This window comes from Triticum dicoccoides, chromosome 5B, assembly GCF_002162155.2.
Source record: "Triticum dicoccoides isolate Atlit2015 ecotype Zavitan chromosome 5B, WEW_v2.0, whole genome shotgun sequence".
NCBI classification, from domain to species: Eukaryota; Viridiplantae; Streptophyta; class Magnoliopsida; order Poales; family Poaceae; genus Triticum; species Triticum dicoccoides.
In genome coordinates, this window is record NC_041389.1 from 404,894,381 (window position 1) to 404,966,469 (window position 72,089).

Genomic DNA, 72,089 nt, shown 5'->3' on the forward strand with positions numbered 1-72,089 from the left:
ACTAGTTTCAAGAAAAAGGGAAAGAGGAAAGAAATGGAACTTCAAGAAGAATGGCAAGCAAGTTGCCACTCCCATGAAGAAGCCCAAAGTTGGACCCAAGCCTGAAACTGAGTGCTTCTACTGCAAAGTGAATGGTCACTAGAAGCGGAACTGCCCCCAAATACTTGGCGGATAAGAAGGATGACAAAGTGAACAAAGGTATATTTGATATACATGTTATTGATGTGTACCTTACTAATGCTCGTAGTAGCACCTGGGTATTTGATACCGGTTCGGTTGCTCATATTTGCAACTTGAGACAGGAGCTACGGAACAAACAAAGTTTGGCTAAGGACGAGGTGATGATGCGCGTCGGGAATGGTTCCAAGGTCGATGTGATCGCTGTCGGCAAGTTACCTCTACATCTACCTTCGGGATTAGTTTTAGACCTCAATAATTGTTATTTGGTACCAGTGTTGAGCAGGAACATTATATCTAGATCTTGTTTATTGCTATATGGTTATTCATTTAAATTAGAGAATAATGGTTGTTCTATTTATATGAGTAATATCTTTCATGGTCACGCACCCTTGATGAATGGTCTTCTTGTTGAATCTCAATCGTAGTGATACATATATTCATAATATTGATGCCAAAAGAAGCAAAGTTGATAATGATAGTGCAACATACTTGTGGCACTACCGTTTAGGTCATATTGGTGCAAAGCGCATGAAGAAACTCCATGCGGATGGACTTTTGGAATCGCTTGATATGAACCATTTGATACTTGCGAACCATGCCTCATGTGCAAGATGACTAAAACTCCATTCTCCGGAACAATGGAGCAAGCTAATGACTTATTGGAAATAATACATACCGATGTATGTGGTTGCTACCTCTTGAGTACTGCATTGGTTTTCCCTTGAAGAGGAAAGGGTGATGCAGCAAAGTAGCGTAAGTATTTCCCTCAGTTTTTGAGAACCAAGGTATCAATCCAGTAGGAGGCTCCACGCAAGTGCCTCGTACCTACACAAACAAACAAGAACCTCACAACCAACGCGATAAAGGGGTTGTCAATCGCTTCACGGCCACTTGCGAAAGTGAGATCTGATAGAGATAATAAGATAAGATAAATATTTTTGGTATTTTTCTGATATAGATTGGAAAGTAAAGATTGCGAAATAAAGTAGATTGGAAACTTATATGATGGAAGATAGACCCGGGGGCCATAGGTTTCATTGGTTGCTTCTCTCAAGATAGCATAAGTATTACGGTGGGTGAACAAATTAGTGTCGAGCAATTGATAGAAAAGTGCATAATTATGAGAATATCTAGGCATGATCATGTATATAGGCATCACGTCCGCGACAAGTAGACCGAAACGATTCTGCATCTACTACTATTACTCCCCACATCGACTGCTATCCAGCATGCATCTAGAGTATTAAGTTCATAAGAACAGAGTAACGCATTAGGCAAGATGACATGATGTAGAGGGATAAACTCAAGCAATATGATATAAACCCCATCTTTTTATCCTCGATGGCAACAATACAATACGTGCCTTGTTGCCCCTGCTATCACTGGGAACGGACACTGCAAGATTGAACCCAAAGCTAAGCACTTCTCCCATTGCAAGAAAGATCAATCTAGTAGGCCAAACCAAACTTATAATTCGAAGAGACTTGCAAAGATAACCAATCATGCATAAAAGAATTCAGAGGAGATTCAAATATTTCTCATAGATAAACTTGATCATAAACCCACAATTCATCGGATCTCGACCAACACACCGCAAAAAGAGTTACATCGAATAGATCTCTAAGAAGATCGAGAAATTTGTAGTGAGATTCAAAGAGAGAGAGAATAAGCCATCTAGCTAATAACTATGGACCCGAAGGTCCACGGTAAACTAATCACAACTCATAGGAGAGGCCTTGGCGATGATGTAGAAGCCCTCCGTGATTGATTCCCCCTCCGGCGAAGCGCCAAAAAAGGCCCCAAGATGGGATCTCGTGGATACAGAAGGTTGCAGTGGTGGAAATAGGGTTTCGTGGTACTCCTGGATGTTTCCAGGGTATGCAAATATATATAGGCGAAGGAGGTCGGTCAGGGGAGCCATGAGGGGCCCATGAGGGTGGGGGGCGCGCCCACCCCCCTAGGGTGCGCCTTGCACCCTCGTGGCCGCCTCGGCTGCTTCTTGACGTCCACTCCAAGTCTCCTGGATTGCGTTTCTTCCAAAAAGATTGCTAACGAAGGTTTCATTCCGTTTGGACTCCGTTTGATATTCCTTTTCTTCGAAACACTGAAATAGGCAAAAAAACAGCAATTTGGGCTTTTCTTGTTAGTAGGTTAGTCCCGAAAATGATATAAAAGTGTAAAGTAATGCCCATAAACATCCAATACGGGTAATATAATAGCATGGAACAATCAAAAATTATAGATACATTGGAGACGTATCAGTGGTCCAATGAGTGTTGAGGGACGTGGTGGGTATCATTATTTTCTAACCTTCACAGATGATTTGAGTAGATATGGATATATCTACTTGATGAAACACAAGTCTGAAACATTTGAAAAGTTCAAGGAATTTCAGAGTGAAGTGGAGAATCATCATAACAAGAAAATAAAGTTTCTATGATCTGATCGCGGAGGTGAATATTTCAGTTACGAGTTTGGCCTTCATTTAAAACAATGTGGAATTGTTTCACAACTCATGCCACCTGGAACACCACAGTGTAATGGTGTGTCCAAACGTTGTAACCTACTTTATTAGATATGGTGCATTCTATGATGTCTCTTACTGACTTACCACTATCGTTTTGGGGTTATGCATTAGAGACAGCCGCATTCACGTTAAATAGGGCACAAGGTAAATCCGTCAAGACTACACGTATGAACTATGGTTTGGCAAGAAACATAAGCTATCGTTTATGAAAGTTTGGGGATGCGACACTTATGTCAAATGGCTTCAACCGGATAAGCTCGAATCCAAATCGGAGAAGTGCGTCTTCATAGGATACCCTAAGGAAACTATTGGGTACACCTTCTACCACAGATCCGAAGCCAAGATCTTTATTGCCAAGAATGGGTCCTTTCTAGAGAAGGAGTTTCTCTCGAAAGAAGTGAGTGGGAGGAAAGTAGAACTTGATGAGGTAATTGTACCTTCTCTCTAATTGGAAAGTAGCACGTCAGAGAAACCGTTCCCATGACGTCTACACCAACTGGAGAGGAAGTTAATGATGATGATCATGAAACTTTAGATCAAGTTACTACCGGACCTCATAGGTCGAACAGAGCACGTTTCCCACCAAAGTGGTACGGTAATCCTGTCCTGGAAGTCATGTTATTAGACCATGGCGAACCTACGAACTACGAAGAAGATATGATGAGCCCAGATTCCGATAAATGGCTTGAGGCCATGAAATCTAAGATAGGATCCATGTATGAGAACAAAGTATGGACTTTGGTGGACTTGCCTGATGATTGGCAAGCCATTGAGAATAAATGGATCTTCAAGAAGACGACCACTGATGGTAATGTCACTATCTACAAAGCTCGCCTTGTTGCAAAAGGTATTTGACAAGTTCAAGGGGTTGACTATGATGAGACTTTCTCACCCATAGTGATGCTTAAGTCTGTCTGAATCATGCTAGCAATTGCCGCATTTTATAATTATGAAATCTGGCAAATGGACGTCAAAATTACATTCCTTAATGGATTTCTTAAAGAAGAGTTGTATATGATGCAACCAGAAGGTTTTTTCGATCCTAAAGGTCCTAACAAAGTGTGCAAGCTCCAGCAATCCATCTATTGACTGCTGCAAGCATCTCGGAGTTGGAATATATGCTTTGATGATGTGATCAGAGCATATGGTATTATACAGACTTATGGTGAAGCATGTTTTTACAAGAAAGTGAGTGGGAGCTCTGTAACATTTATGTTATTATATGTGGATGACATGTTGCTGATTGGAAATGATATAGAATTTTTGGATAGCATAAAAGGATACTTGGATAAGAGTTTTTCAATGAAAGACCTCGGTGAAGCTTCTTATATATTGGGCATCAAGATCTATAGGGATAGATCATGACGCTTAATAGGACTTTCACAAAGCACATACCTTGAAAACATTTTGAAGAACTTTAAAATGGACCAGTCAAAGAAAGGTTTCTTGCATGTGTTACAAGGTGTGAAACTGAGTCAGACTCAAAGCCCGACCATGACAGAAGGTAGAGAGAAAATGAAAGTCATTCCCTATGTCTCAGCCATAGGTTCTATCATGTTAGGTCTTATGAAAAGGCACACATTAGGTCTGGTACATAGCATGGCATACACAATAGAACCTATGGCTGAGGCATAGGGAATGACTTTCATTTTCTCTCTATATTCTGCCATGGTCGGACTTTGAGTCTATAGACTCAATTTCACACCTTGCAATACAGACAAGAACCATTTCTTTGACTGGTCCATTTTGAACTTCTTCAGAACTTTGTCAAAGTATGTGATTTGTGAAAGTCCTATTAAGTGTCTCGATCTATCCCTATAGATCTTGATGCCCAATATATAAGCAGCTTCACCGAGGTCTTTCATTGAAAAATTCTTATTCAGTATCCTTTTATGCTATCCAGAAATTCTATATCATTTCAATCAATAATATTTCATCCACATATAATATTAGAAATGCTACAGAGCTCCCACTCACCTTCTTGTAAATACAGGCTTCTCCATAGTCTGTATAAAACCATATGCTTTGATCACATCATCAAAGCGTATATTCCAACTCTGTGATGCTTGCACCAGTCCATAAATGGATCGTTGGAGCTTGCACACTTTGTTAGCACCTTTAGGATCGACAAAACCTTCTGGTTGCATCATATACAACTCTTCTTTAAGAAACCCGTTAAGGAATGCAGTTTTGACATCCATTTGCCAAATTTCATAATCGTAAATTGCGGAAATTACTAACATGATTTGGACGGACTTAAGCATCGCTATGGGTGAGGAAGTCTCATCATAGTCAACCCTCGAACTTGTCGAAAACCTTTTGTGACAAGTAGAGCTTTATAGACAGTGATATATGGCTTGCCGATCATCGGGCAAGTCCAGCAAAGTCCATACTTTGTTCTCATACATGGATCGTATCTTAGATTTCATGGCCTCAAGCCATTTGTTGGAATCTGGGCTCATCATAGCTTCTTCATAGTTCATAGGTTCGTCGTTTTCTAACAACATGACTTCCAGGATAGGATTACAGTACCACTCTGGCGCGGTACGTGTTCTAGTGGACCTACGAAGTTCGGTAGTAACTTTATCTGAAGTTTCATGATCATCATCATTAGCTTCCTCTCTAGTTGGTGTAGGCATCATAGAAACGGTTGTCTCTGATGTGCTACTTTCCAATTCGAGAGAAGGTACAACTACCTCTTTAAGTTCTACTTTCCTACCACTCACTTCTTTCGAGAGAAACTCCTTCTCTGACCCATTCTTAGCAACAAAAATCTTACTTTTGGATTTGTGGTAGAAGGTATACCCAATAGTTTCTTTAGGGTATCCTATGAAGACGCACTTCTCTGATTTGGGTTCGAGCTTATCAGGCTAAAATCTTTTGACATAAGTGTCGTAACCCCAAACTTTACGAAACGACAGCTTAGGTTTCTTTCCAAACCATAGTTCATACGGTGTCATCTCAACGGATTAAGACGGTGCCCTATTTAACATGAATGTGTCTGTCTCTAATGAATAACCCCAAAATGATAAAGGCAAATTAGTAAGAGACATCATAGAATGCAGAATATTTAATGAAGTATTGTTATGACATTCAGACACACCATTACGCTGTGGTGTTCCAAGTGGCGTGAGTTGTGAAACAATTCCACATTGTCTTAAATGAAGGCCAAAGTCGTAACTCAAATATTCGCCTCCGCGATCAGATCGTAGAAACTTTATTTTCTTGTTGCGATGATTCTCCACTTCACTCTAAAATTCTTTGAACTTTTCAAATGTTTTAGACTTGTGTTTCATCAAGTAGGTATACCCATACCTACTTACATCATCTGTGAAGGTTAGAAAAATAACGATACCCGCAGTGTGCCTCAACACTCATTGGACCGCATACATCGGGATGTATTATTTCCAGTAAGTCATTAGCTCACTCCATTGTTCAAGAGAACAGAGTTTTAGTCATTTTACCCATGAGGCATGGTTCACAAGTATCAAATGATTCATAATCAAGTGATTCGAAAAGTCCATCCGCATGGAGTTTCTTCATGCGCTTTACACCAATATGACCTAAATGGTAGTGTCACAAGTATGTTGCACTATCATTATCAACTTTGCATCTTTTGGCATAAATATTATGAATATGTGTATCACTCCGACTTAAATGAATAACCGTCTCACATTAAACAAGATCAAGATATAATGTTCATGCTCAACGTTGGCACAAAATAACAATTATTGAGGTCTAAAACTCACCCCGAAGGTAGATGTAGAGGTAGCATGCCGACGGCGATCACATTGACGTTGGAACCATTCCCGATGCACATCGTCACCTCGTCCTTAGCCAATCTTTGTTTGTTCCGTAGCTCCTGTTTCGAGTTATCAATATGAGCAACCGAACTACTATCAAATACCCAGGCGCTACTACGAGCATTAGTAAGGTTCACATCAATAACTTTTATACCAAATAGATCTTTGTTCACTTTGACATCCTTCTTATCCACCAAGTATTTGGGGCAGTTCCGCTTCTAGTGACCATTTCCTTTGCAGTAGAAGCACTCAGTCTCAGGCTTGGGTCCAGATTTGGGCTTATTCAGGGGAGCGGCAACTTTCTTGCCGTTCTTCTTGAAGTTCCCTTTCTTTCCCTTGCCCTTTTTCTTGAAACTAGTGGTCTTGTTAACCATCAACACTTGATGCTCCTTCTTGATTTCTACCTCCGTCGATTTCAGCATCGCAAATAGCTCAGGAATCGTTTTCGTCATCCCTTGCATATTATAGTTCATCGCGAAGCCTTTGTAGCTTGGTGTCAATGACTGAAGAACTCTGTCAATAACACTCTCAACTAGAAGATCAATTCCCAGCTAAGTCAAGTGGCTATGATACCCAGACATTTTGAGTATGTGTTCACTGACAGAAATGTTCTCCTCCATTTTACAGCTGTAGAACTTGTTGGAGACTTCATATCTCTCAACCCAGACATTAGCTTGAAATATCAACTTCAGCTCTTGGAACATCTCATATGCTCTGTGGCGTTCAAAACGTCTTTGAAGTCCCTGTTCTAAGTCGTAAAGCATGGCACACTGAACTATTTAGTAGTCATCAGATCGAGCCTTCTAGACGTTCATAACATTTGCAGTAGCTCCTGTAGTAGGTCTGTCACCTAGTGGTCCATTAAGGACATAATTCTTCTATGCAGCAATGAGGATAATCCTCAAGTTACGAACCCAGTGCCTGTAGTTGCTACCATCATCTTTCAACTTAATTTGCTTTCTCTAGGAACACATTAAAATTCGAGTGAACGGTAGCACGGGCCATTGATCTACAACATAGATAAGCAAAAACTATTAAGACTAAGTTCATGATAAATTTTAGTTCAAATAATCAAATTACTAATGAAATCCCACTTAAATCAAAATCCCTCAAGTTGTCTAAGTGATACATAATACAAATCAACTAATCCATGTCCGATCATCGTGTGAGATGGGGTAGTCTTCAATGGTGAACATCTCTATGTTAATCATATATACTATATGAATCACGTTCGACCTTTCAGTCTCCAGTGTTCCGAGACCTTGTCTGTACATGCTAGGCTCATCAAGTTTAACCCTAGTATTATGCATGTGTAAATCTTTCTTACACCCATTGTATGTGAACATAGAGTCTATCACACTCAACATCACGAGGTGCTTCGAAACGACCAACTTTGGCAACGGTGCATACTCAGGGATTAATACTTTTATCTTGAAACTAAGTGAAGGGATCATCTTATAATGCTACCGTCGTTCTAAGCAAAATAAGATGTATAAAGGATAAACATCACACACAATCAAAAAATATGTGACATGATATGGCCATCATCATTTTGTTCTTTTGATGTCCATCTTCAAAGCATCGGCATGATCTCCATCGTCACTGGCATGACACCTTGATTTCCATCGTAGCATTGGGGTCGTCTTGCCAACTATTGCTTCTACAACTATTGCTAATGCATAGAAATAAAGTAAAGCAATTACATGGCGCTTAGTGCTTGACACGCAAGTACAATAATTAAAGACAACCCTAAGGATCCTATTGGTTGAATACTCATCGACATGCACGTCCTGGACTTATTACAAAACATGATCATCTCATACATCAACATATATCACATCACATCTTGACCATATCACATCAAGACATGCCCTGCAAAAACAAGTTAGATGTCCTCTACTTTGTTGTTGCAAGTTTTACGTGGCTGCTACGGGCTACTAACAAGAAGCTTTCTTACCTACACAAAACCACAAAGGTGATTATCAAGTTTGTTGTGTTAACCTTCTTCAATGAACGGCCATAGTCAAAATCGATTCAACTAAAGTAGGAGAAACAGACACCGCCAGCCACCTTTATGCAAAATAAGTTGCATGTCAGTCGGTGGAGCCGGTCTCATGTACGTGGACATGTAAGGTTGGTCTGAGCCGCTTCATCCCACAATACCGCCGAATCAAAATAAGACATTGGTGGTAAGCAGTATGAACATCACCGCCCACAACTCTTTTGTGTTCTACTCATGCATATCATCTACGCATAGACCAATCTCATGATGCCACTGTTGGGGAATGTTGCATGGAAAAAAAATCTACGCACATGCAAGATCTATCCATGCAGATGCAAAGCTACGAGAGGGGGAGAGCAACTACATACCCTTGTAGATTGCTACGCGGTAGCGTTTATCAACGTGGTTGATGTAGTTGTACACCTTCACGATCCATCCTGATCAAGTACCGAATGTACGGCACATCCGCGTTCAACACACATTCAGCTCGATGACGTCCTCGCCTTCTCTATCCAGCAAGAGAGGCGAAGTAGTAGATGAGTTCTGGCAGCATGACGGCATGGTGACGGAGGTGGTGAAACTATCTGCAGGGCTTCACCAAGCACAACGGACGTGGACGGAGGAGGAACTCGAACTACAGGGAGACGGGGCACCGCACACATCATGGGGATCATGGTGTGTGTTGCCCTCTCCCTCCTCTCATATATATAGGCGGCGGAGGAGGGGAGGCAGCACTAGGGCCTGCCCTGGCCACGCCCCTCCCCCCTTCCTTCTTTGGAGCCTTGGGAGAAGACAGGAGGGGAGGCCCCCCTTTCCTTTCTCTCATATGGAGGGGAAGGCAGGAGGGACTAGACCTCCTCCCTTTCCTTCCCTAGGGCTGGCAGCCTAGAGGTGGGGCGCACCAGCCCCTTGTGGGCTGGTGTGTTTTCCTCGTTGACCCAATAAGCCCAACAACTCCCCGTGGCCTTCGCAGAACCCCTTCCGTTGATCCGATAAATACCCGGTGTATTCTGAAACCTTTCCGGGGACCAAATAGTATCGTCGCTTCTCGTCATGTCTGTGATCTCATCCGGGACTTCGAACAACATTCGATCACTATTTCGCATAACTCATATAATACTATATCATCAATGAATGCTAAGCGTGCGGACCCTACGGGTTCAAGAATGATGTAGACATGACCAAGAAGCTTCTCCGGTCAATAACAAATAGCGGGACCTGGATGCCCATATTGGTTCCTACATATTCTACGAAGATCTTTATCGGTCGAGTCTTTATGACAACATACATAATTCCCTTTTCTGTCGGTATGTTACTTGCCCGAGATTCGATCGTCGGCATCTCCATACCTAGGTTAATCTCGTTACTGGCAAGTCTCTTTATTCGTTCCATAATACATCATCTCGTAACTAACTCCTTACTCATTTTGCTTGCAAGCTTGTTGTGATGCTGTATTACCGAGAGGGCCCAGAGATACCTCTCTGATACATGGAGTGACAAATCGTAATCTTGATCCATGCTAACTCAATAGACACCTTCGAAGATACCTGTCGAGCATCTTTATGATCACCCAGTTACGTTGTGATGTTTGATAGCACACAAGGTATTCCTCCGGTATCCGGGAGTTGCATGATCTCATGGTCGAAGGAATATATATTTGATATTAATAAAGCGGTAGCAATAAATTGAATGATCATATGCTAAGCTAACGGATGGGTCTTGTCCATCATATAATGCTCCTAATGATGTGATCCCATTATCAAGTGACAGCACATGTCTGTGGTTAGGAAACCTTAACCATCTGTGGATCAACGAGCTAGTCTAGTAGAGGCTTACTAGGGACACAGTATTTGTTTATGTATCCATACATGTATTTAAGTTTCAGGTCAATACAACTCTAGCATGAATAATAAACCTTTATCATGATTAAGGAAATATAATAACAATCACTTTATTGTTGCCTCTAGGGCATATTTCCAACAACCATTAAGGATAAAAAGATGTGGTTTATTTCATATTGATTGGATCTATCCCTATAGATCATGTCATCTTGCTTAAGGTGTTACTCCATTCTTGTTAACTTGATACACTAGATGCATGCTGGATAGCGGTCAATGTGTGGAGTAATAGTAGTATATGCAGGCAGGAGCCGGTCTACTATTCATAGATGTGATGCCTATATTCATGATCATTGTCTTGGATATCATCATAACTTTGCACTTTTTATCAATTGCTCAACAGTAATTTGTTTACCCGCCATATGCTTTCTTTCAAGAGAGAAGCCTCTAGTGAAGACTATGGCCCCCGGGTCTATTTTATCATATTATTTTCAGATCTATAAAACCAAAAACCCAAAAATACCTTACTGCAATTTATTTAGCTTTATTTTAATTTGCACTTTTATTTATCTTTTATACCTATCTCTACCAGATCTCATCCTTGCAGATGACCATGAAGTGATTGACAACCCCTTTATCGCGTTGGGTGCAAGTATTTGTTTGTTTGTGTAGGTGCTATCATTGCAGACTTGTGTGTTCCTCCTACTGGATTGATACATTGGTTCTTAACTGTGGGAAATACTTATCTCTACTTTGCTGCATCACCCTTTCCTCTTCAAGGGAAAAACCAACGCAAGCTCAAGAAGTAGCAGGGGGTTTGAATAGGTGACTAACATTTTTTCATATGTTCTTCAATTTTAAAGGACACAACAAGAATATAACTTATATAGATATGCAACTAGATTGACAACCCATATGGCAAGCTAAAAAAGAACAACAATGTAGAAAATATACACAATGAAGCTAGCTTGGAACAAATAAGTGAAGGAAAGAAGTAACCACAATTGGATACAATGATGTAGTTCCCGGAGTTCCCTCCTTTGGGGGAGGTACTTCTTTGTTCAAGAAGTGTGATTACTTCCTTTGGTAATCCGGAAATGAGGTGGAAATGATTCTCTCCTTTTTCCCGAGAGGTGACTCTGAGTTATCGAACCCATGGGAGAATGGTGCCCTCTAAGCTAGGGTCTCAAACAAGCTTTTGCTAAAGAATTAATTCCATCTGTTGATTGGATCGTAAATCAAACTCAGACATGAAAACACTTATAATAAAAATAGGCATGGGTATGAGTTCTTATGCTTACAACCATATATTTATGATGGGGCCAAATATGATCTTATTTTATGCTCTGGAAGTCACCCATCAATATGTGATAGCTACGTATTGAAGTGGGGGATGTGTCCAAATTACGTCATGACCGGCGCATGTCCTGCATCTCTGACCGAAGGCCCTATCCATCATGTGGGGTTGCCTCGACAATTAAGATTGCAATAATGAGACAAAAGCATTGGGCATTTAACGACTACACCTCTTGAATCCCCAGGGGTAGGATCTGTGTTATCGTGTTAAAACTTTCTGTCACAGGTGTTCAGAATAACACTTCACGGTCTCCTTGCCCTTAGCCTCTCTGTGGCTCGTTCTCCATGATCCTAGGTACCTGCAGGAATGAAGAACGCGAACGAGACAAGAGAATATAGAACAAGTTTATGTACACATACAAGTTCAAAGCTCTTCTGTTGATCCCTCTAACAAATACATCAGGTTGCAAGGCTCTTGCCTCAACCCATACCTTACTGAACTACTCACAAGTGGAGATCAGATCACACAAAGAACACATCAAGAAGGTAGATCGATTGATAATATGTTTGACAATGGATGTCGTGTGTGATACATGATTACAATTATGACTAGATCATGGAGAACTTTGGTGGAAATGAAGGTGGTGAATATTTAGATGGAAATGACGGTGGCTAGGGTTGATGGACATGAGGATGATGATGACTAGTTGTTTTGTGCTTCCCACACTCGTTATGCTACCCATTCGACCTGGATGCCTTTATAAAGTTTGTTCATGTGGACAAGGAGCCTCGGTTTCCATGCCATATGACCGCTCATACGAGCGGGCATAGTCCCATCAAATGTTATCTTTTGCTATGTTTCTTCTCGTGCACCTCCCACTTGATGCACTCTATCTCCACTTTACTCCTTTCCAAGTATTGGCTTGATTTCATCCATAAATAGCCCATTTCCCGTGGAAACAAAATAAAGAATGATTTATTGGAATCTGGTATGTCTTCATCGTATCTACTTTTCCAAACACTTTTGCTCTTGTTTTGGACTCTAATTTGCATGATTTGAATGAAACTAACCCGAACTGACGTTGTTTCAGCAGAACTACCATGGTGTAGTTTTTATGCAATAAAAGTTCTCGGAGTCGGAGAATTATTTTGGAATAAAAGAAAAATACTGGAGCAAATACCCACTGGAGGGGGGCTGTTGTCCACTAGGCACCGGGGTGCGCCACCCCCTCTAGCACGCCCTGTGTTGGAAATATGCCCTAGAGGCAATAGTAAATTAGTTATTATTATTATATTTCCTTGTTCATGATAATCGTTTATTATCCATGCTAATTGTATTGATAGGAAACTCAGATACATGTGTGGGCACATAGACAACACCATGTCCCTAGTAAGCCTCTATTTGACTAGCTCGTTGATCAATAGATGGTTACGGTTTCCTGACCATGGACATTGGATGTCGTTGATAACAGGATCACATCATTAGGAGAATGATGTGATGGACAAGACCCAATCCTAAGCCTAGCACAAAGATCGTGTAGTTCGTATGCTAAAGCTTTTCTAATGTCAAGTATCGTTTCCTTAGACCATGAGATTGTGCAACTCCCGGATACCGTAGGAATGCTTTGGATGTACCAAACATCACAACGTAACTGGGTGGCTATAAAGGTGCACTATGGGCATCTCCAAAAGTGTCTGTTGGGTTGGCACAAATCGAGACTGGGATTTGTCACTCCGTGTGACGGAAAGGTATCTCTAGGCCCACTCGGTAGGACATCATCATAATGTGCACAATGTGACCAAGGGGTTGATCATGGGATGATGTGTTACAGAATGAGTAAAGAGACTTGCCGGTAATGAGATTGAACAAGGTATCGGGATACCGATGATCGAATCTTGGGCAAGTACAATACCGCTGGACAAAGGGAATTGTATACGGGATTGATTAAATCCTCGACATCGTGGTTCATCTGATGAGATCATCGTGGAACATGTGGGAGCCAACATGGGTATCCAGATCCCTCTGTTGGTTATTGACCGGAGAACGTCTCGGTCATGTCTGCATGGTTCCCGAACCCGTAGGGTCTACACACTTAAGGTTCGATGACGCTAGGTGAGGGAGTCCTGGAATAGGGGGTGTCCGGATAGCCGAACTATCATCATCGGCCGGACTCCAAGACTATAAAGATACAAGATTGAAGACTTCGTCCCGTGTCCGGATGGGACTTTCCTTGGCGTGGAAGGCAAGCTTGGCGATACGGATATGTAGATCTCCTACCATTGTAACTGACTCTGTGTAACCCTAGCCCTCTCCGGTGTCTATATAAACTGGATGGCTTTAGTCCGTAGGACGAACAACAATCATACCATAGGCTAGCTTCTAGGGTTTTAGCCTCCTTGATCTCGTGGTAGATCTACTCTTGTAACACACATCATCAATATTAATCAAGCAGGACGTAGGGTTTTACCTCCATCAAGAGGGCCCGAACCTGGGTAAAACATCGTGCCCCTTGTCTCCTGTTACCATCCGCCTAGACGCACAGTTCGGGACCCCCTACCCGAGATCCGCCGGTTTTGACACCGACATTGGTGCTTTCATTGAGAGTTCCTCTATGTCGTCGCTGATAGGCTCGATGGCTTCTTCGATCATCAACAACGACACAGTCCAGGGTGAGACCTTCCTCCCCGGACAGATCTTCGTATTCGGCGGCTTTGCACTGCGGGCCAATTCACTTGGCCATCTGGAGCAGATCGAAAGCTACGCCCCTGGCCGTCAGGTCAGATTTGGAAGTTTGAACTTCACGGCTTACATCCGCGGGGACTTGATCTTTGATGGGTTCGGGCCACAGCCAAGCGCGCCGCACTGTCACGATGGGCATGATTTAGCTCTGCAGCCGGACAGTACCCTGGAGGCCGCACTCAAGTCCGCTCCGATCTTCAATTCGGAGCCAGCTGCGTAGATCGAGGACGAATGGTTAGACACCACCTCAGGAGCTGCAACCTCTACGGCTATAGAGCCGAACACTGACCTTGTCCCTCATGAAGCTTGTGACTCCGAGGTGCCGGACTCCTTGCCGGTCTCCGAACCTCCCGCGGCCCCTCCGATCGAATCCGATTGGGCGCCGGTCATGGAGTTCACCGCAGCGGACATCTTTCAACACTCACCTTTCGGTGACATCTTGAGTTCGCTAAAGTATCTCTCGTTATCAGGAGAGCCCTGGCCGGACTGCGGTCAGGACGGTTGGGATGCGGACGACGAAGAAATTCAAAGCCCACCCACCACCCACTTAGTAGCCACTGTCGACGATCTAACCGACATGCTAGACTACGACTCCGAAGACATCGACGGTATGAACGACGATGCCGGAGACGACCAAGAACCAGCACCTACCGGGCACTGGAAAGCCACCTCATCATATGACATATACATGGTGGATATCCCAAAGGATGGGAATGGCAAAGCAACAGCGGAGGATGACCCCTCCAAGAAACAACCCAAGCGCCGGCGTCAGCGGCGCCGCTCTAAATCCCGCCACAGCAAGAATGAAGATTCCGGCACCAGAGATAATAACACACCGGACAGCTGAAGACAACCCACTCCAACAAGATTCAGCACAGGAGGACGGAGACGCCAGCCCTCATGAGAGAGCAGCAGAAGAAGAGGTAGAGGACTATATGCCTCCCTCCGGAGACGAGGCAAGCCTCGACGATGACGAATTCGTCGTGCCTGAGGATCCCGTCGAACAAGAGCGTTTTAAACGCAGGCTTATGGCCACGACAAACAGCCTCAAGAAAAAGCAGCAACAGCTTAGAGCTGATCAAGATCTGCTAGCCGACAGATGGACTGAAGTCCTCGCGACCGAAGAGCATGAGCTCGAACGCCCCTCCAAAAGTTACCCTAAACGCAAGCTGCTCCCCCATTAGAGGAGGAGCCGTATGAACCTGCATCACCAGCAGACAATACGGCTGACCGACCACCCCGTGGTCGCGACAGAGAGGCCCCTAGGCCCTTCACTAGAACCGTACCCCGGCATCGCTCGAAAAGCACAAAGCCACAGGGGAACGCTCCGGACTTGCGAGATATATTGGAGGATAAGGCAAGACAATCAAGATCTATTTATGGATCGCGTGGGCGCCCTATGATACGTGACGACAACCGTCGCGCCGGACACAGTAAGTCCGGCCGGGACGAACAAAATAGACAAAGCTCTTTTGAGCTCCGTCGTGATATCGCCCAGTACAGAGGCACCGCACACCCACTATGCTTCACAGACGAAGTAACAGATCATCAAATCCCCGAAGGGTTTAAACCCGTGAACATTGAATCCTACGATGGCACAACAGACCCCGCGGTTTGGATCAAAGACTATCTCCTTCACATCCACATGGCCCGCGGTGATGATCTTCACGCCATCAAATATCTCCCACTCAAGCTTAAAGGACCAGCCCGGCATTGGCTTAACAGCTTGCCAGCAGAGTCAATCAGGAGTTGGGAAGACCTGGAAGCCGCATTCCTCGACAACTTCCAAGGCACGTATGTGCGACCACCAGACGCTGATGACCTAAGCCACATAATTCAGCAGCCAGACGAATCAGCCAGACAATTCTAGACACGGTTCTTAACCAAGAAAAACCAAATCGTCGACTGTCCGGATGCGGAAGCCCTCGCAGCCTTCAAACATAACATCCGCGACGAGTGGCTTGCCCGGCACCTGGGACAAGAAAAGCCAAAATCCATGGCAGCCCTCACATCACTCATGACCCACTTCTGCGCGGGTGAGGACAGCTGGCTAGCACGCAGCAATAACCTCAGCAAAAACTCTGGCAGTCCGGATTTCAAGGACCGTAATGGCAGGTCACGTCGCAACAAAAACAAATGCTGCATTAACGGCGATAACAGTGAAGATACGGCAGTCAATGCCGGATTCAGAGGCTCTAAACCCGGTCAGCGGAAAAAGCCATTCAAAAGAACTACTCCGGGTCCGTCCAATTTGGACCGAATACTCGACCGCTCGTGCCAGATACACGGCACCCCCGAAAAGCCAGCCAACCATAGCAACAGGGACTGTTGGGTATTCAAGCAGGTAGGCAAGTTAATTGCCAAAAACAATGACAAGGGGCTGCATAGCGATGACGAGGAAGAGACCCGGCTGCCGAACAATAGAGGACAGAAGGGTTTCCCCCCACAGGTGCGAACGGTGAACATGATATACGCAACGCACATACCCAAAAGGGAGCGGAAGCGTGCACTCAGGGATGCATACGCGATGGAGCCAGTTGCCCCGAAGTTCAATCCATGGTCCTCCTGCCCGATCACTTTTGACCGAAGGGACCACCCCACTAGCATCCGCCATGGCGGATTTGCCGCATTGGTTCTAGACCCAATCATCGATGGATTTCACCTCACCAGAGTCCTGATGGACGGCGGCAGCAGCCTGAACCTGCTTTATCAGGACACAGTGCGCAAAATGGGCATAGACCCCTCAAGGATTAAACCTACCAAGACGACCTTTAAAGGCGTCATACCAGGTGTAGAAGCCAATTGTACAGGCTCAGTTACACTGGAAGTGGTCTTCGGATCCCCGGATAACTTCCGAAGCAAGGAGTTAATCTTCGACATAGTTCTGTTCCGCAGCGGCTATCATGCTCTGCTCGGACGTACCGCGTTCGCAAAGTTCAACATGGTGCCGCACTACGCATACCTCAAGCTCAAGATGCCAGGCCCTCGAGGAGTCATCATGGTCAACGGAAACACCGAACGCTCTCTCCGAAAGGAGGAACATACAGCGGCTCTCGCGGCAGAAGTACAGTGCAGCCTCTTAAGGCAATTCTCGAGTCTGGCCGTTAAGCGACCGGACACGGCTAAACGCGCCCGGAGCAACATACAACAAGACCACCTGGCACGTTCCGAGCACGCGTAGCAATGCGGCCCCAACCCCAGCCCCTGCAAAACGTCAAGACAGGTCCTTCGCGTACACCATTACGCTCTGAAGATACCATGGGCATGGGGAGAGGGGCACGACCACGATAGGCCCAGAATACGGCTTAACCACACCAGGGGCTCTCAAGTGTGTCATTCTTTTTTTTCTTTTCTTTTTATTTTTACCCACGGGACTACGTTCGTCAGAGGCCCTGTCCAGCAGCAGACCTGCCGAACTCACGATGCAACAGCCAGGGAAGGAGAAAGGCTACAACGAATATCCAGGTGGTCTCCATTACGAGCATTAAATCTGTTTTATGCACCATTCCGCAGCCTACCCCTGGAGGGGGACATGTTTAATAGTCCCATCCCTTGCTTATCGCATCATTTGTATCGTTCTGCACTTACAGCAGTTTTTCTTGAATAAGTAATGCAGCACCTTTTTGCTTCCAATTGCATTTCTCTCTTATACATATGTTCATTTGTGACATGTCGCATCCGTACGTTTTGGTACGGCTAAATACACCAGGGGCTTATGTTTCCCGCATCATGGTGTGATAAGTCCGAACACTTTCACAAGTGCGGCACCCCGAACTTATAGCATTATATGCATCGGCTCCGAATCATGTCTTGGGTTAATAGTTGGGTTTGCCCGGCTCCCATGTTTTGGTACCTTACGTTCCGTTGTATCGGCTAAGGTAGAACTGGGAGAACCACTGCGATTGCGCCCCGGTTGAGCTGGGTGAGCGCCTTAGTGGAGAAAGCTAAAACTGACCGTCATGATGAGGCGAGAGCTGGTTGTTGTTCGAGAGGTTTTTTGCGAGTCCTTAAAGACTTATGCTGCTTAGAGCAAGAAGCCGACTTTGTCCGGCCCAGGCGTGGATAGCGCCCCAAATTCGGCCTTCCAAAGACTAGGGGCTTCGCCGAAATTTAAAATTATAGAATTCTATGGCTAAGTGAGACTGTTCAAGCATTATAAGTCCCATTGCCTTGTTCGTCGTGTTGAGCGCCTCCCTAGATGGACCCAAATATGGGAACAAGAGTGCTCAAATTTATCCCGAACACCCCAGCACTCGTGGCATGGGGGCTGAAGCCGACGACTTGCCATCTCTCAGATTTGTTAAACAGCCGCACAGAAGGTAATATTTTAAATTAAAATGCGTTGCTTAGCGCAAATGAACTAAGTTTTCAGCGCACAGGATAACAAAATGCGAGTCTACTCAAATATTAGATCTTTGGAGCACTCACCCGCAATAGTGCGGGCGCCCTTCAGCACACTCTTATAATACATCTCGGGCATGCGATGCTCCTTGCCCTGCGGTGGCGGGTCCGTCACGAGCTTCTGGGCATCCATCTTGCCCCAGTGCACCTTTGCGTGGGCAAGGGCCCGACGGGCACCTTCAATACAGGCGGAGTGCTTGATGACTTCAACCCACGGGCACGCATCCACCAGCCGCCGCACCAGGCCGAAGTAGCTCCCAGGCATGGCCTCTTTAGGCCACAGCCGAACTATGAGGCCCTTCATGGCCTGTTCGGCCGCCTTGTGGAGCTCGACCAGCTGCTTCAGCTGGTCGCTAAGGGGCATCAGATGTCCGGCCTCAGCATACTGAGACCAGAAGACCTTCTCCGTCGAGCTCCCCTTCTCGGCCCAGTAGAACGCGGCAGCATCGGACACGCTGCGAGGAAGATCTGCGAACGCTCCTGGAGAGCTCCGAATTCGGGTAAGCAACAGGTAATTAACACTCACATGCTTACTTTGCATGAAAAATGCCTTACCCGCTGCTATTTTCTTCAACGCCTCGATTTCTTGGAGGGCCTTGTAGGCTTCGGCCTTAGCGGCTTTGGCACTCTCAAGAGCCGTTGCAAGCTCAGACTCTCGAGTCTTCGGGTCACGCTCCAGGCTCTCATGTTTTTTCACGAGATCCTGGAGCTCTTGCTGGACCTCCGCCACCCGCGCCTCCTGCTTCTCTTGCTCGGTGCGCTCAGCAGCCGCATTACATTCGGCCGCGGCCACCGCCTCTTTCAGGGTCGCCACCTCGTTAGTGGCCCCTGCAATACCCACGTTATCCTTATCGTTCTTTTTTCAACCAAAATCCTTTTCTATAAGGTACAATTTTAATAAGGTGTTACTCACCTTCCTTGTCCTCGAGCTGCTTCTTGGCACGGCCGAGCTTGTTCTCGGACCGCTTGAGGCTTTCCTTCAAAGTATTGACCTCCGCAGTCAGTGCGGCAGAGGTCAGCAGCGCAGCCTGCAATCCCATATTGACATATTTTTTATGACTCCTGCGTATATCTTTTTAGATCCTCAGTCCGGATTTTCTTTCCGAACACCGAACCGAGCATCAGGGGCTACTTTCTATGCGGTACTATTTTACATATATCAAAATTCTTACCTCAAAGCCTGTTAGAAGGCTGCTGCAGGCTTCGGTCAGCCCGCTCTTGGTGAGCTGCACCTTCTGAATAACCGCACTCATAACAGTATGGTGTTCCTCCTCGATGGAGGCGCCATTGAGCGCCTCCAGCAAGCTATCCAGCGCCTCCGGTTGGACGGAGGCTGCCGGCGTCACGGTCTTTCCCTTCTTACGAAGCGGCCGCCCACCGCACTCCGGAGCCACTATGGGATCCGGAGCCGAGTCCGGTGCAAAGTCCGGGAGGTTGTCCTGCGACACCTCCGGAGCCTCCTCCTCCTGGCGGGTCCCTTCCCGGGATCCCACCTCGGCATCGTCCGTGTCACGGGGGGTGGAGGCGATCGGAAGTCAATCCATATCCGACGCACCTAAGGACCCGCTCGACGAAGCGGGAAGATCGTCCTTGGGCGGACTGCAGGGTTGTATGCGGCATTAGAAAGACATTGTGTGGCAAAAAAGGAAAAACCATGAAGTTATTCGGAAGTCCGGATACTCACGATCTCGCCAGGGGCTTGGCCCTTGGAGGCCAGTCCTCGTCGTCGTCACTGGCATTGGCAGAGCAGTCCGGGGGAAGAGTTTTTCCCTTCTTGGACCCTTCGGCCTCCCTCGTTGGGGAGGCCTTCCTTTTCTTCCCTCCCCCCACTAGGGGAGAGGCTTTCTTCTTCTCCTCCTCACCTTGGTGAGAGGAGTCGACCTCGGAGTCGTCATCCGATAGCACCTGAAAACGGGAACTCTTCTGAGTCCCCGTGGCCTTCTTCTTGGCCTTCTTCTCCGGCACCACGTGGGGTGCCGGAGCCAGCAGCCCCGTTAGGCGGGCGTCCGCTGGGTCGTCTGGCAATGGGGCCGGACAGATAGTCTGCTCGGCCTTCGCCAGCCAGCCCTGTAAAAGGAAACGGAGTTTAGATCCTGCATAGAGTCAAACTATGGAAAACAAGCATCCCGTAAAGGACAAAATCGCTTACCTCGTCAGCCGGACGCTGCGAGCTGAATCCGCGATCTTCGGTAGCGGATGCGGGAGCCTCGGCGCCCTTGAACAGCACCTTCCAGACATCTTCGTACATAGTGTCGAAGAGCCCACTCAAAGTCTGGTGCTCCGCCGGATCGAACTCCCACATGTTGAAGCCCCGTCGTTGGCACGGGAGGATCCGGCGGATGAGCATGACCTGGACCACGTTGACAAGCTTGAGCTTCTTGTCCACCAGCTTTTGGACGCAGACTTGGAGTCCGGTCAGCTCCTCCGAATCACCCCAAGTCCGGCCGCTCTCTTTCCAGGAGGTGAGCCATGTGGGGATGCCAGATCTAAATTCGGGGGCCGCTGCCCATTCACGGTCACGCGGCTCGGTGATGTAGAACCACCCCGATTGCCACCCCTTGATGGTTTCCACGAAAGTGCCCTCAAGCCAAGTAACATTGGACGTCTTGCCCACCATGGCGCCTCCGCACTCCGCTTGGCTGACCTTCACAACCTTCGGCTTGACATTGAAGGTCTTGAGCCACAAGCCGAAGTGGGGCTGGATGCAGAGGAAGGCCTCACACATGACGATAAACGCCGAGATGTTGAGGATGAAATTCGGGGCCAGATCATGGAAATCCAGGCCGTAGTAGAACATGAGCCCCCGGACAAAGGGATGGAGTGGGAAGCCCAGTCCACGGAGGAAATGGGTAAGAAATACTACCCTCTCATGGGGCCTGGGGGTGGGGATGAGCTCTCCCTCGTCGGGGAGCCGATGCGCGATGTTGCTGGACAAATATCCGGCGCTGCGCAGCTTCTGGATGTGCCCCTCCGTAACGGAGGAGGCCATCCACTTGCCTCCCGCTCCGAACATAGTTGGAGAAGGTTGAGGTGAGACGTGCGGACATGGGCACTAGAGCTCGAGTTCGCAGAGATGGATAAGCCAAGGAGGAAGAAGGCGCAGGTAAAAGGGTTGGGTCTTTATCCCCTTATATGGGAGGACAAAAACATGTGTCCCCACCGGCCTGATAAAACTCGCTTATCTCCCAAGCACCGCAATCAATGGCGCGGTTGAGTTACCCACGTCCGTATTGATGGGAATCCCGGATAAGGGGAACACGATCTGCTTCGACAAGACGTGCCAAGGAAACTGCTTCGCTAAACGCGCGAAGGTGGTACAATAAAAACAATTCGAGTAAAGGCTTGGTAGTGGTGTGACGTCATGCCACGAAATACGTCAGCAGATTGAACTTGTGTAAATATTATTCTCTCTACGGTGGTATGTGGAAATTATTTTGCACAGCAGTACACTATCCTAGTGTTCACAATCTTCTATAAATTATTCGGAGGAGGAACCCGCCTTGCAATGCCGAAGACAATATGCGCGTTGGACTCGTCGTCATTAAAGCCTGGTTCAGGGGCTACTGAGGGAGTCCTGGAATAGGGGGTGTCCGGATAACCAAACTATCATCATCGGCCGGACTCCAAGACTATGAAGATACAAGATTGAAGACTTCGTCCCGTGTCCGGATGGGACTTTCCTTGGCGTGGAAGGCAAGCTTGGCGATACGGATATGTAGATCTCCTACCATTGTAACCAACTCTGTGTAACCCTAGCCCTCTCCGGTGTCTATATAAACCGGATGGCTTTAGTCCGTAGGACGAACAACAATCATACCATAGGCTAGCTTCTAGGGTTTTAGCCTCCTTGATCTCTTGTAACACACATCATCAACATTAATCAAGCAGGACGTAGGGTTTTACCTCCATCAAGAGGGCTCGAACCTGGGTAAAACATTGTGCCCCTTGTCTCCTGTTACCATCCGCCTAGACGCACAGTTCGGGACCCCCTACCCAAGATCCGCCGGTTTTGACACCGACACTAGGGTTATAGGGAATAGATATATGTGGTTACCAAATGTTGTTCGGAGTCCCGGATGAGATCCCGGATGTCACGAGGAGTTCCAGAATGGTCTGGAGGTAAAGATTTATATATGGGAAGTCCTGTTTTGGTCACCGGAAAAGTTTCAGGTGCTATCGGTAATGTACCAGGGCCGCCGGGAGGGTCCCGGGGGTCCACCAAGTGGGGCCACCGGCCCCAGAGGGCTGCATGGGCCAAGTGTGGGAAGGAGGCGCCTAGGGTTTGGGGAGGGGGCGCCTCCACCTTACTTGGGGGGCAAGTTTCCCCCTCTCCCCCCCTTGGCCGCCACCCTAGATGGGTTTTGGGGCTGCCGCACCCCTTGGGGTGGGAACCCTAGAGGGAGCGCAGCCCCCTCCCTCTCCCCTATATATAGTTGAGGTCTTTGGAGCTGCAAACATAAGAGTTTCCACCTCTCCCTAGTGCAGCCCTACCTCTCTTTCTCGTCATCTCTCGCGGTGCTCGGCGAAGCCCTGCTGGAATACCACGCTCCTCCATCACCACCACGCTGTTGTGCTGTTGCTAGACGGAGTCTACTCAACCTCTCCCTCTCTCCTTGCTGGATCAAGGCATGGGAGATGTCACCGGGCTGCACGTGTGTTGAACGCGGAGGTGTCGTCCGTTCGGCACTAGGATCTCCGTTGATTTGGATCACGACGAGTACGACTCCCTCAACCCCGTTCTCTTGAACGCTTCCGCTTAGCGATCTACAAGGGTATGTAGATGCACTCTCCTCTCTCTCGTTGCTAGTCTCTCCATAGATAGATCTTGGTGACTCATAGGAAAAATTTGAATTTCTGCTACGTTCCCCAACAGTGGCATCATGAGCTAGGTCTATTGCATAGATTCTTTGCACGAGTAGAACACAAAATAGTTGTGGGCGTTGATTTTGTTCAATATGCTTACCGTTACTAGTCCGATCTTGTTTCGACAGTATTGTGGGATGAAGCGGCCAGGACCAACCTTACACGTACACTTACGTGAGACAGCTTCCACCAATTGACATGCACTTGTTGCATAAGGTGGCTAGTGGGTGCCAGTCTCTCCCACTTTAGTCGGATCGGATTCGATGAAAAGGGTCCTTATGAAGGGTAAATAGAAATTGGCATATCACGTTGTGGCTTTTGCATAGGTAAGAAACGTTCTTGCTAGAAACCCATAGCAGCCACGTAAAACATGCAAACAACAATTAGAGGACGTCTAACTTGTTTTTGCAGGGTATGCTATGTGATGTGATATGGCCAAAAAGAATGTGAGGAATGATATGTGATGTATGAGATTGATCATGTTCTTATAATAGGAATCACGACTTGCATGTTGATGAGTATGACAACCGGCAGGAGCCATAGGAGTTGTCTTAATTTTTTGTATGACCTGCGTGTCATTGAACAAACGCCATGTAATTACTTTAGTTTATTGCTAACTGTTAGCCATAGTAGTAGAAGTAATAGTTGGCGAGACAACTTCATGGAGACATGATGATGGAGATCATGATGATGGAGATCATGGTGTCATGCCGCTGACGGTGATGATCATGGAGCCCCGAAGATGGAGATCAAAAGGAACAAAATGATATTGGCCATATCATGTCATTATTTGATTGCATGTGATGTTTATCGTGTTTATGCATCTTATTTTCTTAGAACGACGGTAGTAAATAAGATGATCCCTCATTAAAATTTCAAAAACTGTCCCCCCTAACTGTGCACCATTGCGAAAGTTCGTTGTTTCGAAGCACCACGTGATGATCGGGTGTGATAGATTCTAACGTTCACATACAACGGGTGTAAGCCAGATTTACACACGTGAAACACTTAGGTTGACTTGACGAGCCTAGCATGTACAGACATGGCCTCGGAACACAAGAGACCGAAAGGTCGAGCATGAGTCGTATGGTAGATATGATCAACATGAAGATGTTCACCAATGATGACTAGTCCGTATCACGTGATGATCGGACATGGCTTAGTTGACTCAGATCATGTAATCACTTAGATGACTAGAGGGATGTCTATCTGAGTGGGAGTTCATAAGATGAACTTAATTATCCTGAACATAGTCAAAAGGTCTTTGCAAATTATGTCGTAGCTCGCGTTTTAGTTCCACTATTTTAGATATGTTTCTAGAGAAAATTTAGTTGAAAGTTGATAGTAGCAATTATGCGGACTGGGTCCGTGAACTGAGGATTGTCCTCATTGTTGCGTAGAAAGATTATGTCCTTAATGCACCGCTCAGTGTGCTGAAACCCGAACGTCGTCTATGGATGTTGCGAACATCTGACATACACGTTTTGATAACTACGTGATAGTTCAGTTAAATGGTTTAGAGTTGAGGCACCAAAGACGATTTCGAAACATCGCGGAACATATGAGATGTTTCGAGGGCTGAAATTGGGATTTCAGGCTCGTGCCCACGTCAAGAGGTATAAGACCTCCAACGATTTTCTTAGGCTGCAAACTAAGGGAGAAAAGCTCAATCGTTGAGCTTGTGCTCAGATTGTCTGAGTAAAAAAATCACTTGAATTGAGTGGGAGTTGATCTTCCAGATGAGATAGTGATGTTTCTCCAAAGTCATTGCCACCAAGCTGCTAGAGATTTGTGATGAACTATAACATATCAGGGATAGATGATCCTTGAGATATTCGCAATGTTTGACACCACGAAAGTAGAAATCAAGAAGGAGCATCAATTGTTGATGGTTAGTGAAACCACTAGTTTCAAGAAGGGCAAGGGCAAGAAGGGATACTTCATGAAACGGCAAATCAGCTGCTGCTCTAGTGAAGAAACCCAAGGTTGAACCCAAACCCGAGACTCAGTGCTTCTGTAATAAAGGGAACAGCCACTGGAGCAGAATTACCCTAGATACTTGGTAGATGAGAAGGCTGGCAAGGTCGATAGAAGTATATTGGATATACATTATGTTAATGTGTACTTTACTAGTACTCCTGGTAGCACCAGGGTATTAGATACCGGTTCGGTTGCTAAGTGTTAGTAACTCGAAATAAAAGCTACAGAATAAACGGAGACTAGCTAAAGGTGAGCTGACGATATGTGTTAGAAGTGTTTCCAAGGTTGATGTGATCAAGCATCGCATGCTCCCTCTACCATCGAGATTGGTGTTAAATCTAAATAATTGTTATTTGGTGTTTGCGTTGAGCATAGACATGATTGGATTATGTTTATCGCAATATGGTTATTCATTTAAGGATAATAATGGTTACACTATTTATTTGAATAATACCTTCAATGGTCTTGCACCTAAAATGAGTTTATTGAATCTCGATCGTGGTGATACACATGTTCGTGCCAAAAGATATAAGATAGTAATTATAGTACCACATACTTGTGGCACTGAGTCATATTGGTATAAAACGCATGAAGAAGCTCCATGTTAATGGATCTTTGGACTCACTCGTTTTTGAAAAGTTTGAGACATGTGAACCATGTCTATTGGTGTATATGCATGAAGAAACTCCATGCAAATGGACCGTTTGGACTCACTTGATTTTGAATCACTTGAGACATGCAAATCATACCACATGGGCAAGATGACTGAAAGCCTCGTTTTCAGTAAAATGGAACAAGAAAGCAACTTGTAGGAAGTAATACATTTTGATGTGTGCAGTCCAATGAGTGCTGAGGCATGCAGTGGATATCGTTATGTTCTTACTTCACGGTTGATTTGAGTAGATACTGAGTATATTTACTTGAAGAAACACAAGTCTGAATTATTGAATGGTTCAAGTAATTTCAGAGTGAAGTTGAAGATCATCATGAGAAGAGGATAAAATGTCCATGATATGATCATAGAGATGAGTATCTGAGTTACGAGCTTTGGCACGCAATTAAGACATTGTGGAAATTGCTTCACAATTAATACTGCCTAGAACACAATAGTGTGATGGTGTGTCCGAACATCATAGTTGCACCCTATTGGATATGGTGCATACCATGATGTCTCTTATCAAATTACCACTATCGTTCATGGGTTAGGCATTAGAGACAACCGCACTCACTTTAATAGGGTACCACGTAATTCAGTTGAGACGACACCGTTTGAACTATGGTTTGGAGAAACCTAAGTTGTCGTTTCTTAAAAGTTTGGGGCTGCGACGCTTATGTGAAAAAGTTTCAGGTTGATAAGCTCGAACCCAAAGCGGATAAAATGCATCTTCATAGGACACCAAAAACAGTTGGGTATACCTCCTAATTCAGATCCGAAAGCAATAGGGATTGTTTCTTGAATCGGGTCCTTTCTCGAGGAAAAGTTTGTCTCGAGAAATTGAATGGGAGGATGGTGGAGACTTGATATGGTTATTGAACCGTCACTGCAACTAGTGTGTAGAAGGGCACGGGAAGTTGTTCCTGTGGCACCTACACCAATTGAAGTGGAAGCTGATGATAGTGATCATGAAGCCTCAGATCAAGTCACTGCCGAACCTCGTAGGATGACAAGGACGCGTACTGCTTCAGAGTGGTAAGGTAATCCTGTTTTGGAGGTCATGTTGCAATACAACAATGAACCTACGAGCTATGGAGAAGCGATGGTGGGCCCGGATTCCGACAAATGGCTCGAGGCCATAAAATCTGAGAGAGGATCCATGTATGAAAACAAAGTGTAGACTTTGGCAGAACTACTTGATGGTCGTAAGGCTATTGGGTACAAATGGATTTTAAAAGAAAGATGGACAATGATGGTAAGTATCACCATTAAGAAAGCTCGACTTGTCGTTAAGATGTTTTCCGACAAGTTCAAGGAGTTGATCGCGATGAGACTTTCTCATTCATAGTGATGCTAAGGGTCTGTTGGAATTGGATTAGCAGTTACTGCATTATTTATGAAACCTTGCAGATAGGATGTCAAAACATTGTTTCGTCGACAATTTTCTTGAGGAAAGGTTGTATGTGATACAACCAGAAGGTTTTGACAATCCTGAAAGACGCTAACAAGTATGCAAAGCTCCAACAATCCTTCTAAGGACTGGAGTAAGCATCTCGGAGTTGGAATATACGCTTTGATGAGATGATCAAAGATTTTGGGTTTACACAAAGTTTATGAGAAACTTGTATTTCCAAAGAAGTGAGTGGGAGCACTATAGCATTTCTGATGAGTATATGTTGTTGACATGTTGTTGATCAGAAATGATGTAGAATTTCTGGAAAGCATATAGGGTTGTTTGAAAGGTGTTTTTCAATAGAAAACCTGGATTAACCTGCTTGAACATTGAGCATCAAGATCTATGAGGATAGATTAAAAACCCGCTAAATGGTACTTTCAAATGAGCACGTACCTTGACATGATCTTGAAGGTGTTCAAGATGGATCGGTCAAAGAAGGAGTTCTTGCCTGAGTTTTAAGGTATGAAGTTAAGACTTAAAGCACGACCACGGCAGAAGAGAGAGAAAGGACGAAGGTCGTCCCCTATGCTTCATACGCAGGCTCTATAGTATGATATGTTGTGTACCCACCGGAAGTGTGCCTTGCCATGAGTCAGTCTAGGGGTACAAGAATGATCCAGGAATGGATCATTGGACAGCGGTCAAAATTGTCCGTGGAGTAAATGAGGACATGTTTCTCGATTATGGAGGTGATAAAGAGTTCGGCGTAAAGGGTTACGTCGATGGAAGCTTTAACACCTATCCAAATGACTCTGAGTAGCAAACTGGATATGTATAGTGGAGCAACCATTTGGAATAGCTCCAAGTGGAGCGTGGAAGCAGCATTTACAATATGACCTAGAGATTTGCGAAGTACATACGGATCTGAATGTTACAGACCCGTTGACTAAAACCTCTCTCACAAGCAAAACATGATCAAACCCCAGAACTCATTGAGTCTTAATCACATGATGATGTGAACTAGTTTAGTGACACTAGTAAACTCTTTGGATGTTGGTCACATGGAGATGTGACATGTGAGTGTTAATCACATGGCGATGTGAACTAGATTATTGACACTAGTGCAAGTGGGAGACTGTTGGAAATATGCCCTAGAGGCAATAATAAATTAGTTATTATTATTATATTTCCTTGTTCATGATAATCGTTTATTATCCATGCTATAATTGTATTGATAGGAAACTCAGATACATGTGTGGGTACATAGACAACACCATGTCCCTAGTAAGCCTCTAGTTGACTAGCTCGTTGATCAATAGATGGTTACGGTTTCCTGACCATGGACATTGGATGTCGTTGATAATAGGATCACATCATTAGGAGAATGATGTGATGGAAAAGACCCAATCCTAAGCCTAGCACAAAGATCGTGTAGTTCGTATGCTAAAGCTTTTCTAATGTCAAGTATCGTTTCCTTAGACCATGAGATTGTGCAACTCCTGGATACCATAGGAATGCTTTGGGTGTACCAAACGTCACAACGTAACTGGGTGGCTATAAAGGTGCACTACGGGCATCTCCGAAAGTGTCTGTTGGGTTGGCACGAATCGAGACTGGGATTTGTCACTCCGTGTGACGGAGAGGTATCTCTGGGCCCACTCGGTAGGACATCATCATAATGTGCACAATGTGACCAAGGGGTTGATCACGAGATGATGTGTTACAGAACGAGTAAAGAGACTTGCTGGTAACGAGATTGAACAAGGTATCGGGATACCGATGATCGAATCTCGGGCAAGTACAATACCGCTAGACAAAGGGAATTGTATACATGATTGATTGAATCCTCGACATCGTGGTTCATCTGATGAGATCATCGTGGAACATGTGGGAGCCAACATGGGTATCCAGATCCCGCTGTTGGTTATTGACCGGAGAACGTCTCGGTCATGTCTGCATGGTTCCCGAACCCGTAGGGTCTACACACTTAAGGTTCGATGACGCTAGGGTTATAGGGAATAGATATACGTGGTTACCAAATGTTGTTCGGAGTCCCGGATGAGATCCCAGACGTCATGATGAGTTCCAGAATGGTCCAGAGGTAAATATTTATATATGGGAAGTCCTATTTTGGTCACGGGAAAAGTTTCGGGTGCTATCGGTAATGTACCGGGACCACCGGGAGGGTCCCGGGGGTCCACCAAGTGGGGCCACCGGCCCCAGAGGGCTGCATGGGCCAAGTGTGGGAAGGGACTAGCCCCAGGTGGGCTGGTGCGCCCCCCACCAGGGCCCAAGGCGCCTAGGGTTTGGGAGGGGGCGCCTCCACCTTACTTTGGGGGCAAGTTTCCCCCTCTCCCCCCCTTGGCCGCCACCCTAGATGGGTTTTGGGGCTGCCGCACCCCTTGGGGTGGGAACCCTAGAGGGGGCGCAGCCCCCTCCCTCTCCCCTATATATAGTTGAGGTCTTTGGGGCTGCAAACACAAGAGTTTCCACCTCTCTCTGGCGCAGCCCTACCTCTCTTTCTCCTCATCTCTCGCGGTGCTTGGCGAAGCCCTGCTGGAATACCACACTCCTCCATCACCACCACGCCGTTGTGCTACTGCTGGACGGAGTCTTCCCAACATCTCCCTCTCTCCTTGCTGGATCAAGGCATGGGAGACGTCACTGGGCTGCACGTGTGTTGAACGCGGAGGTGCCGCCCGTTCGGCACTAGGATCTCCGGTGATTTGGATCACGACGAGTACGACTCCCTCAACCCCGTTCTCTTGAACGCTTCCGCTTAGCGATCTACAAGGGTATGTAGATGCACTCTCCTCTCTCTCATTGCTAGTCTCTCCATAGATAGATCTTGGTGACTCATAGGAAAATTTTGAATTTCTGCTACGTTCCCCAACACCCTTGTGGGTAGTGGGCCCCTCGAGGCTCCGCCGACCCTAGCTCCAACACTATAAATCCCTATTTTTGAGAAAAAAACAGGAGAGGAAGTTTCATCATGTTTTACAATACGGAGCCGCCGCCACCTCCCGTTCTTCATCAGGAGGCCAAATCTTGAGTCCATTCGGGGCTTCGGAGAGGGGGATATTCCGTATTCATCATCATCAACCATCCTCCGTCACCAACTTCATGATGCTCACCGCCGGGAGTGAGTAATCCCTTCGTAGGCTTGGTGGACGGTGATGGGTTGAGATTCATCTTGTAATTGAGTTAGTTTGGTTAGGGCTTGATCCCTAGTATCCACTATGTTCTGAGATTGATGTTGCTATGACTTTGCTATGCTTAATGCTTGTCACTAGTGCCCGAGTGCCACGATTTCAGATCTGGACCGTTTATGTTTTCACCAATATATTTGTGTTCTTGATTCGATCTTGCAAGTTATATGCACCTGCTATGTGTTATGATCTGCATCCCCCAAGGTGACAATAATTGGGATTCTTTCCGGTGATTACCGCAGTTTGAGGAGTTCATGTATTCACTATGTGTTAATGCTTTGTTCCGGTTATCTATTAAAAGGAGGCCTTAATATCCCTTAGTTTCCTTATGGACCCCACTACCACGGGAGGGTAGGCAAAAAGATGGCATGCAAGTTCTTTTCCATAAGCATGTATGACTATTTATGGAATACATGCCTACATTACATTGATGAATTGGAGCTAGTTCTGTGTCCCCGTAGGTTATGACTGATATATCATGAATATTATCCAATGTTGTCATCGATCTAATGCCTATGAGTTTTTCCTGTATTGTTTGACATGTCTCCGTCATATCTACTTTTCCTAATGCTTTTGCTCTTGTTTTGGACTCTAATTTGCATCATTTGAATGATACAAACCCGGACTAACGTTGTTATCGGCAGAACTGCAATGGTGTTGTTTTTCTGTGGAAATAAAAGTTCTAGAATTTAAATGAAACTTCTTGGAGAATTATTTCAGAATAAATAAGAAATACTGGAATCAAGAACCATCGGAGGGGCCCCTTGGCTGACCACAAGACACCAGGGCGCGCCACCCCCTCCAGGTGTGCGCCCTGGTGGGTTGTGGGGCTCTCAGGGCTCCGCAGACCCTAATTCCAGCACTATAAATACCTATTTTCGGAGAAAAAATAGAAGAGGAAGTTTCATCGCATTTCACAATATGGAGCCGCCGCCACCTCCGGTTCTTAATCGGGAGGCCAGATCTGGAACCCGTTCGGGGCTCCGGAGAGGGGAATCTTTGGTCTTTGTCATCACTAACCCTCCTTCATCACCAATTCCATGATGCTCCCCACGGGAGTGAGTAATTCCTTCGTAGGCTTGCTGGTTGATGAGGAGTTGGATGATATTCATCATGTAGTCGAGTTATTGTTAGGGCTTAATCCCTGGTATCCACTATGTTCTGAGATTGACTTTGCTATGCTTAATGCTTGTCACTAGGGCCCGAGTACCATGATTTCAGATTGGAAATGTTTATGTTTTCACCATTATATCTATGTTCTAGATATGATCTTGCAAGCCATATGCACCTTCTACGTGTTATGATTCATAAACCCCAGGGTGACAGTAATTGGGATACTTTCTAGTGAGGACCGTAGTTTGAGGAGTCCATGTATTCACTATATGTTAATGCTTTATTTCGATTCTATATTAAAAGGAGGCCTTAATATCCCTTAGTTTTCTTATGGACCCCGCTGCCATGGGAGGGTAGGACAAAATATGCCATGCAAGTTCTTTTCCATAAGCACGTATGACTATTTACGGAATACATGCCTACATTATATTTATAAATGGGAGCTAGTTCTATGTCGCCCTAGGTTATGACTGTTATATGATGAATATCATCCAATGAGTGCACATATCCAATGCCTACGTGTTTTCCACATGTTGTTCTTGCTAAGTTACTATCGCTATTGCTACCGTTACCACTGCTATTGTTACCACTACTATCAAACTATCATACTATTGTGCTACTGATCACTTTGCCGCGGATATTTAATCTCTAGGTGTGGTTGAATTGACAACTCAACTGCTAATGCTTACAAATATTCTTTAGGTCCCCTCATGTATAATCTATAAATTTGGGTTGAATACTCTACCCCCAAAAATTGTTGTGATCCCCTATACTTGTGGGTTATCATTGTTTTTGCTGCATTACTATTACTACTGCTACAGTCACAACTGCTACAAAATTATTGTTACCACTGTTACCATTAATATTGCTACTACTATCAAATTACCATACTACTTTGCTACCGGTTACCTTGCTACTGATATTTAGTCTCCAGGTGTGGTTGAATTGACAACTCAACTGCTAATACTTACAAATATTCTTTGGCTCCCCTTGTGTCGAGTCAATAAATTTGGGTTGAATACTCTACCCTCGAAATTTGTTGCGTTCCCCTATACTTGTGGGTTATTAAGACCTTTTTCTAGCGTCGTTGTCGGGGAGCATAGCTATAATTGCTGAGTCACTTGGGATTTATATCTGTTGATCACTATGAAGAATCTTAAGGATGATAGAACCAAGATCGTTCCCTCTACGATGAGGGAAGGTAAGAAACTGTTATCTAGCTCTGCACTTGATTTGCCTTCTATTTTGAGTAGGCTTGCAACACCACCACATGCTATTAATCATGATATGTCGCAAGTAACTGATGATTCTACATCTGCTATGAATGATGCTATTGATGATGCTAGTACTCCGCTTGATAAGACTATGCCACTAGGTGAATTTCTTGATGAACAGCTTGCTAGAGCTAAAGATATTGAGAATGTTTAAACTGATGAAATTTTATTGAAACTGAAAATTATGAAACACCTATTAGACCTAGCTCTCCTAGATATGAATTGCCTGAGATACCTGAGGGTTATATTACGGGTGGAGAGGTAGCTAGGGACTTTCTTGCTTGTAAGGATAGAGATGATCTTAAGAAATTACTATGCAAGTTGAAAGAAAAATCTTTGAATGCTAGAATGAAATATGATCCTAAGTTTTCTACTTCACCTATTTTTATTACTGATAAGGATTATAAATTCTTTGTCGACCCAGAGTTAATTAGTTTGGTTGAATCTGATCACTTCCAAGGCTATGAAATTGAAACTGTCATGGCACATCTTACTACATTAAATGATATAGCCACCCTATTTTCTCATGATGAAAAAATTGCTATTACTATATTCTCAAGTTATTTCCTTTCTCGTTAAAGGGTGATGCTAAGATATGGTATAATACTCTTGCTCCTGGTTGTGTGCGCAGTCCTCGGGATATGATTTATTTCTTTTCTAAAAAATATTTTCCTGCTCATAAGAAACAAACTGCCTTACAAGAAATATTTAACTTTGTGCAAATTGAAGAAGAGAGTATCCCACAAGCTTGGGAGAGGCTTCTTGATGTCTACTACACAACTTGTTCTTGTAGACTCGTGTGGGGCATCCAAGCGCAGAGTTTTGTAGGACATTAGCAAATGTCCCTCAAGTGGATGACCTAAGGTTTATCAATATGTGGGAGGCGTAGGATGAAGATGGCATCTCTCAAACAACCCTGCAACCAAATAACAAAGATTCTCTTGTGTCCCCAACACACCCAATACAATGGCAAATTGTATAGGTGCACTAGTTCGGTGAAGAGATGGTGACAAAAGTGTAATATGGATAGTAGAAATATATTTTTATAATCTAAATAAATAAAAACAACAAGGTAGCAAACGATAAAAGTGAGCACAAACCGTGTTGCAATGCTTGACAATGAGGCCTAGGGTCCATACTTTCACTAGTGCAATCTCTCAACAATGCTAATATAATTGGATCATATAACCATCCCTCAATGTGCGATGAAGAATCACTCCAAAGTTACTATCTAGCAGAGAACATAAGAAGAAATTGTTTGTAACTATTCTTTCTGATCGATCTATCCAAGAGTTCATACTAAAATAACACCAAGTTATTCTTTCCGATCGATATATCAGGAGTTCATACTAAAATAACGCCAAGTTATTCTTTCTTATCGATCTATCAAGAGTTCATACTAAAATAACACCAAAACAAATTCAGATTCACAATACTCAATCCAACGAAAAGAACCTCAAAGGGTGCCCCAAGATTTCTATCGGAGAAACAAAGACAAGAACATGCATCAACCCCTATGCATAGATTACCCCAGTGTCACTTCGGGAACCCGCGAGTTGAGTGGAAAAACACATATCAAGTGAATCAATATGATACCCAAGGTTTTAAATAGCGGATAGCGGGATGGTAGTGTATTGGGGTCGGCATAGCGGATTGCGGATTGCGGGTGATATTGCGGACGCTATGTGCGCATAGCGGATTTGTAAAAGTACTCGTAAATTTCAGATTGTTGTACATATTTCGACATCATTGACAACAAATTTGACCTTTAAATTTAATATTCATCATTTATATATAAGAAGTAAATTGAATTTAAGAAGGCAGTACAAAAAAATTAAAAATAAGCTGAATTTAACACTGCATGTGCAAAAGAAATCAGCAACAAGATTTTGAATGGCCCGGGGCATTGCACATTGGGCATCATACAGGAAGAACACTGTTCTTTTCTCAAGGTCACGTGGCTGTTATCGAACTTGACAAAACTTGCAGACTTGATAACATTGCTATGTATACTACTTTAATCACCAGAATTATTAAGACAATCGTTTCATGAGCGGAGCTCCTCCTAACTTTGTCTACTGTAACTGTAACTGTGTGCTACATGGCAGCAGGATAATTGTATTGATGGACCTCGGTCAGTATAAACAGAGAGGGGTGCTCGAGCCGCTCGGGTCAATGACGCAGGCAGGCAGGGCGGCGCTGGCGGCGCAAGGCACTCGAGTCGCTCGGGTCAATGCCATGGGCATACGGGGCGGTGTCGGTGATTTGTAGTAGGCGGCTGGGAGGCATGGGATGACCGGCGGCGAGGCTTGAGAACGGCGGGGCGGATCCAGGCGATGGATGTCCGTGGCGGCGTTGGCCGTAGGAGCTCGAGGCGGCGGCACAGATCCTGTAGAGAGGGTAGAGAGATGAGAGAGATCGAGGTGAGAGACAGGTAAAGAGGAGGAAGGGAGAGGGGCGATGGTGGTTGCTAGTTGCCGGCAGCGACGTAGGTCGCCGGATCTGTTTGTTTGCCGCTACTGCTAGTTTACGCCGGCCGCCAAGAGAAGAGGACCAGGAGTGGCTCGATTTAGGTCTAGTATTGGGTGTGTGCGTGTGTCTCAAATTTATACGCTAGCCCATTTTTCTCTGTAGTGTGCTACGACCGCAACCCAGCACTGCGAAAAAGCCTGCTATTGTGGCCTCATATGCGATATTGCGCCTGCATCATTCCAATCACGCTGTTTTCTAGTGCAACCTGCAACAAGTAGCGTTAGGGTGGTGCTACCGCTATTGCACCCGCAATAGCGGTCATAGTGGCCGCTATTTAAAACCTTGATGATACCCCATTGACACCACGGTTATTCATAGCAAGACATACATCAAGTGTTCTCAAAGCCATAAAGTATTCAATCCGATAAAAACTAAATCTCAAAGGGAAAACTCAATTCATCACAACAAGATAGAGAGGGGAAAACACCATATGATCCAACTATATTAACAAAGCCCGCGATACATCAAGATCGTGCCATCTCAAGAACACGAGAGAGAGAAAGAGAGATTAAACACATAGCTACCGGTACAAACCCTCAGCCCCGAGGGTGGACTACTCCCTCCTCGTCATGGTGGCCGCCGGGATGATGAAGATGGCCTCTGGTGACGATTTCCCCCTCCGGCAGGGTGCCAGAACAGGGTCCAGATTGGGTTTTCGTGGATATAGAGGATTGCGTCGGTGTAACTTCTGATCTAGGGTTATTTCTAATGGTTTCTCTATTTATACGATTTTTCGATGTTTGAATCACGCGGAGATGGGCCACGAGTGGGCCACAAGACACCAGGGCGCGCCTGCGGGGGCTGGCGTGTCCTGGTGGGTTGTGCCCACTTTGTGGCTCTTCTGGCCCTCCCACGATGCTTCGTGCCTCTTTTGTTCCAAAAAAAATTGTCAAAAAGTTCGCTGCATTTGGAGAATTTGATTTCTGCACAAAAAACAACACCATTGTAGTTCTGCTAAAAACAACATTAGTCTGGGTTAGTTCCATTAAAATCAAACCAAAACATATAAAATTGTTGTAAACATAGCATGAGTACCTCCAACGTATCACTTCTTCAATTACTTAATGCTTTGCCTGATCATCCTCTTAAGAAAAATGAAATACTTGATATCTTCTACAATGGACTAATCGATGCTTCTAGGGACCGCCTAGATAGTTCTGCTAGTTGTGTTTTCACGGAACGAACTATTGAGCAAGATGAGGAACTATTGAAGAATTATGATAATTGGACACTTCCTGAACCACCCCTAAACCCACTCCGAAGAAGAGGCGTATTTTATTTCGCAGTCTTGAAGATATGCAAGAAGCAAAGAAATGCATGAAGGAAAAGGGTATAAAAGCTGAAGATGTTAACAAATTACCACCTATTGAGGAACTACATGGTCTTGACACACCACCACGGGTGGTAGAGGTAAAAAAATAATAAAGTTCGATGAAGGTGATATCCCTTATAATAAACATCTTAGTCAATGCTTATATTAGTTTGATAATTACATTATAAAGCAAGATCACTTCAATGCCTATGTTATGAAACAATTGAAGCATAATGCCGATATGATTGCTCGCTTGAGTGACTTGTTATTTAGAATTAGTAATGATGTTAAAGTGTAGGAAACATGCTTCTATGGTTCAGACTCAGTTGGAACAAGTTGCTAAATCTCAAAGTGAGTTACTCAATGAAATGAATCATAATATGAATGGTAATGTTGTTAGTGTAATGACTAGAGGAGCTAGAAGCACTCAGGAGACACTTGTTCCCGAGGGAGACCTAAAAGAAATGAACAAGACTCTCAAATAATTAATATTGATGAATCTAGTCCATCTAAAAAGAAAAACAAAAACAAAAATGATAGGACTTTGCATACTTCTAGTGACCTGAGGTAGAAAAACGTTCTGATGATAACGATGTTTCTATTTCTGATGTCGAAACTCAATCTAGTAATGAACATTCACCTAGTGATAATCATAATGATAATGACAATGATGATGTTCATGCAGATGCTCAACCAGACAATGATAAAGAACCAGATAATAATTTTCAAATAGAATCTAATGTTGATCTTGATAACCCACCTTCTAAAAATAAATGTTATGATAAGAGAGATTTGTTGCTAGAAAACATGGTAAAGAAAGAGAACCATGGGTTCAAAACCCATGCCCTTTCCACCTAAACCATCTAAGAAAAAAGATGAGGAAGAATTTGAACGCTTTGCGAAATGCTTAGGCCAGACTTTTTGCGTACTTGTTTGACTGATATTGTAAAGATGGCCCCTTGTGCTAAATATGTGAAAGATATTGTCACTAATAAAACAAAAATATGTGAAATTTAAATCTCCACCATGCTTGCTATTTATTCTTTTAAGGATGGAGTATCTAAGAAACTAGGAGATCCAGGAATACCAACTATACCATGTTCCATCAAAAGAAATTATGTCAAAACTGCTTTATTTGATTTAGGAGCTGGTGTTAGTGTTATGCCTTTCTCTTTATACAAAAGACTTGATTAGAATAAACTCACATCCACTGAAATATCATTGCAAATGGCTAGCGAATCAATTGCCATACCTATCGGTGTCTGTGAGGATGTGCCTGTTGTAGTTGCAAATGTTACTATCTTAACAGACTTTGTTATACTTGATATGCCCGAGGATGACAACATGTCGATTATCCTTGGTAGACCCTTTTTAAATATTGTAGGCGCAATGACTGCAACAAAAGCAAAGTCACTTTTCATATCAATGGTAATGAGCATACGGTGCACTTTTTGAAGAAACAATTTCAAGTGAATGGTGTTAATGTTATTGAGAAGACTCCAACAATCACTATTGGAAGTTTTCAAAATCCTCTTCCTACTGTCAAAAAGAAATATGAAGCACTTATTGTTGGGGAGATGCATATCCCCGTTGAGGCAACTTAGTGTTTTATGAAAATTCTTCGGGTTCATGCTAATCGAAAGTGGTTGTTAATAAGACTTGATCAACCTTATTAATGGATTATTTTTGAGAGGCATGTGGTCGATGAATTTTGTAGGCACAACCTTCTGTACCCACTTTACATTTTCTATTATTTTTTGTTAAATGCAATAAAGTGCCATGAATATCCTGTTTTCTGAATTATCTGTGCAATAGAAAGTGCCCAAAAATGAAAGTGCTCAAAATGACCTGAAACTTTAACACGATTTTGTTCTGAATATTTGAGAATTTTTGGTACTGAAAACACCACAGGGGGTACCCTGGGTGCCCACTAGGCACCAGTGCACGCCACACCCACCTGGCGCGCCCTGGTGGGTAGTGGGTCCGACAAGTACCCCCTCACTCTCTCCCTTACCTCACATCGTCACTTACCTCAAGGAAAAAATCACTCTAGCTCTCTCTTTTGTGTTCTTGCTCCCAAAGCTAAGATTTTTGATCTCTTTGCTCGGAGCTCCATTTCTGAAACGGTTTGGGGCAATTGCTACTTTGTATGTGACTCCATCATTGCTCCAATTAGTTTTTGCTCTAGTGTTTATATTTTGATTAATTAGCTACTCTTGTGCTATTGAAAATGAGCTTGCATGTTGAATTCTTTGAGTTCCAAGTAGTTTGAATGCTTGATATAGCCTCTAGATGTCCAGTAGTTGCTATCAATCTTGTGAAGTTTTATTGATATTATTTTGTGGTTCAACTTTTTTTCAGAAATTTCCTCATAGGATAAATGGATATTTTCTAGAGGAGTTCCTCAAAGCGGAATGCCAAGGGAGTCCTTGGTGAATGCTTGGATAATGACCTCAACACTCCTCATAGGACGAAGGTCCGGCCGTGTGAATGGTCGCATATTGCCTTCATGAACGAAGTCGTATTCTACCAAGAATTCATGCAAGTCATTGCAAATGTTGGACTTACCAACTTCCTCGCAGATGAGTGTGACCAACACCACCTCCTTACAAATTCTTTTGTTCAAAGCTTTCATTTTCTGAATAGGCTCGACCCCCTAAAGTACGCTTTAATTTATATTCTGAGTATGTTCAGATTCCACTTGCTGAATTTTGTGAGATATGCTTGATTGCTTTTGATGGGGATTTAAGAGAGCCTAGACCAGCGTAGTTTGAGGGCTTCCTCCGCACTTTAACAGTTGGTGAGGAGAGGGGTGTGTTAAAAGCCACAACTACTGCTCTGTAATTTCCTTATGTGCATTACTTTGCCTTATTTATTATGAAATGTTTGACTGCCCGAGAGAAAGGCAGTATACTTAGTGCCCCCGACCTTGCCATTTTACATCATGCACTTCACAACGACCACACCTATAACCTAGGGGCCATCATTGCTCGCCGCCTGCATAATAATAGAACCAAAGGTAAAATTCATGGGGGTATTTATGCTACTCGCTTAGCGAGATGCTTTAATGTTCCGATACGTCTCCATGATTACGTGTTGCCCAGAGTTTATTTAGATCACCAAGCAATGGAGGCTCACCACTTTATTGATGCTCCCGATCCTCCTCACCACATTCGTTATAACTTGGTTTTTAGTGAGAATACTCGTGATATTATCTCGTTGCCTGCACATGCTTTGTTTGACTCTTATGCCAGGAACGGATACACCATCCTACCAGAGGACATTGTTGCCTACCAGAACGCACAGGCAGTGGCGGCGAAGGAGGCCCAGGAGTGGGACACTCAGGTGCCGCTGCCTCAACACTTTCACATGGGACCGGAAGGCTACTACGGATGGTGACTACCTAGCTAGGCGAAAGCCTAAGCTTGGGAGAGTACTTATTTACCACCGATATTACATTCATGATCACACTTCATTTAGTTGTTAGTGTTCATACTTTTTCATTGTATAATTCATGCCAGTTTTATTTTCTCGATTTCTTCTTCTGTGTTTGAAAAACTTTGAGAAAATCAAAAAGTATTTCTCGCTTCTTTTCGGTGTATTAAAAGAAAATCCAAAAAGATTTCCCATTTCTTATTTTGCTTGTTGGGAGCTTTCCCTTGTAAATAGTTTTCTCGTTTTCTTTTTCTTTTTTTAATTAGATTTCTTAGAAAATCAAAAACTCCAAAAATATTTCAGTGTGTTTCTCTGAAATTCTTTTCTTTTGTTGAGTTGTACTGAGGAGAAGACCACGATGAAAATGTTGAGTGGCTCTCATATGAATTATTGTTGAGCTGACAAAGAGCCCATATTATTTTGTCTTCTCCTCTGAATAAAGTTTACAGATTCCAGCTTAGTCCAGGACACTCATGCACTATTATTATTTTCATATCATTTGGTCGTGCAAGTGAAAGGCAATAATGACGATATTTGATGAAGTGACCATGGCCAAGAAAAGTGGGTATGAACTCAACTTGTTTTTGTTTTTGTAAATATGTTTAACTCAGTATCCATGATTCATCATATTACGATTAAACATGTGTATGATGACAATTAGAGATTATAGTTGCTCATGCCATGCTTAAGTAGCTAGGAGTAGACAATGATTTATCTTAGATGTCAACATGCATTAAAATGGTTGTGATGTAATATGATGATACGATATCCTCCTCTGAATGTTTCAAGTGGCTTGACTTGGCACATGTTCTAACATGTAGTTGATTCAAAACCAACATAGCCTCCACGATATTTATGTTCATGGTGTTTATATCCTACTCATGCTAGTATTCAATGTTAATTATTCATAATGCATTATTATAACCATTTTCACTCTCTAGTTGGTCACTTCTCAACCTATTTGCTAGCCTTCACCTATACTAAGCAGGAATACTGCTTGTGCATCAAAATCCTTAAACCAAAGTTATTCCAGATGAGTCCATTATATCTACCTATATGCGGTATTACCATGTCGTTCCAAGTAAATTTGCATGTGCCACCTTTAAAAATTCAAATGAACATATGTTTTGTGTTCCTGTACTGCTCATGGACCAAAACGGGGTGGTCAATATCTTCCATGCTAAGCGAGTTATTCTCATGATGAGTGTTTATTCACTCGTCCTTGCACGAGAGGGGCCAGTAATCGGGATGCCCTGTCCCATGATCAAAAATTGCAATAATAATAATAAAAACTCCCCCGGATTGTTGTTGGTACGGAGGGCACCCGAGGATTTGTCTAGCCATGGTTGTGTTTGTTGGTGGAGGGAGAGTAAACTTAACTTTTATTGTTTGGGAACCGCTGCTAATGTGTTTAGCATGGAAGATATTGATAACTCTTGGTCGTAATTTTGACAGGAAAGGTATACCTCCCAAAAATTTATTTAACTCTGATTTAAGCTTTGAGCTCTAGCACCTTTGCAAATCCCTGCTTCCCTCTGCGAAGGGCCTATCTATTTACTTTTATGTTATTTTACTTTCATTATTGAGTCATTTCCTTCTCAAACAAGCACAAGTCCGGAGAGCACTATTGTCATTTTCATGCATTGTGTATAAATGTTATGTGCATCATGAGTGGATCTCTTCTACCATGAGTTACAATGTTAAGTCACTGCTTGAACTTTGGAGGTGCTCTGCATTTATGTTTTGTGGTCCCAGAAAGGACTAGCGAGATACCATTATTGTCATATTATATCATGATTGTTTTGACAAAGTGTTGGCATTTCAAATATTTTGTTATTGCTCGCTAGTTTATTATGCCATTAATATGAGTGAATATAATTTCTAAGAGTTATTGTTTGCATGGTTAGTCATGATCTTTGGTGAAAACCTTGGTATTATTTAAGCATATATATGGACACAAGAAAAAAAGAGTTCGTAAAAGTTTTTCTTTATCACTTTTAGTTTGTCACCTGAATTGCTTGAGGATAAGCAATGAGTTAAGCTTGGGGGAGTTGATACGTCTTCGTCGTATCTACTTTTCCAAACACTTTTGCTCTTCTTTTGGACTCTAATTTCAATGATTTGAATGAAACTAACCCAGACTAACGTTGTTTTCAGCAGAACTACCATGTTGTTGTTTTGTGCAGAAATAGAAGTTCTCGGAATTGGATGAAACTTTTTGGAGAATTATTTTTGGAATAAAAGAAAAATACTGGAACAAATACCCACTGGAGGGGGGCTACTGCCCACTAGGCACCAGGGCGTGCCACCCCCTTTGGCGCGCCCTGGTGGGTAGTGGGCCCCTCGAGGCTCCGCTGACCCTACTCCAACTCTATAAATTCTTATTTTCCAAGAAAAAATAGGAGAGGAAGTTTCATCGTGTTTTACGATACGAATCCGCCACCACCTCCCGTTCTTCATCGGGAGGCCAGATCTGTAGTCCGTTCAGGGATCCGAAGAGGGGGATCTTCCATCTTTGTCATCATCAATCATCCTCCATCACCAATTTCATGATGCTCATGCACGGAGTGAGTAATCTCTTCGTAGGCTTGCTGAACGAAGATGGGTTGGATGATATTCATCATGTAATCTAGTTAGTTTTGTCAAGGCTTGATCCCTAGTATCCACTATGTTCCGAGCTTAATGTTGCTATGACTTTGCTATGCTTAATGCTTGTCACTAGGGCCCGAGTGCCATGATTTCAGATCTGAACTGTTTATGTTTTCACCAATATATTTGTGTTCTTGGTCCGATCTTGCAAGTTATATGCACCCGCTACGTGTTATCATCCGCATCACCCAAGGTGACAATAATTGGGATTATTTTTGGTGATTACCGTAGTTTGAGGAGTTCATGTATTCATTATGTGTTAATGCTTTGTTTGGGTCCTCTATTAAAAGGATGCCTTAATATCTTTTAGTTTCCTTATGGACCCCGCTGCCACGGGAGGGTAGGATAAAAGATGTCATGCAAGTTCTTTTCCATAAGCATGTATGACTATTTACGGAATACATGCCTACATTACATTGATGGATTGGAGCTAGTTCTGTGTCGCCCTAGGTTATGATTGTTATATGATGAATATTATCCAACATTGTCACCGATCCAATGCCTACGAGTTTTTCCTATATTATTTTTGATGTGTTACTATTATTATTGCTATTGTCATGACTGCTACAAAATTACTGTTACCACTGTTACCATTACTATTGCTATCATTGCTACTGCTATCAAATTACCATACTACTTTGCTACTGATCACCTTGTTGCAGATATTTAGTCTCCAAGTGTGGTTGAATTGACAACTCAACTACTAATACTTATAAATATTCTTTGGCTCCCCTTGTGTCGAATCAATAAATTTGGGTTGAATACTCTACCCTAAAAATCGGTTGTAATCCCCTATACTTATGGGTTATCATAATCCTATGCATTCATTAGTCATTAGTGGCAATATCGGAGGGAATATCTTGGTTTTAACAAAATATACCGATTTAAACTCGGGTTAGAGAACTGTAAAAATAACACTCATCAAGGTGTGGCAGCACTATGCTCGCCAAGTGCCCCAATGGCTCACCTTATTCTCCTCATGCCCTCACACAAGGCAAGGTGCCATGATTTCACTAAGTGGTGCCCTTGGAGGCGCCAACCGGGACCTTCATAAAAAATCTTGGGGCGAGCTTCACAACTTAGTTCTAGGCTCCCAACAATATCACGAAGTTTCACCATATTGGATTTGAGCTCCAAGGTGACCTCTTCCGTCTAGGGTGGCCATGTAGGATCCCAAGTAGGTCTAGAGGGGGGTGATTAGACTACTTGACCAATAAAAAACTAGCATTTTCACTATTATAGTTCCTTGCGGATTTTAGCAATTCTGGCAAGTCTACTGGCACCCTACACATGCAAGTCTAATATAGTGGCAGCAGAAATTAAATACTTTGCACATGAAAGTAGTGGAAGGGTTTGGATATAATCAAATGCAACGAATACAAAGTGATTTTTCTCATGGTTCTGATAGGTAGTGCTATCGTATGTTCATGTTGATGGATAATTCAACCCACAGAGGGTAACGGTTCATGAGTCCATGGAGGGATCCACCCACGAAGGGTTCACGAAGAAGCATCATTGTCTATGTTATCATGGCTTACGTCCACGAAGGACTAGCCTCACTCAGGGTAGATCTTCACGAAGTAGGCGATCCCCTGCCCTTACAAACATATTGGTGCAACTCCATAAGCTTAGAGGCTCCTAAGTGACACCTGACCAATCTAGAAGACACCACTCTCCAAAAGGTAATAGATGTTGTTGTTGATGATGAAATCCTTACTCTTGTGCTTGAAAACATAGTCTCCTGATACGTCTCCAACTTATCTATATTTTTTTTATTGTTTTTATGCTATTATATTATCACTTTTGTTTGCTTTATATGTCATTTTATATTATTTTTTACATGATACTTCCTGTTTTTGCATGTTTTTTGCTTAGCAGAAAAAACATACCTACCAAAGTCCATACATGATGAAACTTTACGGTGATTTTTCCTGGAACATAAAAGACCCTAGAAGCTTTCGAGGAGGACAAGAAGACCCGTGTGGACCCCACAACTCAGGCCGACGCGCTCGGGGGTAGGTGCGTGCCCCCTGACTTGTAGCTCTGTTTGCCCTAATCCCTGGCCTTAAATTCACATATATTCTGAAACCCTTGGAGCGGGACCCAAAACAATTCTTATGCCACCCCAAGCCTATGTTCTTCCGTGATCCCAGCTAGAGCCATGTTTTGGTACTCTATCGGAGGGGGGAATCATTGGGGAGGCTATATTCATCAACCTTGCTGCCTCCATGATGATGTGTGAGTAGTTCCTTCGGGACCTATGGTCCATAGTAGTAGCTAGATGGCCTTCTCTCTCTTTTGATGCTCAATACAATTATCTTTTCCAAGATCAATGTGATGTAATATTTTGTGGTGTGTTTGTTGGGATCCGATGAATTGTGGTTTATGATCAGGTTATCCATTGAAATTATTTGAGTCTCTTGAGATTTATTTGATGCGTAATTTTATAGCTCGGATTATTCATTGAAATTATTTGAGTCTCTTGTGATTAATTTATTGCGTAATTTTATAGCTTTGTATTTCTCTTTGATCTATCCGTCTACTTTGGCCAAGTTAGATTGATTTATCTTCAGTGGAAGAGGTGATTTGTAGTAGGTACAGTCTTGCGGTAATCTTGCCCTATGACAGGAGGGGAAAGACACGTATTTGTATTGTTGCTACTAAGGATAAAATGATGGGGTTCAGTCATATTGATTGGTCTTACTTTGTCTACATTATGTCATCTTGCTTAAAGCGTTACTCTGTTCATCATGAACTTAATACTATGAGATGCATGATGGATAGTGGTCTTGGTGTGGAGTAATAGTAGTAGATGCAATTGGATTAACGGTCCACTTGTCACGAACGTAATGCCTATATATTGATTATGCCTTGCATGACCGTCATAACTATGCGTAATTCTATCAATTGCCCAAGAATAATTCGTTTACCCACCGTTGCTATGCTATCAGAGAGATGCATGTAGTGAACCTATGGCCCCCGGGTCAATTCTCCATTTATACTAAGAATCCTACAATTGCTTCACGTGTTTTCTTTTTGTTTGGCTGTCGCTATTAGTTTTACTCTTGCAACTGGCAAGAAAAAGGGGAGTGATGGCCCCCTTGCCTTTGTTGGGTGCAAGCAATTGTTGTGTGTGTGCAGGTACTGTTCACATTGCTGGTGTGGTGCCTTCTTCTGGTTTGATAACCTTGGTTCTTAACCAAGGAAAATATTGTCTGCTACTATAGTACTTTACCCTTCCTCTTTGAGGAAACCCAACAACTATCACAAGTAGCAAAAGAATTTGTAGCGACATTGCTGGGAAGACATCACCTAACAAATCATGTGCCTTCGCTGAAACACATCATTTTTGCTTGTTTTATCTTCTTTGCCTTTTGCCTTTTTGTTTGCCTTCTTCTGTTTGTTTGCCAAAATCCAAAAATACCAAAAATATTTGTGTTACTATCTTTGCTTGTGTTGCTATTATGGCTATTTCATCTATTGTCAACGTTTCCCCCGAACATGAAGTACTCGATTTTAAACAAAGAGGTGGAGAAAGTTTGAAAGATGCTTGGTATAGGATTTGCGATGCTCAAAATAGATCTACCGTAAGCAATCCATCATTGTTCTTCTCTGAATTTTTTATGTGAGTATTACTACTTGGTATAGATTTGTGCTTCACATTATTACTGGAGGAAACTTTTTGAGTAGTCACCATTTTAGCTTATTTCTACTTCAATTTTTTACTACCCCTTTAATAAGCATGCTTAAATGAAAGAACATCTAAATGTTTTTTAAAAATAACTAAAATTTGGCAAGGAGTAATAATATTGTGAGAATAGATTATGATAAAAAAACTAAGAAAATACACATAGGAGAAATAACGACGGTTCACCAAGTAGACTGTCTTTCATAACATCACATACAAATATCCACAGAAACCTTTCGTACTAACCATCTGAACTCATTTCCTCTTCAAAAAATTTACTAACCCTTTATTAGACATTTTAGGAAAGAATGCTAATTCAATTCACCATATTCGTGTAATAATATTTATTTAGCAGTATGTCTGGCTATTTAATAGAAAAACAAATGCTAGAATAGTCAAATGTTGTAAAACTAAATAAAATTTGGCAAGGAGTTCTAATATCGGCACAATAGACTATGATAAATTATATGAAGATTATAGATAAAATATAAAATAATTGTTCACCAAGTAGACTATCTCCCATAACATTGCATATAGATATCCACAAAATCCCTGTGCAAGTAAACATTTGAGATCATTTCCATTTTAAGTTTGTACAACACCTTTATTAAATAATTTTTATGACTAATCGTGAATGAAAATCACCATTTTTATGTAATAATTTTTATTTATGTTTTCACCATAGTATATAGACATGTTGTCAAAGGTAACTAAAAATTAGCATGAAGTCCTTATATTATCATAAAAGACTACGATAAAAATCTATAAGAGTACACATATGGGAAAAAAATTGCTCACCAAGTGGACTATCTCCTATAGCATCACATGCAAACATCCACACAACATATAAAAATTGGCACAATAGACTATGATAAAAGTATATACTATCATAAAAATATATGTCATATATCCATAAAATGATCATTGTGTATTTTAAAAAAATCGTATTGTAATTTCATAACATGATTAGTAGTTTTAAAAAATATGATCAACATATTCTTAATACATGATAGTTGTTTACAAAAAACACGATCAATTTTTTAATAAGCTTCTAATTTTTTATAATACGGATGTTTAATACAAAGGAATTTTTTAAAGCACGTGAATCATGTATACATATGAGAGTGATTCCACTGACTTATTTCTCTCAACATGCAAGTATGCCACATCATCATACAATTATGGATGGGATAAGACTCACATCAACATGCGACTACACTTGGAAAAAGACCCACCACCACATGCAGTCATGCATGGGACAATATTTGTATTCTACTATTCTACTTATATTCAATTTTTTTACCAATATACATAATTAAATATATAAGTGGTACATATTTTTAATTCTGGTTCACGTGTTATTGATCTAAATATTCATATTTCACAAATCAAATCTCACTAAAATATATTGCAACCAATTCCCACAGCAACTCCCGGAATATCATCTAATATTAATAATACAAAATGTAGAGTTATTGAATACATGAGGAGCATTTCTTAAAAACAAGGTATCCAATTCTTTAATATGCAGGGTACTTTTTAGTACACGGTGAACCTTTTTTTAATGTTCATGCAAGTTTACAAAATGTTCAATAATTATAAAAAAACTATATATTTCCCGCAAAAAGGGTCATGTATTTTTAACATTATAAAACATAAGTTCTCATGAAAAGGAATAATTGAAAAAATAAACAAGAAAAGAAACAAAGGAAACTTATGTGTTTTCTTACAAAAAGTGTGACCTTTTAAAAGGTATAGAATAAATTAAACTGAGAAAAATGAAGAAAGAAATAAAATTAAAGTAAATGAATTGAAATGTGGAAAGAACAAGAAAAAAAGAAGAGCGGGGAAAAGGAGAAAAATGGATAATGTCAAAATAAACCACAGAAATAAAAATATTACACGGAAGAACTGGATAAAAGGAAAGATAAAAATGAAATGAGAGACATGAATAGTATAAAAATATAACTGTAAAAAAGGAAAGGAAAAATATTCCAACATATGGTCATGGACATGCGGGCGAGTGCAAAAAATATATTGTTTTTAAGAAAAAAGCTATAATTGGCTGGCCCGTGCGAAAAGGACTGCTGGCGAGAGTTTCATATTGTCCAAAAGAAGTGGGCCCAGTTTTGGTAGATTACGTATGTCCCATTTGAGCATGCTTCAAAATTAGGGGCAAATCTGAGTAGTGGGTTCGAGTTAGGGGCACAGATGTAAATATCCCATTTTAATATGTTAAATATACATATCCCTAAAATTAAATTACTTAACTTTTGAAAATAATTCATCACACATTACTTAGTGTACATCCGCGTCAATGTCTATATAAAGGATTACGTATGGGCAATATTGAAACTGTACTTTCTAGTAGTATCACTGTTGTCTTTTTTGCTGTAAATGTCCATGACATTTACAAATGTTAACACTATTCAGAACATGTTCATGAATGTTTTGAAAAATGTTTATACAAATTTTAAAAATCGCCTAATTTAGAAAAAATATATTATTAAACATATTTTCATGCATTTCAAAATATGATCAAAGCATTTTTAGATTACTTTTATAAAACATTAAAAAATACATGCGATATTACAGAAATGTTTCATACCATTCAATAACTGGTCGTGGCATTGAAATGATGTTCAAATAGTTAACAACAATTTGGAAGTTCAAAGGAATTTTCATGAAATTTATTAAACTCATTCAATGTATTTTGAATAAATATACATGGTGTATTCAAATAATGTTCAACATATGTTCGAAAAATGTTGAAGGTGCATCTAAAAAACGTTTAAGGTGTATTCAAAAAATGTTCAATGTGTACTAAGAAAAGGTTAAGTGTGTAGCAGAGAAATGTTTACCTTTATATGAAAATTCTCAATTTATATTTAAACAATAGTCGACATGTATTTGAAGAAAAAACATAATGTAAAAATGAAAGAAAAACGATAAAAACCATTAGAGAAACATATCTCTACTACCTAAAAGAACCGTAAGGTTCCATTTCCCCTCTTACATTCATTAGTTTCGTTCGACCTCCCACCCCGCTTCGTCTGGCTCCACCTCGTACTCCGGTTTTGCGATTGATTGATCCTCTCGATAGGTCAAAAAACCAGCACATGTAAACCACCATTAAAACCAACCCGTAATTAAGGGACACGATAGGTGGGGCGCAGTTGTACCCGCCCGATTCAGCCGCCCCAATGGCGAGGGTCCAGATCGGGAAAGACTAGGACCGCCGCCGGAAGCATGGCGCACCATAGCTAGGCCCTCGAGATCGAACCCTCTGGGATGTTGATTAGCACGGCGCGTGGCCATCCTACCCGTGCCTGATCCAACAATGATGTACGCCAACCACCAGCCACAACGGGAAATTGCTCCACCTCCAGGCGATCCGGCAGATCGTCTGGGCCGAAGGGCTGCGCTGTCATGTTCTTCCACAGTGCGTACGTGTAGGATGGGCACGCTGGCAGAACATGCACGCATGCAGGAGGGACTCACGCATGCAGTTTGTAAGTGCAGAGACGAAGGACGGTTCCAGACTTCCAGGGATTCCAAGGCCTCGGACTGTGATGAACTGCGCCTTCGTGGCCATGCTCAGCTTGAACTGCGCCTTCGTGGCCATGCTCAGCTTGGATTAATTGATCAGTTTGGCTATTAAACTGCTGGCTAAAGTAAGTACTAATAGGCTCGATCGATCGGTGCCCATCTACACGCTACCAAGAAGACGTGAGAGCTTAATTGGCATGTGCGTGCGTGTTAGCAAGGCTCAGATCTAAGCCTCTCACAATTTTTTATAGACATCTAGAAGTTGTTCAACCAAATGCCTAACAATTTTTCCATGACTACCGTCGATTCCTCGTAACACTTTTTTTAATTTTCTTGTGATTTTGCCAATATTTTCTCATTAGTTCTTGTTTGCTTTTAGGTATCTATGTGATTGATGAGAACATGGAACGGCAAAAGGGAGGAGAGAGAGGAGCTACCATGGTGGCGAGGTAAGTCGAAGATGAAGTGGAACGAGGTAGAATAAGCATGCACTCTACAAGCTTATCACGCATACTATTTGAGAAAAGTCACGTTGCATAATCAGGGAACGATTTACAAAAAGAAAGTACTCGAGGGATTGCAAGTTGCTTTAAGACTCCACACAAATGATGTTGATAATCTATAAATATACGCTTTATGATTAGATGATCATGATTTGTAAGTGTTATGACCGGTTTGGTCTATAACCGAAAGAGGCCCACCGGGCCTTAGTATTAAGGGCTTGACCCACAAGTTATCTTAGGCAAATTATTTTAGAAAAGTTATCTTAGGCTAAAGTTATAAATACTAGTTGTAAGACATCGTTTGAGATTAAGCAATAAAGATAGTTTTATCATATTGCCCGGCTCCAGAGGAGCCGGAACCCTAGCCGCACCAAACCCTAGCCGCCGCCGGCCTTCTTCTCTCTCGCGACGGCGCCAACACGCCGGAGCCGCCGCCCTCGCCCCCAACCCTCGCTATTCTGCCCGTATAACCTACGGAGTAGAGCCGGTAGGAACCCTAGCCCTACCAATTTGGTATCAGGTATCCGGGTTTCGACCATGTCATCTCCACCTCCGCATCCGCCGCAACCACCGCCGCTACCCGTCTACTCCACCACCACCGCTGCCGCCAACTCCTCCACCGCCGCCGCCTCCACGCCGGGCACCACGGCCTCGCTCCTGGCGGGCGTCACGGCGTCACTCTCGGCGCCGCCCCTCCAGGCACCCGGCACCGCGCCGGGCCACGGGCGGCCACCAGCCCCCGTCCAACCTACGCCGCCGCCATCACCTCCCCCGCAGACGCAGCCCACAACGGAGGCAATGGCCGGCATCCTCACCGACCTCATCGCCGCGGTACAAGGCATCCATCTCTACCTGGCGAGTCCCTACGGGCCGCCGCCACCACTCCATCCAGCCATGGCCACAACTCAGCAGGCGCTGCCGTGGTACTCGTTACCGGGGGTCGTCACCGGAGGCTACCCGGCGCTCCCAGCCTAGGCGGCCGCACCGCCGCTGTGGCCACCATGGCCGCCGCAGCTTGCGCCAACCGCGCCACTCGCCGCCACCACGGGGCCGCAGTGGCCCACCTGGACCGCGCCGGCCGCGCCGTCTTCCGCCGCGCCATCCCTGCCAGCGGCCCTGGAGCAGGGTCCTCCACCGCCCCTGCCCAGCCCTAACCTGGGCCGGTCGTCACCGAGCGGGCTTCCGATCCAAGAGGTCTGCTTCCCGTCGTCACCCTCGCCACTTCTCGGCTGGCTCCACGGGCCGTCTTCGGCCTACCCGGAGGCTCGCCCACCGTCCGGTTTTCCGTTGCAGCCTGAGGCGTCAGGCGCCACCGGGAACTACGCCGGGCTTTCCCACATGGACCGCGCACCATCATCCGCCCTCCGCACCGCCGAGGCAGTGGGCCAGGGCGCGCCACACCAGCAGCCGCCCCGGTTCGCCAAGATTGACTTCGCCACATACGACGGCTCCGACGACCCGCTTAACTGGCTCAACCAGTGTGACCAGTTCTTCAGCGGACAGTGCACGCCTGCGTCGGAGCGCACTTGGCTGGCTTCCTACCATCTCCGCGGGGCCGCCCAGACATGGTACTACGCCCTCGAGCAGGACGAGGGCGGCATGCCCCCGTGGGATCGTTTTTGGGAGCTGTGCCTTCTTCGTTTCGGGCCACCGGTCCGCGGGAGCCGCCTGGCCGAGTTGGGCCGCCTGCCATTCACCTCCACGGTACAAGACTTCGCCGACCGCTTCCAGGCCCTGGCGTGCCACGCGCCCGGTGTGACGGCCTTACAGCGGGCGGAGCTTTTCATCGGTGGCCTTCCCGGCCACATTCGCGTGGACGTCGAGATGAAGGGGCCCCAAGACCTTCAGACGGCCATGTACTATGCCCGAGCATTCGAACAACGCGCCCAGGCCTTGACGCGTCCATCCGCGCCACGTGGGGGCCGACAGCCTATTCGGCCGTCTCCGGCAGCACCGACGCCATCCACGGCCGCCCCGGCGGCCACCCCGGCTCCGACGCGGCCATTCAGGCGTCTCACTCAGGCGGAACAGCTGGAACGCCGGCGCCTGGGCTTGTGCTTCAACTGTGATGCGCCCTATGCACCGGGCCATGTCTGTCCCCGCCTCTTCTACTTGGAGACGTCAGACGAGGCGGACGAGGAAACTCTGGAGGATGGCCTCGGCGCCCCAGCCCTTGCAGAGACCGCAGCGGCGCCAGCGCCCGCCCCGGCCACCGCCCTTGTGGTGTCCCTACACGCGCTGGCCGGTATCCATGATGAACGGACGATGCTCTTACCGGTCATGATCCAGGGCGAGCGCTTAGTGGCCCTCATGGACACGGGATCCACTCATAACTTCCTGCCAGAGACCACCATGCAGCGCCTTGCATTACAGCCCACCGGCGGCGAGCAGTTGCGCGTCACAGTCGCTAATGGCGACCGTCTCCACTGCCATGGGCTCGCCTGTGACGTGCCCATCACTATCGGCGGCGAGCACTTCTCCATCACATGCGCCGGCATCGACTTGGGCTGCTTCGACTTCATCCTCGGCGTTGACTTCTTGCGCACTCTTGGTCCTATTCTCTGGGATTTCGATGCGCTGACGATGACCTTCTGGCGGTTGGGCCGCCGCATTTGGTGGGACGGCATTGGGGGTGCCGCACCCTCACCACCCCTCCAGCTGGCCGCGACCACCGCAACGGCCGAGCACCCACTCTTGGAGAGCCTCCTACAGCAGCATGATGACATCTTCACCGAGCCACAGGGGCTTCCGCCCGCCCGCACGTATGATCACCGTATACATCTTCTGCCAGGCTCCGCACCGGTGGCGGTCCACCCTTACCGCTATCCGCAGTTGCAGAAGGATGAGTTGGAGCGGCAGTGTGCGCTCATGCTCGCAGCCGGCATCATCCGGCTCTCCACTTTGCCGTTCACTGCGCCGGTGCTTCTCGTCCGCAAGTCAGATGGCACATGGCGTTTCTGCATCGACTACCGTGCCCTTAATGCTATCACACTTAAGGATAATTTCCCTATTCCGGTGGTCGACGAGCTCCTCGATAAGCTACACGGGGCGCGCTTCTTCACCAAGCTCGACCTTCGGTCGGGGTACCACCAGGTGCGCATGCACCCGGATGACATCGCCAAGACGGCGTTTCGGACTCATCACGGCCACTTCGAGTTCTTGGTGATGCCCTTTGGCCTCACCAACGCCCCGGCGACCTTTCAGGCTCTGATGAACGACGTCCTCAGGCCCTACTTACGCCGGTTTGTGCTCGTTTTCTTTGATGATATTCTGATCTACAGCGCGTCTTGGGCCGAGCACCTCCAGCACGTCGCCATCGTCTTCAACGAGCTTCGAGCGCACCACCTCCACCTTAAGCGCTCGAAGTGCTCGTTCGGGACGCCTTCGGTGGCCTACTTGGGCCACGTCATCTCCGTCGACGGGGTGGCTATGGACGCCGACAAGGTGGCAGCCGTCTCCGCATGGCCGACGCCTCACTCGCCGCGGGCTCTCCGCGGGTTCCTCGGCCTCGCCGGCTACTACTGGAAATTTATTCGGGAGTTCGGGCTCATCGCGGCGCCCCTCACGCGGTTGCTTCGCCGCGACGCTTTCGCCTGGGACGATGAGGCGACAACGGCATTCGAGGCCCTCAAGGGGGCCATCACAACAGGCCCCGTCCTCCAGATGCCCGACTTCGACCGCCCGTTCGTGGTGGACTGTGACGCCTCAGGCGCAGGGTTCGGCGCCGTGCTTCATCAGGGCGATGGACCCCTCGCCTTCTTCAGCCGGCCTTTCGCTCCACGTCACCTTAAGCTGGCGGCATACGAGCGGGAGCTCATTGGTCTTGTACAGGCCGTTCGTCATTGGCGGCCGTACTTGTGGGGCCGGTCCTTCCTCATTCGCACCGACCACTACAGCCTAAAGTTCTTGCTGGATCAACGGCTGTCGACCGTGCCGCAGCATCAGTGGATCAGCAAGCTCTTCGGCTTCGACTTTTCCGTCGAGTATCGACCGGGGCGCCTTAACACAGTGGCCGACGCACTGTCCCGTCGTGAGTCCGACTTTGTTTCCTCCACCGACGAGTCCGCCGGGGCGGCCCTGTGCATACGCTCTGGGCTGACGTTCGGCCTCTTCGCCGACATTCGCCGCGCCACTGCGACGGCCGACGAGGCCGTCCGTCTTCAGCAGCAGCTCACGACCGGCGACCTGGAGGAGCCTTGGCGCTTCTCTGACGGACTGCTCCTACATGGGCGCCGGGTCTTTGTTCCGGCGCATGATGATCTCCGTCACCAGGTGTTACAGCTCGCCCATTCGGCGGGCCATGAGGGTATGCAGAAAACCCTCCATCGTCTTCGCGCTGACTTCTACATCCCTGGCGATCGCGCCCTGGTCCGCGACTGGGTTCGGTCTTGTCAGACATGCCAGCGCAACAAGACAGAGACACTGAGGCCGACCGGGTTACTCCAGCCCTTGGAGGTGCCATCTCGGGTCTGGGCGGATATACCCATGGACTTCATTGAGGGCCTTCCCAAGGTGGGTGGCAAGTCGGTCATCCTCACGGTGGTCGATCGCTTCTCCAAGTACGCCCACTTCATCGCGCTCGGCCATCCATATACGGCGGCATCAGTGGCCCGGGCCTTCTTCGACGGCATCGTCCGTCTACACGGATTTCCTACTTCGATCGTCAGTGATCGGGACCCAGTTTTCACGGGCCATGTATGGCGCGACCTCTTCAGGATGGCGGGTGTCCAGCTCCGCCTGAGTACGGTGTTCCATCCTCAGACGGACGGACAGTCCGAGGTGGTTAACAAGGTCATTGCCATGTATTTGCGTTGTGTGACAGGTGATCGGCCTCGCGCTTGGGTGGACTGGCTTTCTTGGGCGGAGTACTGCTACAACACCTCTTATCACTCCGCCCTGCGTGCTATGCCATTTGAGGTGATCTATGGGCGACCACCCCCACCTATCCTTCCGGTGGATCCGGAGACAGCTCGGACGGAGGTTGCGGGTGAACTCATCCGCACTCGTGACGAGATGCTTGCTGAGGTTCGTCAGCGTCTCCTTCAGGCCCAGCAGTTGGCCAAGCACTACTACGACGATCATCATCGCGAGGCGGAGTTCGCGGTGGGTGATTGGGATTGGCTGCGTCTTCTCCACCGCTCTACGCAGTCACTCGACCCGCGAGCAAGGCACAAGCTCGGCCCGCCCTACGCCGGGCCCTTCCCTATCTTGGAGCGCATTGGGAAGGCGGCCTATCATCTTCAGCTTCCAGCCCGCGCTCGCATCCACGACGTCTTCCATGTGGGGCTGCTCAAGCCTTTCCGTGGCGAGCCACCGGCGGCTCCTCCGGCGCTTCCTCCCATCGTCGATGGTCGCATTCTTCCAGAGCCGGCAAAGGTGTTGCAGGCACAGCTTCGTCGTGGCGTCTGGTTCATCCTCGTTCAGTGGACAGGCCTTCCGGAGGAGGAGGCTACTTGGGAGCAGCGTGAAGAGTTCCGCCAACACTATCCAGATTTTCAGCTCGAGGACGAGCTGTTTGCGCAGGCGGGGAGAGATGTTATGATCGGTTTGGTCCACCGGGCCTTAGTATTAGGGGCTTGACCCACAAGTTATCTTAGGCAAATTATTTTAGGAAAGTTATCTTAGGCTAAAGTTATAAATACTAGTTGTAAGACATCGTTTGAGATTAAGCAATAAAGATAGTTCTATCATATTGCCCGGCTCCAGAGGAGCCGGAACCCTAGCCGCACCAAACCCTAGCCGCCGCCGGCCTTCTTCTCCCTCGCGACGGCGCCAACACGCCGGAGCCGCCGCTCTCGCCCCCAACCCTCGCTATTCTGCCCGTATAACCTACGGAGTAGAGCCGGTAGGAACCCTAGCCCTACCAGTAAGTAAGTTAAAGTTTGGTCGTGCATAACAACAAAGTTATCTAATGGAGGAATCGTCATACAACATTTAAGGATTTGCCTACGCATATCCTAGGAATAGATATTTAGTTATTTTCTACACATGTTTCATATTTTAGTATCTTATGAGTTTCATATATAACTTTATCTCCAATTTATAAGTATAATTTCTCTTTAATTTCACGGGCACTTACACGTGCCAAAGTATATGTTTCATAACATTCACATTGTATCAATGGAATTTTTATGCTCCCGCTGCAACGCACGGGCAATTACCTATATAAAATAAATAATGTAAAATAGGAAAAAATGATATATAAACAGAAGGTACTAAACCGGTCCGTGCGGATATGTAGGACCTTTCCAAAAACGCTACACTCGGTCAGCTCGCTAAGGCGAGTGAAAAATTAGAGAAAGTCCACGTGAACTTAAAATAATGTTCATGAATTTGAAAAAGTAGTTCACGAATATAAAACGTTCTGAAATTTGAAAAAAAATATCTTCGAGAAAACTGAATTGTTTTAAAATTATTAAAAATTTGAAAAAGTTCATAAAATTATGAAAAAGGTTAACAAATTCGAGAAAAATATATCAATGTGAAAAATTCACAAATTTGAAAATATTCATTGATTTTGAGAAAGCAAAGTTCATCGATTTTGAAGAAAAAGTTCATCAACTTATTAAAAAAGTGTTAACAAAAAATGAAAAAAGTTCACAAAGAAACGAAAATAATCATCAAATCAAAACAAAATCTTGATTTTTTTAAAAACGTGATTATAAGAAAATGTTTTTTAGAAACATCGAATATTTTTCAAATTCATGAACTTTTTACAAATATACAAAACTTTTTTAAAATCAATGAATACAGAGTGGATGCGCCATGTACCACATCGGCATTAAGCGCGGTGGCACCTATTTGGCACCTATTTATGCGCCATGCACCATACAGTCGTTTTTTCTTTACATTTTATTCTCTGAATCGGTCTATTGTATTGTTTTATTTCTGGGGGTTTTGTTGTCTTTATTCTCACAACTTTTGAATTTTAGGTTTCATGAAAGCTTTTCAAATTTCTTAACTCTTTTCCATCATAGATGATTTTTTTTCAAATCAATGGACATTTTCAAATTTGTAAAACTTTTTCCAAATTTTGATGAACTCTTTTTAGAAAATGGATGATTTTTTCAAATATATGAACTTTATCCAGAATTGTTGAGTTTTTTCAGTTCTTCGGTTTAATTTTTCAAAATCGATGAACTTTTTCCTAATTCATGAACTTTTATTCAAAATTTGTGAACTTGCTTTGAATTCAATGAATATTTTTTTGAAGTTTGGGAACTTTTCAAACTTATGATTTTTTTAGAAACTATGTTTTTATTGCAAATTCAACGGGCAACCAGTTGGATAGTCAACGGTCAGCTGGTCATACCGATCGACCGGTCAACTCCGAAATCAGTAATTGAGTACTTCTTCCAAAGATCACTTACACCTCCCCAGGTTGCAATAAGTGGATGCAGCATGTGCGCCACTTGTAGCAGCCTGGGAGTTTTCTGTTTTTTCATAGATTCGTTTATTCAAAACAAATTATCTCTTAAAACGTGCGTCCAATTCTTGAACCGTTTTCACCGTCGGATCCCTCATGTTGAGATCTTCAAATGTAAATCCCATGTTGATAGGTTTTGAGGAACTTTTTTTCATGAAAAAAACAAACGAAGAACCAGACTGGGAGCCGCTTCCGAGAGGCACGATTGTGCCCCTTCCGGAAGTAAAACCGTGCCTCTCGCGGAAGCAAAATCATGCCTCTCACGAAAAAAAAGAGAAAACGTGTTTTTTTTCATTTCTAAGAGGCATGGCCGTGCCTCTCACAAAAGAAAAATCATGCCTTTCGCGGAAGCAAAATTGTGCCTCTCACGAAAGGAAAAACAAAAGAGAAGAAAACACATTTTTTTTCGTTTCCGAGAGGCACGGCCATACCTCCCGCGAAAGCAAAACCATGCCTCTCGCAGAAGCAAAATTGTGCCTCTCACAGAAAAAAAAACCTTTCCGAGAGGCATGGCCATGCCTCTCTCGGAAGCAAACCATACCTCTCGCAGAAGCAAAAGCGTGCCTCTCGCGGAAGAAAAAAAGAAAAATGCATTTTTTTCGTTTCCGAGAGGCATGGCCGTGCCTCTCGTGGAAGCAAAACCGCGCACCTTGCGAAAAAGGAAAAAAAAGAAAACATGTTTTTTCGTAAAAAATAATTATTCCCAAAAAATTTGGTCCAAAAGCTAAAAAAGGCCGGTGAAAAACCGAAAAGCCAAAAAAAATCAGAAAATACCATCTAAAAAGTCGAAAACACGTGCAAAAAAGACAAAATCCGGAGAAAGCGCATAGAGTGCGACACCTGGCAGCGGCTGAAAGCATACCTAGTGGCGCGCTCTCAACCCATCCCAAGTGAGCCTGCCCATCCCAAGTGATCACAAGCGCTCTTTAGTTGCTCCCTTTAAGGGGCGCTTCAGGCGCTGAATAGGTTTTGCCAGTGTTTCCGAGGCCTTTCTGCTGCATCATTCGTTTGAGTCCTTGTCCTAATGTAGGCCCAATAGTTTGTATTGAGCCGAAAGAGAAGGAAAAAAGGATTGGGAAGATGAGAAACAATGCAATTTCCTAACACGTTGTATTGCAGCTTATAGGTAACCATGAGAACAAATCATTCTTTCTAGCAAGAGCAACCATGAGCGGACGACCGAATAATCCCTGATACCAAATATTTGAAATGCCTAAACTGATAGTGGTCCGGTCCAGTAATTTTTATATGTTTGAAATATTATAAATACATATATATACCAACTACTAATTTACTTCAATTTTCAATCGCACATTTAATACAGGCTCATGCATGTGAAAAGAATGTTAAAGCAACTTTTGAAAGATGTTTATAGCATGAATTGTGGCATTTACAAATATTCAGGCATTATATACTGTTTGTAGAATAAATAAGGAATGATTATACAATGTAAAAAAAAATCCCCGCCTAATTCCGTCTCGAGCAAGAGTGAAAGAAATAAGATCATGGAAGATGTTTATAGCTTTATCAGTTTCTCTTTAATGAAGTTGCATCTATAACTACTTATTAAAAATAATTCTATGCTTATGGGTAAATGCTCAATATCCAAGTGGGCTTACAAATTTGATCATGATCAATTGCTTTGTGGATTGCCTTATGTCTCTTGATTAGTTGGTATTTATCCCCTCAATATCGCAGGTTCCGTATCATCCAAAAAAAATGTTTTGTCCCAATTTTTAAAAAATGTTCATGTTTCAAACAATGTTTGTGACATTACCGACCATTTTAAGAAATGAAAATAAAGTGTGTGTAACTGTTTTTAAAAAATCATACCAATCAAAAACTGTTTATGAATTTTTTAAATATAACTCTTAACAACTGCTTTGCACATTTAAAAAATGTTCTTGAAATTTATATAAAAAATACTGCCTTCATCTAAATATGTAATATCATTGTTGGCAGTAACAAAAAAATGGTCTTGCATTTTGGGATGGAGGGAGTATTCAATGTGTGTTAAAAAATGTACACCATATATGAAAAAAAATCATCAAACATGTGTTCGAAAAGTGTTAAACGTGTATCTGGAAAAAAAATGCGTATTAAAAACTATTCATGTGTACTTGAAAATTGTTTAACGTGTAATTGAAAAATGTTAAACTTGTATGTCAAAAAACTGAAACATGTATTTAAATAAAATTTGATTTGTATTTTAAAAAGGGGGGAAATAAAAAATAAAATAAAATAAAATAAAACTGATAAAAACCATAAAACCTTCCAAAATTGCCATATTATACCGGCTTGCTAAGGCGAGCGTTTCAAGCGAGACGGAGGTAGGTCCCTTTCTTTTACTATTATCCTGGCATGCCCCCCGTTCGTGTCTTAACTGGGCAACCTTCTCTTGCAAACACTCTCTTCGTTGCTAACACCAGTAATGCCTAATCCCTTCAATTCTACCTTCGAGAAATTTCTCTCGCGCCCATGTAGTGATAAGAGCACACTCTCTAGTAGCTTTGAAGCCAAGGCAGCCATCCTCTTTTTTGCCAATCCTAAAACAAAAGAAAGAAAAGCCATACCTTTTTTTGAGACAACCTCACGAAGCTTTTTATTAAGTCGTCACAATGTTTACAGGGACGAAAATAAGGTCTCCAGGATGACCCAACCACACATGGCGGCCAATCCCGAGCGACAGAGCGTGCTTCGCTAGGTTGTGAGCTTAAAAAATTGAGCTCCTAAATTCATGGGAAAAATTACATAAATCAAAAGCTAACGAGTGATCTATTATTCATGCACTATGGCTCCATAAGATGATGCATTCTCCTTCTTTAGATCCTCCACCACATTTTTGCAGTCCGAAGCAACATGAACTCGCCTCTGATAGAGGTCATCAGCTAGCGCCAAACCCTCCCTTATAGCAATGGCTTCAAGAATCTGTGGATCAGCTATGTGCTTCACTGCCAGCACGGACGCCCCCAGAAACACTCCTTCTGAACTCCTGCAAATCGCCCCCACAGCTCCATATCGCGCATGCCTGGGGGCGGCGGCATCAACATTGATCTTGACACAACTTGCAGACGGAGGCTGCCATTGTGTCGGCCTGTTAACAGTAGTAGCTCTCTGTTGAACTTCCCTTTTAGTCATTACGCTGATATCACGGAGATAGCTCGTAATGAAACCATATATGGATTGTGGGGATTGGTAGATATCTTCATAAATCGCTTTCCTTCGAGCACTCCAAATAGACCACATAATGACGATCATATGTGCAAACGTGTCTCTGTCCAAAATCTCGCTCAGTGCAAACAGCCAGTCCTTGGGATTCTCCTCTTGCCTCTCCACTAGATGATGAACCAGCTCCTCCGGTGCTAAGGCCCAGACACTACTCAACATTGGACAAGTGAACAAAGCATGCCTCCATGTATCAATCGCCCCGCACAAGGAGCAGTTATCCTCGGTGGCCATGTTTCGGTGCTTCAACAGAGAGGCCGTCGGCATTGATCGTCTCGCAAGCCTCCATACAAACATTCTGAGTTTTGTGGGTACTTGGATATGCCAAATTTTGCTCCATTTGTCCGCCTCATTATGCACACTGGATGAGCCCTCATCTGCATTCAGCCACGCCTCCCTCTCAAGTTTAGTGCGGAGAACCATATGGTAGGTTGATCGTACACTGAAAACACCTCTAGTTTCCTCATGCCATGCCCAAAAATCATCCACCTGACGCGTACACAGAGGGATCTTGAGTATCTCGTCGGCATCAAAACTAGTGAAAGTTACCCGAATCATATCTCCCTTCCAGGTCGCCGAGGAGCTGTCAATGAGCTCAGAGACCAACGTTGGTGGTTCATGAGATAGTGAAGTTATCGGCTGTTTCAGCCTGTCTCTCGAAATCCAGCTATATCTCCATATGTCAGTAGTTGTGCCATCCCCGATTCTCCTTGACGGTGTCAAAACCGGCGGATCTCGGGTAGGGGGTCCCGAACTGTGCGTTTAGGCGGATGGTAACAGGAGACAAGGGACACGATGTTTTACCCAGGTTCGGGCCCTCTTGATGGAGGTAAAACCCTACGTCCTGCTTGATTGATATTGATGATGTGGGTATTACAAGAGTAGATCTACCACGAGATCAAGGAGGCTAAACCCTAGAAGCTAGCCTATGGTATGATTGTTGTTCGTCCTATGGACCAAAGCCATCCGGTTTATATAGACACCGGAGAGGGCTAGGGTTACACAGAGTCGGTTACAATGGTAGGAGATCTACATATCCGTATCGCCAAGCTTGCCTTCCACGCCAAGGAAAGTCCCATCCGGACACGGGACGAAGTCTTCAATCTTGTATCTTCATAGTCTTGGAGTCCGGTCGATGATGATAGTTCGGCTATCCGGACACCCCCTAGTCCAGGACTCCCTCAGTAGCCCCTGAACCAGGCTTCAATGACGACGAGTCCGGCGCGCATATTGTCTTCGGAATTGCAAGGCGGGTTCCTTCTCCGAATAATTTATAGAAGATTGTGAACACCAGGATAGTGTCCGGCTCTGCAAAATAAATTCCACATACCACACCGTAGAGAGAATAATATTTACACAAGTTCAATCTGCTGATGTATTTTGCGGTGTGACGTCACACCACTACCAAGCCTTTACTCGAATTGTTTTTATTGTACCACCTCAACGCGTTTAGCGAAGCGGTTTCCTTGGCACGTCTTGTCGAAGCAGAGATCGTGTTCCCCTTATTCCGGGATTCCCATCAATACGGACGTGGGTAACCCAACCGCGCCATTGATTACGACGCTTGGGAGATAAGCGAGTTTCATCAGGCCGGTGGGGACGCATAGTTTCGTCCGCCCATATAAGGGGATAAAGATCCAACCCTTTTACCTACGCCTTCTTCCTCCTTTGCTTATCCATCTCTGCGAACTCGAGCTCCAACGCCCAAGTCCGCACATCTCACCTCAACCTTCTCCAACTATGTCCGGAGCGGGAGGCAAGTGGATGGCCTCCTCCGTTACGGAGGGGCATATCCAGAAGCTGCGCAGCGCCGGATATCTGTCCAGCGACATCGCGCACCGGCTCCCCGACGAGGGAGAGCTCATCCCCACCCCAGGCCCCATGAGAGGGTAGTATTTCTTTCCCATTTCCTCCGCGGACTGGGCTTCCACTCCATCCCTTTGTCCGGGGGCTCATGTTCTACTACGGCCTGGATTTCCATGATCTGGCCCCGAATTTCATCCTCAACATCTCGGTGTTTATCGTCGTGTGTGAGGCCTTCCTCTGCATCCAGCCCCACTTAGGCTTGTGGCTTAAGACCTTCAGTGTCAAGCCGAAGGCTGTGAAGGGCAGCCAAGCGGAGTGCGGAGGCGCCATGGTGGGCAAGATGCCCAACGTTACTTGGCTCGAGGGCACCTTCGTGGAAACCATTAAGGGGTGGAAATCGGGGTGGTTCTACATCACTGAGCCGCGTGACCCTGAATGGGCAGCGGCCCCCGAATTCAGATCTGGCATCCCCATATGGCTCACCTCCTGGAAAGAGAGTGGCCGGACATGGGGTGATTCTGAGGAGCTGACCGGACTTCAAGCCTGCATCCAAAAGCTAGTGAACAAGAAGCTCAAGCTTGTCAACGTAGTCCAGGTCATGCTCGTCCGCCGGATTCTCCCGTGCCAACAACGAGACTTCAATATGTGGGAGTTCGATCCGGCGCAGCAACAGACTTTGAGCGGGCTCTTCGACACTACGTACGAAGAGGCCTGGAGGGTGATGTTTAAGGGCGTCGAGGCTCCCGCATCCTCTACCGAAGATCGCGGATTCAGCTCGCAGCGTCCGACTAGCGAGGTAAGCGATTTTGCCCTTTATGGGACACTTGTTTTCCATAGTTTGACTCTATGCGGGATCTAAACTCCCCCTCCTTTGACAGGACTGGCTGAAGAAGGCCGAACAGACTATCTGTCCGGCCCCATTGCCAGAAGACCCAGCAGACGCCCGCTTAACGGGGCTGCTGGCTCCGGCACCCCACGTGGTGCCGGAGAAGAAGGCCAAGAAGAAGGCCACGGGCACTCGAAAGAGTTACCATTTTCAGGTTTCATCGGACGATGACTCCGAGGCAGACTCCTCCCACAAAGGTGAGGAGGAGAAGAAGGAGGCCTCTCCCCCAGCGGGGGGAGGGAAGAAAAGGAAGGCCTCCCCAACGAGGGAGGCCGAAGGGTCCAAGAAGGGAAGGACTCTTCCCCCGGACTGCTCTGCCAACGCCAGCGATGACGACGAGGATTGGCCTCCAAGGGCCAAGCCCCTGCGAGATCGTAAGTATCCGGACTCCCGAATAACTTCATGGTTTTTCTTTTCGCCACATGGTGTCTTTCTAATGCCGCATACAACCCTGTAGTCCGCCCAAGGATGATATTCCCGCTTCGTCGAGCGGGTCCTTGGGTGCGTCGGATATGGATTCTCTTCCGACCGCCTCCACCCCCCGTGATGCGGATGATGCCGAGGTGGGATCCCGAGAAGGGACCCGACAGGAGGAGGAGGCCCCGGAGGTGCCGCAGGGCAACCTCCCGGACTTTGCACCGGACTCCGCCCCGGAACCTGTAGTGGCTCCGAAGTCCGGCGGGCGGCCCCTTCGTAAGAAGGGCAAGACCGTGACGCCGGCGGCCTCCGTCCAACCGGAGGCGCCAGATAGCTTGCTGGAGGCGCTCAACGGCGCCTCCATCAAAGAGGAACACCGCACTGTCATGAGTGCGGTGATTCAGAAGGTTCAGCTCGCCAAGAGCGGGCTGACCGAAGCCTGCAGCAGCCTTCTAACAGGCTTTGAGGTAAGAATTTTGATATATGTAAAATAGTACCGCATAGACAGTAGCCCCTGATGCTCGGTTTGGTATTCGGAAAGAAAAGCCGGACTGAGGATCTAAAAAGATATACGCAAGAGTCATAAAAAATGTCAATATGGGATTGCAGGCTGTGCTGCTGACCTCTTCCGCCCTGACTGCGAAGGTCAATACTTTGAAGCAAAGCCTCGAGTGGTCCGAGAATGAGCTCGGCCGTGCCAAGAAGCAGCTCGAGGATGAGGAAGGTGAGTAACACCTTATTAAAATTGTACCTTATAGAAAAGGATTTGGTTGCAAGAAGGATGACAAGGATAACATGGGTATTGCAGGGGCCACGAACCAGGTGGCGACCCTGAAGGAGGCGGCGTCCGCGGCCGAACGTAATGCGGCCGCGGAGCGCACCGAGCGTGAGAAGTAGGGGGCGCGGGTGGCGGAGGTACAGCAAGAGCTCCAGGCTCTCGTGGAAAAACATGAGAGTTTGGAGCGTGACTCGAAGACTCGCGAGTCCGAGCTTGCATCGGCTCTTGAGAGTGCCAAAGCCGCTAAGGCCGAAGCCTACAAGGCCCTCCAGGAAATCAAGGCGTTGAAGAAAATAGCGGCGGGTAAAGCATTTTTCATGCAAAGTAAGCATGTGAGTGTGAATTACCTATCACTTACCCGAATTTGGAGCTCTCCAGGAGCGTTCGTGGATTTGCCCCGCAACGTGTCCGATGCTGCCGCTTTCTATAGGGCCGAGGAGGGGAGCTCGACAGAGAAGGTCTTCTGTTCTCAGTATGCTGAGGCCGGACCTCCGGTGCCCCTTAGCGACCAGCTGAAGTAGCTGGTCGAGCTCCACAAGGTGGCCGAACAGGCCATGAAGGGCCTCATAGTTCGGCTATGGCCTAAGGAGGCCATGCCTAGGAGCTACTTCGGCCTGGTGCGGCGGCTGGTGGATGCGTGTCCATGGGTTGAAGTCATCAAGCACTCCGCCTGTATTGAAGGTGCCCGTCGGGCCCTTGCCCGCGCAAAGGTGCAATGGGGCAAGATGGATGCTGAGAAGCTTGTGACGGACGCGCCACCGCCGGGCAAGGAGTATCACACGCCCGAGATGTATTATAAGAGTGTCCTGAAGGGTGCCCGCATTATTGCGGGTGAGTGCTCCAAAGATGTAATATTTGAGTAGACTCACATTTTGTTATCATGTGCGCTGAAAACTTTGTTCATATGCGCTAAGCAACGCTTGTTAATTTAAAATATTACCTTCTGTGCGGCCGTTTATCAAATCTGAGAGATGACAAGTCATCGGCTTCAGCCCCCATGCCACGGATGCTGGGGTGTTCGGGATAAATTTGAGCACTCTTGTTCCCATTTTTGGGTCCATCTAGGGAGGCGCTCAACACAACAAACAAGGCAATCGGACTTATAATGCTTGAACACTCTCACTTAGCCATAGAATTCTATAATTTTAAATTTTGGCGAAGCCCATAGTGTTTGGAAGGCCGAATTTGGGGCGCTATCCACGCCTGGGCCGGACAAAGCCGGTTCCTCGCTCTAAGCGGCATAAGTCTTTAGGGACTCGAAAAAACCTCTCGAACAGCGACCGGCTCTCGCCTCATCATGACGGTCAGTTTTAGCTTTCTCCACTGAGGCGCTCGCCCAGCTCAACTAGGGCGCAATCGCATTGGTTCTCCCAGTGCTACCTTAGCCGATACAACGGAACATAAGGTACCAAAACATGGGAGTCGGGCAAACCCAACTATTGACCTAAGACATGATTCGGAGCCGATGCATATAATGCTATAAGTTCGGGGTGCCGCACTTGTGAAAGTGTTCGGACTTATCACACCATGATGCGGGAAGCATAAGCCCCTGGTGTATTTAGCCATACCAAAGTGTACGGAGCAACATGTCATCTATGTATAAGAAAGAAATGCAATTATAAGCAAAAAGGTGCTGCATTGTTTATTCAAGAAATACTGCTGTGAATGCAGAACGATACAAATGGTGCGATAAGCAAGGGATGGGACTATTAAACATGTCCCCCTCCAGGGGTAGGCTGCGGAATGGTGTATAAAACAGATTTAATGCTCGTAATGGAGACCACCTGGATATTCGTTGTAGCCTTTCTCCTTCCCTGGCTGTTGCATCGTGAGTTCGGCAGGTCTACTGCCGGACAGGGCCTCTGATGAATGGAGTCCTGTGGGTAAAAAAAGAAAAAGAGAGAAAAAAAGAATGACACACTTGAGAGCCCCTCGTGTGGTTAAGCCGCATTCTGGGCCTATCGTGGTCATGCCCCTCCCCCCATGCCCATGGTATCTCCAGAGTGTAATGATGTACGCGAAGGACCTGTCTTGAAATTTTGCAGGGGCTGGGGTTGGGGCCGCATTGCTACGCATGCTCGGAACGTGCCAGGTGGTCTTGTTGTAGGTTACTCCGGGCACGTTTAGCCGTGTCCGGTCGCTTAACGGCCGGACTCGAGAATTGCCTTAAGAGGCTGCACTGTACTTCTGACGCGAGAGCCGCTGTATGTTCCTCCGTTCGGAGAGAGCGTTCAATGTTTCCGTTGACCGTGATGACTCGTCGAGGGCCTGGCATCTTGAGCTTGAGGTATGCGTAGTGTGGCACCGCGTTGAATTTTGCAAACGCGGTACGTCCGAGCAGAGCATGATAGCCGCTGCGGAACGGAACTATGTCAAAGATTAACTCCTCGCTTCGGAAGTTATCCGGGGATCCGAAGACCACTTCCAGTGTAACCGAGCCTGTACAATTGGCCTCTACACCTGGTATGATGCCTTTAAAGGTCGTCTTTGTAGGTTTAATCCTTGAGGGGTCTATTCCCATTTTGCGCATTGTATCCTAATAAAGCAGGTTCAGGTTGCTGCCGCCGTCCATCAGGACTCTGGTGAGGTGAAATCCATCGACAATTGGGTCTAAAATCAATGCGGCAAATCCGCCGTGGCGGATACTGGTGGGGTGGTCCCTTCGATCAAAAGTGATCGGGCAGGAGGACCATGGATTGAACTTCGGGGCAACTGGCTCCATCGCGTATACATCCCTGAGTGCACGCTTCCGCTCCCTTTTGGGTATGTGGGTTGCGTATATCATGTTCACCGTCCGCACTTGTGGGGGGAAACCCTTCTGTCCTCTATTGTTCGGCGGTCGGGTCTCTTCCTTCTCATCGCTATGTAGCCCCTTGTCGTTGTTTTCGGCAATTAACTTGCCTGCCTGCTTGGATACCCAACAATCCCTGTTGGTGTGGTTAGCTGGCTTTTCGGGGGTGCCGTGTATCTGGCATGAGCGGTCGAGTATTCGGTCCAAATTGGACGGACCCGGAGTAGTTCTTTTGAATGGCTTTTTCCGCTGACCGGGTTTAGAGCCTCTGCATCCGGCATTGACTGCCGTATCCTCACTATTGTCGCCGTTAATGCGGCGTTTGTTTTTGTTGCGACGCGACCTGCCATTGCGGTCCTTGATATCCGGACTGCCAGAATTTTTGCTGAGGTTGTTGCTGCGGGCTAGCCAGCTGTCCTCACGCGCGCAGAAGCGGGTCATGAGTGATGTGAGGGCTGCCATGGATTTCGGCTTTTCTTGTCCTAGGTGCCAGGCAAGCCACTCGTCGCGGATGTTATGTTTGAAGGCCGCGAGGGCCTCCGCATCCGGACAGTCGACGATTTGATTTTTCTTAGTTAGGAACCGTGTCCAGAATTGTCTGGCCGATTCGTTTGGCTGCTGAATTATATGGCTTAGGTCATCAGCGTCTGGTGGTCGCACATACGTGCCTTGGAAGTTATCGAGGAATGCGGCTTCCAGGTCTTCCCAACTCCCAATTGACTCTGCTGGCAAGCTATTAAGCCAATGCTGGGCTGGTCCTTTAAGCTTGAGTGGGAGGTATTTGATGGCGTGAAGATCATCACCGCGTGCCATGTGTATATGAAGGAGATAGTCTTCGATCCAAACCGCGGGGTCTGTTGTGCCATCATAAGATTCAATATTCACGGGTTTAAACCCTTCGGGGATTTGATGATCCATTACTTCATCTGTGAAGCATAGTGGGTGTGCGGCGCCTCTGTATTGGGCGATATCACGACGAAGTTCAAAAGAGCTTTGTATACTGTGTTCGGCCCGGACGGACTTACTGTGTCCGGCGTGACGGTTGTCGTCACGTATCATGGGGCGCCCACGCGATCCATAGATCGATCTTGATTGTCTTGCCTTATCCTCCAATATATCTCGCAAGTCCGGAGCGTTCCCCTGTGGCCTTGTGCTTTTCGAGCGATATCGGGGTACGGTTCTAGTGGAGGGCCTAGAGGCCTCTCTGTCGCGGCCACGGGGTGGTCGATCAGCCGTATTGTCTGCTGGTGATGCAGGTTCATATGCCTCCTCCTCTAATCGGGGGAGCAGCTTGCGTTTAGGGTAGCTTCTGGAGGGGCGTTCGAGCTCATGCTCTCGGCCGCAAGGACTTCAGTCCATCTGTCGGCTAGTAGATCTTGATCAGCTCTAAGCTGCTGCTGCTTTTTCTTGAGGCTGTTTGCTGTGGCCATAAGCCTGCGTTTAAAACGCTCTTGTTCGACGGGATCCTCAGGCACGACGAATTCGTCGTCATCGAGGCTTGCCTCGTCTCCGGAGGGAGGCATGTAATCCTCTACCTCTTCGTCTGCTGCTCTCTCATGAGGGCTGGCATCTCTGTCCTCCTGTGCTGAATCTTGCTGGAGGAGGTTGTCTTCGGCACTGTCTAGGGTGTTATTATCTCCGGTGCCAGAATCTCCATTCTTGCTGTGGCGGGATTTAGAGCGGCGCCGCTGACGCCGGCGCTTGGGCTGTTTCTTGGAGGGGTCATCCTCTGCTGTTCCTTCGCCATTCCCATCCTTTGGGATATCCACCATGTATATGTCATATGATGAGGTGGCTTTCCAGTGCCCAGTAGGCGCTGGTTCTTGGTCGTCTCCGGCATCGTCGTCCATACCGTCGATGTCTTCGGAGTCGAAGTCTAGCATGTCGGTTAGATCGTCGATAGTGGCTACTAAGTGGGTGGTGGGTGGGCTTTGAATTTCTTCGTCGTCCGGATCCCAACCGTGCTGACCGCAGTCCGGCCAGGGCTCTCCTGATAACGAGAGATACTTTAGCGAACTCAAGATGTCGCTGAAAGGTGAGTGTTGAAAGATGTCCGCAGCGGTGAATTCCATGATCGGTGCCCAATCGGATTCGATTGGAGGGGGCGCGGGAGGTTCGGAGTCCGGCGAGGAGTCCGGCACCTCGGAGTCACGAGCTTCATGAGGGACAAGGTCAGTGTTCGGCTCCATCGCCGTAGAGGTTGCAGCCCCGAGGCGGTGTCTTGCCACCCGTCCTCGATCTGCGCAGCCGGCTTCGAATTGAGGATCGGAGCGGACTCGTGTGCGGCCTCCAGGGCACTGTCGAGCTGCAGAGCTAAATCATGCCCATCGTGACAGTGCGGCGCGCTCGGCTGTGGATCGAATCCATCGAAGATCAAGTCTCCGCGGATGTCAGCCATGAAGTTCAAACTTCCAAATCTGACCTGACGGCCAGGGGTGTAGCTTTCGATCTACTCCAGATGGCCAAGCGGATTGGCCCGCAGTGCAAAGCCGGCGAATACGATGATCTGTCCGGGGAGAAAGGTCTCACCCTGGACTGCGTCGTTGTTGATGATCGAAGAAGCCATCGAGCCTATCGGTGACGACACAGAGGAACTCTCAATGAAAGCACCAATGTCGGTGTCAAAACCAGCGGATCTCGGGTAGGGGGTCCCGAACTGTGCGTCTAGGCGGATGGTAACAGGAGACAAGGGACACGATGTTTTACCCAGGTTCGGGCCCTCTTGATGGAGGTAAAACCCTATGTCCTGCTTGATTGATATTGATGATGTGGGTATTACAAGAGTAGATCTACCACGAGATCAAGGAGGCTAAACCCTAGAAGCTAGCCTATGGTATGATTGTTGTTCGTCCTATGGACTAAAGCCATTCGGTTTATATAGACACCGGAGAGGGCTAGTGAGGGAGTCCTGGACTAGGGGTGTCCGGATAGCCGAACTATCATCATCGGCCGGACTCCAAGACTATGAAGATACAAGATTGAAGACTTCGTCCCGTGTCCGGATGGGACTTTCCTTGGCATGGAAGACAAGCTTGGCGATACGGATATGTAGATTTCCTACCATTGTAACCGACTCTGTGTAACCCTAGCCCTCTCTGGTGTCTATATAAACCGGATGGCTTTAGTCCATAGGACGAACAACAATCATACCATAGGCTAGCTTCTAGGGTTTAGCCTCCTTGATCTCGTGGTAGATCTACTCTTGTAACACACATCATCAATATTAATCAAGCAGGACGTAGGGTTTTACCTCCATCAAGAGGGCCCGAACCTGAGTAAAACATTGTGTCCCTTGTCTCCTGTTACCATCCGCCTAGACGCACAGTTCGGGACCCCTACCCGAGATCCGCCGGTTTTGACACCGACATTGGTGCTTTCATTAAGAGTTCCTCTGTGCCGTCACCGATAGGCTCGATGGCTTCTTCGATCATCATCAACGACGCAGTCCAGGGTGAGACCTTCCTCCCGGGCAGATCTTCGTATTCGGCGGCTTCACACTGCGGGCCAATTCGCTTGGCCATCTGGAGCAGATCGAAAGCTACGCCCCTGGCCGTCAGGTCAGATTTGGAAGTTTGAACTTCACGACCGACATCCGCGGGGACTTGATCTTCGATGGGTTCGGGCCACAGCCAAGCATGCCGAACTGTCACGATGGGCATGATTTAGCTCTGCAGCCGGACAGTACCCTGGAGGCCGCACTCAAGTCCGCTCCGACCTTCAATTCGGAGCCGGCTGCGCAGATCGAGGACGGATGGTTAGACACCGCCTCAGGAGTTGCAACCTCTACGGCGATAGAGCCGAACATTGACCTTGTC